This window comes from Protopterus annectens, chromosome 13.part0 (assembly GCF_019279795.1).
Source record: "Protopterus annectens isolate FY-2018-M chromosome 13.part0, PAN1.0, whole genome shotgun sequence".
Taxonomy (NCBI): Eukaryota; Metazoa; Chordata; order Ceratodontiformes; family Protopteridae; genus Protopterus; species Protopterus annectens.
In genome coordinates, this window is record NC_056747.1 from 177,611,043 (window position 1) to 177,683,131 (window position 72,089).

Below are 72,089 nucleotides of genomic sequence, written 5' to 3' on the forward strand. Positions count from 1 at the left end.
GTAATACTGACTGATCAGTACAAACTCCCACTTGGGTGGCAGTAATACTGACTGATCAGTACAAACTCCCACTTAGGTGGCAGTAATACTGACTGATCAGTACAAACTCCCACTTGGGTGGCAGTAATACTGATTGATCAGTACAAACTCCCACATGGGTGGCAGTAATACTGACTGATCAGTACAAACTCCCACTTGGGTGGCAGTAATACTGACTGATCAGTACAAACTCCCACTCTTTTCTGGATGGATCTGTGACCATAGAGTTAGCATGCTTAAATAAGGAGATAATGCTTTTGAAGTCTCTATTGTTTTTCTATTCCTTTAGAAGTATTTTTGTTTGTGGATTCACATTCTGAATTATTATCAGTGTGCTTTATTTTTTCTGGGATATTTTTGGATTTGATGTTTGTAGATTGTTGTTTTGATATCATGACTCAGTCAAATCAATGTCACTTATTAGCTTTCATTCTAGAAAGTGCTGCACTAAACTATAACATATCACAAGCTGCTAATGACTTCAGGGCTTGTTTTACTTAGTTGAGGGTTCTCCCGATACATGGGAATTGGTGTTTGTCTTCCTTTCTACCATTCAAGAAATTTTTGATGACTGAAAGGGTCTGCATGGAGGAGCTGGTGAGTTTTTCTTTTTACCAAATCCAATAGCAGTGTGGGGGAACCGTAGATAGCATGAACCATGCAGAACATTTTGAAGGATGGTAAGGATGGAGGGGAGCTGGAATGTTAAGTCAATGAAAAGGGCAGAATGGGTAGACCTAGTGTCTTTTCTGTAACTAAGAAAATGTAACACAGCTAAAATATACTTCCTTGTGCCATTCACTTTCTACCTTTGGATGGTGCTTTCTAGTTCCATCTCTATAACTTCTTTGAAAATAGCACCTACTCAGACTGTGTGTATTCCACTGATAAACTTAAATGTTTCACATCCGGCCCCAAGGCATAAAGGCATGGAAACCTGAGTGTTACCTAGATGGTCAGAGTTTGAATACCAGCCCATGTTCTGAATTGTCTATGCAGGGAGATAGAGAGTGAGCAATGTTCATCAGTTTTACCCTCTGGGGGTGGGGGGCATTGATGGTTCTATTTACAGCTGGGTACTTATCAAGAAAGATTTCCCAAATACAAAGCAGGCTGCCATTCATTTGGGTGCTGGGGTGGGGGACTTGCATATGTGTGTTATTTGGTCCAGTGATGCATTTAATGTCATCTACATAAACAAACCAGCCATGTTAAATGCTTTCATCACCTTAATTCCTACATATCTATCCTCAAAGCCATGTATATAATACCTACCCATCTACAGTCACCCTGAAAATTGGTGGGATGATGATCTCAGTATATGAGGGGACCACAGGACGAGCTTTCCCTAGAGAGGGAGCTGCCACCTGTTATAAGATGTATTTGCTCCTTCAGGAAGTGAATAAATGTGTCTTTGGGAAGAATTACAAATGCCATTATATTCCCTGATTATTCTTTTCTTCAATACAATATCTATTAAGTTCTGGGTCTATATTATAAGAATGAATGCTTACAATGTCGACCACCACTTTGTCAACACGTTTTAAGTGAATGCTCTTATAACTGAAAGCTGTCAAGATCGAAAACGTTAATTTCGAAATGTCATAGTTGGCCAGCACACGTAAATGTAGCAGTGATGTAAATACATGTATATTATTCATGTATTCATGCCACCATGGACCCCAGGAACTATCGCCCTATTAGCCTGATGAACCTGGTATGCAAGTCTATGGAATGTATCATCATGGAACTCATAAACAAAGACATTGGTAACCTCCAAACTCTGGACCTCACGCAATTCGGGTTTGTGAAGGGCAGATCATGTCTCCTGAACCTGATTGACTTCTTTGAAACAGTCACCAAAGCCGTAGACGAGGGTAAGGAAATTCACAAAGCCTATCTTGACCTCCCCAAGGCTTTCAACACCATCCCCCATTCTGAAATCACAGAGAAACTCACTAAACTGGGCATAAATCCATCCGTCACAAGATGGGTTGCCAACTGGCTCACTGACAGATCCCACACTGTAAAAGTTGCAGACTCCAAATCTGACTTCAAACCTGTGAAAAGTGGAGTACCACAGGGTTCAGTCTTGGGTCCTCTCCTGTTTGGGATTTACTTCTCTGAAGTATGGGTTAACACAGGGGGCTTCTGGCTGATGAAGTTTGTAGATGACTGCAAATTACGTGCCATTGTTGAGTCCCCAAATGACGTGGACATCCTACAGAAAGGCTTCACTGGGACTGATGCCTGGTGTCAGAGCCATGGCCTCAAGCTTAATGCCAAAAAGTGCATTGTCATCCCCTACCCATGAACTACCACATAGGTGGCAGTCCACTTAACACCGAAGGTGTGATAAGAGACCTTGGGACTCAGGTGGAAAGTAGCCTCTCCTTTGATAATCACATCACCACAGTAGTCAGAAAATCCTTCTACATGGCACACCTCATCACAAACGGGTCCTCATCCAGGAAAAAAGAGGTCATTGTTCCCCTCTACTCAGCTCTCATTAGACCCATTATTGAGTACAACGCCCCTTTTGGAATGTACCTCACAAGACATCTGCAACAGCTGGAAAGGTCACAAAAATACCTCACAAAGAGGATTACGGGACTCAAACTTATGCCCTACACTGATCGTCTCAAAAAAACTTCAGCTTTACTCTGTAGCATATCACCTACTCTGAGGTGATCTCTGCCTAACATAGAAAGCTACGTCAAACCCAGAGCTGTTGGACATGCTACACCTAAAGAAATCCCAATCCCTCCGAGCTACACGCTCTAGGGACCTAAACCTTGTCACCACAATAAACAGGACATGCTGGAGGGATAGAGTCCTGTCCCAGAGACTTCCCATACTCTGGAAAAGCGACCTATCTATGTCAAGCAAAGTCTTGATGAGTGGATGGGAAATAGGAAATTCACTCCAGGGATCACTTCTGTGGCCCTGCTCGACAGGGGCACAGGAAAATAACCTTCTTGGGTGGCAAAAGCCAGGGAACCTTGTTGGCTAGGCTTACATAGGCCCTTGGGCCAATAGCCAAGTACCTACCTATGAACTATGTTTACCTTAATTTATCAGAAATAAAATGAAGGGATTCTAATCATATAGAAAATTCCTTTAAGTATATATGTGTATAGTTGTATTCCATTCGCATTGCAGAAAGTACAGTTGTCAGAAAGTGACTTTGCTGAGAGTAAATCTTTGAAATTATACTTGTGAGAAATGGTATTTTGTGATCGCGCTACGGTATGTATGCAACAATATATCCTTGTTTTCACTGTAGTGCGATCTTGGAGTTCGTATATATAGTTAGCAGCCGTGTAGCGGGTGCAGGAGGGCTTGCCCCTCTGCAAAAATTAGAGAAAAAATAGTGTGTGTGTTTTAACTGGTTTGTTTTTTGGCAAAATGCCATTTGGGTCAACTGTAATTTTAGAGATTTACTGTGGGCAGTAAATATGTTTACTTAATTTAGTGTATAAAGAGAAAGGATTGTAGCGTGTATTTAGGGTGTTTGTTACAAGTGACATTTACTGTGTTTGCCATTTATATTAAATGTAGAAATGGGGATTGATGCTGGACAACCAAAATATTTTGAGTATGTCGGTTTCAACATTGTCAGCTTTCACTTATGACGACATTCTCTTAAAATGTGTCGACAAAGAGGTGTTTGACATTTTAAGCATTTGTTCCTATAATATAGACCCTTAAGTTCCTATAGTCTCATTTACGTGGCCTCTGATAAAGATGGTGAACCATGTTTGTGTTGTGCCTGTATCCTAGCAAGGACCCTGTGACTACACTAATACTGTCTTAACAAATGTATAATAAGAGGAATAAAAACATTTACTTTTTTAATATCAATGTCCCTTCCTGCATGTTCTAGTATTACAGCATCCTTCTGCATTGCTGTGTTGCATTACTTAAGTGCATTAAATTATCTGAAGTAAGCATATCAGTTCCCATTCTACCTTTGCTGTTGTTGGGTGTTCTTTCTTTATTTATTGTTTCATAGATGCATTGTATTTCATGATCTGCATAGAATTTAACCTGCTGTATATTAGACTATTCCTCCAGGACTTGTCAAATCCCACATTCATTTTACTACACATTTATGTCTATCAACCTCCTTGCATATCTTTCTTTACAGACTACAGTACAGTTATTTCTATACAGTCTAAATAAAGGATTGGCAAATGTACTATCCCTATGGTACCCACTGGTAACAATCCTTTCAATAATTTTCTCTGACCATCCATGTCCTTTTCCCCCCAGACTTACCTAGGCTATAGACTTGTGTCTTATTCCTAGTCCATGTATTTTTTAATAATCTTTTATACATAATACCTTGTTGAAGTTAAAATAGGTTGTGTAGTGTTTGGAAAGCTTTGGAAAGATGCAGGTACAGCTGAGCTTCCCATGGAATGCAATACCACTTTATAAATGCACATCATTTCACAAAGCCAGCACTATAACCCTGGTTGTTGGTTGCCCTTGAGAAGTACACTGAAATAATTTACTGGTCTACCCTCTTAGCATTGAAAGTTAGCATACATACAATTGTGCATTTAGTTTTCTTATAAATGCTGCGTGCTGTCACTATTAAAGTCCAAGAATCAAATGCTGCTGTGTTTAGGCAGATCAGAGTGTCCAACCTGAAGACTGTCAACTATAATCAAAACATGGAAGATAGCAAATGTTGGAGATGTGACAGGGAAGAAAGAGATAATTGGGAATATATTTTCTGGGAGTGCAGTAAGTTGGTGGACTTTAAGGATTCCCTGCAAGATGCACTGTTGCAGATGCTGGGTGTGCACATTGGTGTGATGAGGGAGATGATTTTTCTGAGCTATGATACAGAATCGGAATTGTCTAGATATGGTAAGGCCTTGCTGTCTCTAATTATGGTGGCTGTCAAAAAAGCAATTACTAGAAGATGGAAATCAAAATCTAAACCAACTATATTAGAAGTAGTAAATATAATAACAGAGATAAAACAACTGGAACTGAGATCTTTTGAAAAAGGTAGGAGCAAACTACATAGGGAAAAAATGGGAATTGTGGGAACAACACATACATGGGAGAAATGAGGTTTAAAAAAGGCAGGACTTAAATGAGCTATGTAATGTTTGACTGAAAATGTTTGGTTAGATTATAAGTGATATATAATGTTGGCAACTGGGAGTGTGTCAGTATGGTTTGTCATGAAAAATGCTTGCAACTAAAATTGTGTTGGTGCAGTTTGTTTTCATTTATATAAAGTATGATCACTTATGTCATAAGTGATGGTTTAATAAAGATGTTTCTTGTTTAAAAAAGAGGTCAGGAATTGAATACTATACTTTATATAATGTTGCTTGGGTTATATGATATATAAAAATATATGTGAAGCATAATGTTTGGTAATTTTAACTTGTTAATACAGTTTGATTACTTTTATATAAATGTAAATGGGCCTATGTCACAAATAAATATTCAATAAAGATGTTAAAAACTTGCTGCCAGATGCCTGATCACCTGTGCTGTTATTGTAAAATAAAGTTCTAATCATATGTAATCCATAAATGCAATGCCTTCAGTTTCTTACTGTTTAGAACTGTCAAACCCTCACACAAGACAGAGCAAATCAAATGTAATTATGTGTTACAGGATAACAGTATGAAAGCTTCAGGATCAACTGCTACAAACTGCTACATTGTCATTTCTATTTACAAAATGGCTTACACAGTAGTATCTTAGCGCAAATTAGAGTATAGAGTTTGGAATTCATCTCTTAGTGCTCTAGTTACTTTGTATTATACAATGCCTCCTCTAAAACGTGCACGCTGATTGGCCAGCCCAACCAGCGTGCCCGTTATAAATCCCTCAATATACTAACGGAAAAAGGTCCGGTTGCCCGGACTTTTTCCGTTAGTATAAAACACTGTCTCGCTATGTTAAAAGAGTTTAACATAGCGACACAGGTTTAAAAAAAGCAACGCAGATCTCCGTTGCTTTTTTTAAAGCTGTCTCGCTATGTTAAACTCCTTTAACATAGCGACACAGTAAAGCAACAGAGATCTTGCGATCTCCGTTGCTTTTTTTTTAAACCTGTCTCGCTATGTTAAATGAGTTTAACATAGCGAGACAGCTTTAAAATAAGCAACGGAGATCTCCATTGCTTATTTTAAAGCTGTCTCGCTATGTTAAACCCATTTAACATAGCGAGACAGTAAAAAGCAACGGAGATCTTGCGTTCTCCGTTGCTTTTGCCCACAGCTCTGATGTACTGCGAGGCATGCGCAGTACATCAGAACTGCCGCTGAACACCAGACAGCTGCTGAAGGGCAGCAAAGAGGATTATACAATGCCATTATTTAAGAAAAGTAATTATTTCTTTTCTTAAATAATGTCATTAATAATAGCAATAACCACTTCTGGGTGTGGGTAATGCTGGATTTACCCACGGTTGTCTTTGTTTGGTCCTCGGGCCGCCTCGGGACAAAACCACGCCAACCGTGGGTAAATCCAGCATTACCCACACCCAGGCATGGGTTATTGCTATATTAGACCCTTATAGGATTTGCCTAATGTCATTGGGTCAAGCATTCCATTGGCTAACAGATATTTCAGAATTCTTTTTTTCAGCAATGAGTTCTAGATTCATAAACTCGTTTAAAAGGCAGAGTGAGTCCATGGATCACTCCGTGCTTCCAGAAGGGCAAAAGAAGTCTGGCCCAAGAAGCATTTACAAGTGTTCAGCAAATCGTCAAGGTTGTTTTATACATAAGAATAACTATTCCAGAAATGGGGGAAACACTCAGTAATAAATCTGCCCTTGCAGTTTGCTTACTTACTTTTTTATGGGAATGCAAGTCTTTGGTTAGAATGTTAGTGAAGCCATTTGTTTTGGCAATTTATAGGAGATCAAAGAGAGCTGTGTCCTTAACAGCAAGGAATGCTGGACACAAGTTCCTACATGACAGAGTATAGGAAAAGAGATTCAACTCTGTTTCTGTAGCTGATGGTCTTTAGACTGGTGTTCTTTTCACTAGGGAATCTCTTGGGTCTTTCCATCTGTGTGATGTGCTTGAATAGGTACATACAAATGGAGGCATTATGTCCTATAATTATTCTGATCAGGGCACAGTATAGAGGAATGCTATTTTGATCTAGATAAGATATTTTTATTAAGTGAGGTAGGTAGAGCTATTTCATACCTACTGTTATAACATAGCTGTATAAAGACAGTGAGTTATATACAAACCTGCCAAACTCTCTGTTGACCATATCAGTATGCAGTGGGATGCTATGTTGTGAGTTGCTGTTGAAATTTGTTTACTAAAGGTGACAATGCTACACTTCTTTGCATTTAATTTAAGCCCATTTTTGATATACCTTTGATTTGTATGTTCTAATCCTTTTTGAAATAAGACAGTATCAAATGCTGAGTGAAAAACAAAACACAAGCTGCAGGCATAATCAAACTCAATTAGCTATGTCTGGTTTCATGGTTTGGGAATCCAAGAAGCAGTTGCCAAACATAAGGGGGTCCCAGTGCAGAGCCTATGAAAATGTCTAGTTAATGCTATACTTTTGAGTGGTACCTGTTGCTTTTACTACATGAGTTCTACCTGTTAGCCACTTTTTGCAAAATAAGGGACTACATTTAGGTCTTTAAGCTTATTAACAATTCCACCCACTGGGAATAATGTCAAAGGCCTTTGTCAGATACAGGCAGACTATGTGAACTGCATGACAGCTATCTAATTTTTTCTCAAAGAAATTTGCTAAATAAAGTAGACATAGGTTCATAGGTTGGCACTGAGCTATCTGCCCAAAGGCATATATTAGCCCAGCCATGTGCAGTATTCACCGCCCCTTTAGTATTTCCCTAGACCCTTGTACTAGCAGCTAGTACCCTTGGCCCCTATCTAGTAGTGCTGTTGGTGTGATCCCCGGTGTGAACTTTCTGTTATCCATCCACTCATCAAGGTTCCTCTTGAAGAGTGATAGTGAGGGGCTCTGTCTTATGTAGATCGGGACCCTGTTCCATAGTAAGGGAAGTCTCTGCGAAGGGAATCTATCCCTCCAGCATGTTCTATTCATTGTTGTGTTGAGGTTTATATCCCTAGAGCGTGTAGCTCAAGTAGATTTGGTTTTGCTAAGATGGAGCATGTTCAACAATTCTGGGTTGGACATGGCTCTGTACGTTAGACAGAGATTGCCTCTGAGAAAGTGGTATGCAACAGAGAACAGTCTTAGCTTTTTCAATCGTGCTGCATAGGGCAACTGTTTGAGGCCAGTAATTCTCTTGGTTAGGTACCTCTGTGGTCTCTCCAGCTGCTGGAGATGTCTAGCCAGGTACATTCCAATTGGTGCATTGTACTCAATAATGGGTCTGATGAGGGAAGAGTAGAGGGGCACCATTACATCCTTAGATCTTGATGCGAACCCTTTCATGATCAGATGGGTCACATAGAAGGATTTTCTAACCACTTTGGCAACATGGTTATCAAAGGAAAGCTGGCTATCTACTTCGGTCCCTAGATCCCTTATTTCTTCTTCAGATTTCAGGGGATTACCTCCTATGTTGTAGTTTGCGGGTACTCTGTTTTTTCCAAAGGGGATTCCTACGCATTTGTTTGCATTTAGCTTGAGACCATGGCTTTGGCACCATGCATCAGTCTCATTTAGGCCCTTCTGGAGGATCTCCATGTCGGCCAGAGACTCTATTATAGCACCCAGTTTGCAGTCGTCCACAAACTTAGTCAGCCACAGCCCTTCCGTGCTTGCCTGTACTTCTGAGAAGTATATGCCAAATAGGAGGGGCCTCAGGACAGAGCCCTGAGGCACACCACTCATTACTGGTCTGGATTCGGACATAGATCCCGCTACTCTTACTTCATGGGATCTGTCTGAGAGCCAGTTTGTGATCCATCTTGTGATGTAAGGGTTTATGCCCTGGCTGGTGAACTTATCAATAATACCCGAATGGGGAATGGTGTCAAATGCTTCAGCAAGGTCAAGGTAAGCCGTGTGTACCTCCTTTCCCTTATCTATAGCCTGAGTAACTGTCTCAAAGAAATCCACCAGGTTCAGGAGGCATGATCTGCCCTTGACGAAGCCGGACTGTGTGGGGTCCAGCGACTGGAGGTTCCCAATCTCTCCATTTATGAGTTCCATAATGATTCACTCCATAGCCTTACAGATCAGACTGGTCAGGCTTATTGGTCGGTAGTTCCCAGGGTCAGTTGTGGCCCCACCCTTGTGTAGCGGGACCACCATTGCCGTGCGCCATTCTCTGGGCACATATCCTGTGGAGAGGCTGAGACTGAACAGGGTATTAAGATGCGAGGTTAATTCCTTTTGGAGCTCGCGTATGACACAGCCTGGGACACCATCTGGTCCCAAAGAGCCTTGTTAACCAACGTATCAGTAATAATTGGACTTACACAATCCCCTGGAATGGTAATAGGCCCTGTAGGTGGTGAGGAGGGGGGGAGAAATTTGCACTGAACCTGTCAGCCAAGATGTTGGCAATGTCAAAAGGGTCAGTGTATTTTGTTCCATTTTGTACTAGCTCAGAACAGAACTGAGCATTGCCATTTAGGTTTTTGATGTAGCCATAGAAGGCCTTATGGTTATCCTTGGCAACTTTCTTTTCAAAATTCGCTTTAGTTAACTTGATGAGGGCCCTCAATTTCTTACTAATGCTGATCAGGGATGATTTTTCTACTTGAGATTTGGCCTTTTTTGTATAAGTCTCCTCCTTTTATTGTAAAGTTTGCTTATGGCCGGAGTCCACCAGACTGGTTTCTTCTTGCTTGAGGAAGGAGTCTTGGTCTCCCTTTGACAAAACCATATTGTTGTGGGTCTAGAGCAACAAAACTTTTTATAATGGCGTTTATGAAATCAGCAAAAATACACTCCTTGTCTATGCAGATTAGCCTTATTAGCATCTATATTACATAATCGAACTTTTAAAAGTTTGAACGTCATATGGTCGACACCATATGCTCGAACTTTTAAAAGTTCAAAAATGTAATAAAAAAATAAACCAAAGGAAAAAACCTACCTGACAGATTTAAGTAGGGTGGCAAGCCCCGCTGCACCCCCTACCCCCCGCTCTTTAAATATTCCAACTCTGAGATCGCACTACAGTGCAGAAAAGGGAAATCTTCCCAGTCTTCACTGTACGGAGATCTCTGTTAAAACGTTCGAACTTTTAAAGTTTGATCATATGGTGTTGACCATATGACATTCAAACTTTTAAGAGTTCGACAATGTGATATAGACCCCCTTATTAGGCTGATGGTTCTATAGTTTTTGTTATCTAAGATGCGGTCATCTTTGTAGAAGGGCAGAATGATGGCCTGTAAATACCTTAGGAACATCCCTTGTAGCTGTGCTTAAGTTGACCAGTTTTAGGAGGAGTTCAGAGGGACCATGTTTGGTGCTAATTGATTAAGCAACCAATATATTGCCAGTGCACTAACAGGCTGTATTTTTTACTTTACAAAGAATAGTTAGGACATGCTCCATAATATTCTTGGAAGTTTTAGGAAGGGACTTGGGAATCTGTATGATTTCAATGACTGTTTAAGGTGTGACATTGACACTAAATTTATTTAAAAGTATATTAGCAGTAGTGTTTAGGCTTTGTCTAGATTTTTTGCATTAAGAAGTTGAGAGGTATGACCAGAGATAATAATAATATAGGAGTAATGCAAGTGGGTGAGAGGTAATTAAGGAAGAGATAAACAAGGCATTGCTGACCCTTAGTAAGCTGGTAATTTATTTGTACTACTGAAGTAGCATTTACTAAATTTAGAAATCTTTGGATGTACCAAACCTTAGTGGTGTTAAGTGCTTCAGTTAATCAATAAGTAGTTGAAATCACTTATCATAAAAGTATTTGTGTATATGAGTGTGTTATAAGCTCATTTAAAAGTATTTTGTGGTCCTCTACGGACATGGAAGATGACCTATAGCAGACTGGGGTCCGAATGGAGAGATGATAAGTCAGCGATCAAAGGAGAGTAGCATTGCTGAAATTGAATTCATCCTCAGGTCTTGGTGAGTATCTTTACAAGGTGGACCCTGTTTTTCACAAAATATCACCAAGATGACACTGATATATAGACTGTATTTTATATAGCATATATCATAGACAGAAATAGGTCAAAAATTAGAAAAAAAAAGATAGCTGGGTGCACAAGACCTGGGATAAAAAAAAAAAGTACACAATCTTGTTAGGCGCACTGGTGCCAGGAGCAGAAAAAATGACAATGAAGAATCCTCAAATGATCCCCCCCTGTTGTGGAAGGAAGTAGCAATCCACAAAAATCACTAAAACTGATAGGCCAAAGAAGAGCTATAAAGATGATAGAGTAGAATATTGAGGATAAAAAAGACATTATATATTGTTACTATTATGTAAAAGCCCAACATTTCCAGACACAAGATATACAAAAAGATGAAGAGAGAAATTTGAAGAAAGAGAAATACTTCCACAAGAAAAACTGTCAGAAGTTTCAAATAAACATTTGTGTTCATTAATACAACAGAACTGTGAAAAACATTATATAGACCAAGAAACTTTGATCTTCTTGGAAAAAGCATCATCTGAGGAAGTGTGAAAATATAAACAACAAAACAGATTTTTGAAAAGTATAAAAAAAATTTGGGCATGGGAAAGAAAGAGAGATTTGATATGGTGTAATATCTATGCAAAGGAGAAAGCAAAACTAATCAATACAAAAAGAGCAGCACCAAAGATATTTGAAGAGAAATATAGGTAAAGGAATCCTAACATGGAAAACATTACAATACAAAATATAAGAAAACAGAGGAAAAGTAGAAAAGGAGATTAGTAATGGAGAAGTTAAAGACATAGAAACTGAGGTTATGGAGCAGCTACAAAGTAAAGGCTTCAGTGTAGGAAATCTAATTCAGAAAGCACCACAGCAGGACAGAGAATGAATATCCAAATTAAGGGGAAATCAGTTGCCATATAAAAATATTTTGGAGCCTTCCGCAGGAAACCAGTGTAAACATTCACTTGAAGCTGGAAGGAACAGGAAACTGTGGCAGCTCTGACACAGTCAATGTTGAGGAGTGATAAGCCAGTGAGTTCCCATATGACTGAGCAACAGATGACACTGGATGAAACTGAAGAGAATGTGCCATGCCAAGATGCTATAGAACTTTCTATGGAATGTCCGCAGGAAAGGGAAAACAAAAAATGTGTCATCAGTTTAGAAGAAGATGAGCTAACAGAAGAGTTGCTTGATTTAATAAAGACAGATATATATATTAAGATCAATGAAATAAATAGACTGCAGAAGGTCAAGAAAACCCCAAAAAGTCAGAAGTTTGATAAAACAGATGAACACAGTAATTAGGACTATCCATAGAGATTCATGTGATATAACAGAAGTTACAGGATACAGTACTGTGCAGCCAAATTAATAACAGATAAAGTTCTACCACAAGAACACAGGGTAGTAAGAGAAAGGAAGGGGAGAATTCAAATGCCATCATGGTAGCATCGAATAGAGAAAGCTATAAAGCAATTAAGACAAGAAGTGTCACTGTTAGGAGACTATGGAAGAGGAAACCGATCAAGAAAAATACTCAAAAAGATAGATGTGATAAAAGCAATGCACAGTATTAGAACAAGTCAGGATCTATCATGCACTATTGCAAATAAACTAAAAATCTCAGCACAGGTGGAAAAACTTACAGATATGCAGATAAATATAAAGGAAAAGTGTCCCCCAAAAAAAATTATAGAGAATTGGGAAACAAGGCAAAATGAATTGAAAAACCACCCAAAAAAGAAGAAATAGATATATTTTGGAGAAGTATTTATGAAAATCCTGTGGAACATAACAAATATGTTAAATGGATAGAAGTAGTAAAAGAAAAAGAATTTCAGAGGTACAGGATATGAAATGGGATGAAGTAACAGCCAGAGAGATTGAAACAAAGTTAAGAAAAGCCTTTAATTGGAAAACCCCAGGCCGAGATGCAGTACCTAACTTCTGGCTAAAAGTATTAACATCATTGCACGAAGATTTAGCCATGAGTAAGAACTATTTATATGTACACCTCAAACAGACACCAACCTGGATAACAACATCAAAAATAATACTCCTAGTTAATAGTGAGCCTGCAAGATATCCTAAAAACTATAGACTAATAACTTGCCTTCCGATGACGAACAAACTTTACACCGGAATTAATGCCGACAGGGTTTATAGTCATTTAGAAGAAAATTCAATTATGGCAATAGAACAAAAGGGTAATAAAAGAAAGTCATATGGAACAAAGGATAATTTGTTGCTAAATAAAGTCATAGTGGAGAACTGTAAAAAGCAGAAGAATTTAAGTATGGCATGGATTGACTATAAAAAAGCATTTGACAGGCTCCCACATTCATGGATTGAAGAGCACTTAAAAGTGTATGAGACATACCCTACACTGATAGATTAAATTACAGTGACCATGAAACAGTGGCAAACCACTTTGCAGTTAAGCCATAATAAAGGACCAATTATTATTCCAGGGATAAAAATGTAAAGGTGGTATTCCAGGGTGACTACCTGTCACCATTGCTCTTTTGCCTTGCCCTTAACCCATTAACCTGTCTGCTTAACATAGTAGGTCATGGCTATAATTTGGCTCCTAGGAAACAACAAAGTGTAAGGACTTCTCATCATCTTCAATGATTTAAAACTGTATAGCTCATCAGATGAGGAACTCAAAGCACAACTGCAAGTAGTCAAAACTTTTTCAGATGATGTAAGAATGTCATTCCATCTTGATAACTGTGCAAAAGCAACCTTTAAAGCAGGAAAGCTGCACCACCAAAAAAAAACATCAGTTTGGAAGAACTTGAGCAAGAGGGAGTGTATAAAAATATTTGGGAATTGATGAAGGATTAACAATAAAACATGAACATATGTGAATAAAACTTTTTAAGGAATATTTTAGAAGACTTATATAAATTTTGAAAACGGCATTGACATCTAGGAACAAAATTCAAGCTATAAACTAATTTGCTCTTCCTGTCCTAACTTACAGTTTTGGAGTGATTGACTGGCTCCAAAAGGTGTTGGCGAGATTAGACAGGAAAACAAGAAGGATGCTTCATGCTCATCAAATGACTTATAAAAATCAGCGCATACCAGATTATATATTCCCTGTTCCGAAAGAGGTATGGACCTCCTTGAAATTGATTACATGAATAGATCTGCAATCATAAGACTGCGTACGTCTGAAGACCTCACAAGACCCAAGCATACTGAAAGTCTTGAAACATGAGGAGAATAAATCTAAGATGACTTCCCTGCTTTGTCTAGCAGAAGTATATCAGCGTCAAGCAGGAATGGAAATCAATCCAGAAGTAGATAAAAATCAGGCAGCAACTGAATGTGCCAAAAGATTATAAGGTGAAGGACCAGATGAGAAGGCAAGAAATGTGGAAAATGCATAAATATAGTTGCAAGTATAGAAAACTCCTGGAACAACCTCATGTTGATCAGGATCAAATGCATAAATGGTTAAGGAGAGGTGAATTTAAAGCAAAAGATGAAAGGTTAATATTGACGGCCCAAGATGGTGGGCTACATGCACGTTGGTTTACAAAGTCCATTGAACATGTGGGAGAAACAGACAAATGCAACTTTTGTAAAACAGAAGTGGAAACAGTCCACACCTTGTAGCTGGTTGTGACATACTAATGGCAGAAGGACTGTATACTGAAAGACATAATAATGTGGCAAGACTGTTGCACTGGGGATTTTGCAAACATTATGGTAGTGAAGTGGCTATAAAACACTGGAAACATGAGCCACAAAGCATCATAGAAAATGAAGAGGTCTACAGCACATGGGATCATCCATTACCAACAGTTCAAAAGGCAGATGCAAGAAAACCAGATATAGTGGTCCATGAAAAGATGACAAAAGTAGCATTGATCATTGAAATCTCTGCACCCAGTGACTACAGTGTCTTGCGTACAGAGATACATAAAGTCATAAAATATCAGGATTTGCAGGCAGAAATGAGCAATGTGGAAGAAAGATACCCAGACACTTCCAATAGTAGTAGGAGCAATGGGTCTCATAAAAAATAATTTACAGTCATATTTAGATATGTTACCAGTATATGTAACTCAAACTGAAGAAGGAGTCATTAATGAGCACATTGCAGTTGCTGTGAAGAGCATGTTTGGCTAACATCACAGATTCGTACTTTGACTTAGGAATGGGGTCCATTCCCATCATGGTATTAAAAACCCAAAATAGTTGGAGAAATTAAAAAACAGACAAATAATTGATAATTTGCCTTGTTTATGGTAAATTAAGGTTGAATACTGCTTCTGAATCATAGGAAATCTGTCTAGTGACAACTGTGTCTTTGACAAGTATTGATACTTATTGCTGGAACTTGAGGCTGTCCTGAGGCTTGACTATACCCATATGTGTTGCTATGACTTCTGGATTTAAGCATGCAACCGTGATGTAGTCTGCACTAGAATCTGCTGCAAGAATTTTTGTTGTGTCAGAATGTCCATGAGGTGGACATTACCTAAAACAGGCACTATGAAACAAGTGGTTTAGCCAGTATGCAAAAGCCAAGGAGCAAAAAACTCTGGCCATCCCTGGTGAAGAAAACTGGCCTCTCAGTCATCTCATCCCATGCTGACACTAATAAATTAACCCCCACCCTGAATGATGTCCAGATACAAAAAGAAAATAATTGGCTTTAACAGTTGGTTAAATGCTACCCAGGATCAGAAAACACCTGCATGTGGCACATGTTCAGCAAGCTTCTGCACGGCTCTGCGCCTGTCCTTCTGTGTTGAGAGCCTCAGGTCATTCATACCTGCACAAGCCACCACCAGGCTGTAGTGATATTTGCCATGTTTGAAAGACAGGATTCTTGATGCTGTACATCCTACAAATACAGGAAAGACAGCCAACTGTCATCCTGTCTTTCTCCAGCCTACTTAGCATGTAGTTAATGCACCTGATGATGGAGCAGCAGTTACTAGGACATTTCTTGGATGCACAGATTTATTGACAGTAGAAGGTTTGTAGTCTGTAAGTAAGGTGGAGCTGTGTTAGTGGGTTGTTACCCAGGCACTTTAGTTCTGATCATTACAGACTTAGAGAGTGATCTTTTATAACCATGGTGCATATTTTTCTTAAAGTGATCTTCTGCAGGTACTGGTAAGTCTGTGTGATATATTGACCATCTGTGTAAGTGAGAGGGTGGTCTCCATGTTCTATAAATAATCATACCTTTCACAAATCCTGTCATGTTGTTTTAGTAGTAGTTCATCTTCGGTAAGTATTAGGCAGTTTCTTCACTCTCACAGAATTAGGGTTGCCACCTTTTCAAATGTCCAAAGTGGGACATTTTTGGTACAAATATCAGATTTTGCAGGCCAAAACATACCCACGGCCATTACAAAGGACAGAACTTCACTTTTTTGCCTAAATAAAAGCTTATTCTTGTAGCATTTTAGTTGCTTACTCTGTTTCTTTTAACATTTAGGTGTTTCAGATACAAAGTAACTGTTTTATGCAAGTATTACATGAAATATAGGAAATAATTTTGTCCTAAAATCTCAGGACATTTGCCACTTTTACAATTTTTTTGCAGGACACAACTGCCCAAAGAGGGACTGTCCCTTGCAAAGTGGGACAGGTGGTAACCCTACACAGAATACCAAGTGTCATGAAGATGGCAACAGAACAGATATGCGCATACTGGGCTTCCATGCTTTTCCTAAGGAATGAGGTCATCATGAGAGGTTTGTGATGTTCAGCTTTTGCCTTATTGATTTTTTTGTGACGGGAACAATCATTTTCCCTGTTGCATTATTCACTAACTTTACCCCTCTAGCCATGATTTGCAAAAATGGTTTAGTTATTATGGTAACCAGTTCTTTCAACTGCCATCAGCTGTCTAAACATTCTACGGTTATTCTGTTCAGGCCTGTTTGACTTGTCCATCCTTAGGCTTTCTTTTCTTGGGCACTTTTAATGACTTGATGCAGTAAACCCTTCTTGTCTTGAAGTAGGATTGCATAACAGTATTCATTTAGTAATCTTGCTTTTTTTTTCCACAAATTTTTTTTTGTCTACTCCATCTACTCTATTAAATCTTTATCTCTTCCCTTTTTCTTTTGCTTCCTTGTATATCTAAGACTTATTATGTTTTCCTTCTTGACCAAATTTCATTAGACCATCATTCAATTATTTATGGGAAGTATATAATGGAGATCTCCAAGTGATTGTGTACAGACTAAAGGACTGTAGTCAGTTAGGAGCAGTGTATCTCCAGCAGCTAGTAGACAGTAGAACGCACAGTTACCGGGGATCCTTAACTTCATTAAATACCTGCTAATGAAGCAATAGCAACTCAATGTATCAGTACATAGAATACATTTTTTTCATGCTACCTTTTTCTCCTAGAACTTTACTTCACTGTCCTGAAATGTGTATTTTCTCTCTGTTGCAACTTATTTCTAGAGCAAATCCTTCAACAGACATATCAGCTAATACCTATACCACACTTTCCCATGTTCTGCATGTCAGCTTATTCCCAAAACTTATTTTCTGGTGTCCTGATATAGGAGTTTATTCCCACAGCACACCCTCACATGTTTTCACACTTCAGGCTATTTTCGCAACATACTTTACCACGTCCTGACATGATAGCTAATTCCCAGAACACACCCTCCCATATCATTGTGATGCCCCACCACTAAACCAGTAATCAAGAAGCTTCAATCCTCACCACTAGCACCAGCAGGTGACTTACACTGGGAGGATGACAGGCACACACACAGCATTTCCAGATACAGCTCTCCACATCATGTGCTATTTTCCTTAAGAGCACACAGAGACCACAGTCAGTCCAGGGCTGGTTTCTCCCTGTTTCTCCAGATTCCCAGTAAGATTCCCCACTGGCACAGCTATAGGGTTGAGTCCTTGGCCAGGGTTCCAAGCCAAATCCTCCAGCACTCTCTCTGTCCAACCAGTGCTTCGTGTCCTGCCTAAGTAGCTGACACAAAAACTTTTGGAGATTTTTTTTACACACACACACACACACACACACACACACACACACACACACACACACACACACACACCTGGGGAAAGGCTGGCACAGGTTTACTAGCTATGCCCCCTTCTGTCCAGACTATAAGGTAGTTCCCCCTGCCACCAGTCAGTCATCAGCTACTTTAAGAGCCTTAACAAAGAGTGTCCGGACTTACTGTGTAATGTTACTAGCAATACAAATGTTAGTTTGACCAAGAGCAATGCTATCAGGAGTGGCCTACACAGTGTCACCAAATAAATATGCAAATGCTCTCAGAACTTAAATATCTCTAGACAGATCAGCCACAATGAAAGGAAAGGTTTAAATATATTTAATAATAAATATTAAAAGAACAAGAAAATATTCAGGATATATTTACAGTGACAGCAGATTTCAAACTCACAGGAAATATTTAAAACAACATTGCAGGACAGTCTCAAATAAATAAATAAAATATCTAAGCTAAGCTTTGCTATATTCCTGACTATATCTAAGGGAATTACTGTACCCTTGTACACTTAGAGCAGCAAGGCAAATGTGTAGTGAAAGGATCCTCTAGCTGATGTCTGGTCAAAGACAGAATACAGAATGCAGAGTCTGTCCCTCATAGAGAGTTCTTAAATTAACATCTTAAATATTACTGTTGGGATAGCTTGCAGAATTACATAATTTCTTGTCATTTGACTCTATCCCAGGTAAACCCCCCACTGCCAAAAGCTAGCAGTATTTAGTATCCACTTGTGAAAATACATAGACAAGGGCTTTTCCTCAGATCTATGCAGATCCTGGAAGTCATAAAACAATAAGACACTTCCAAGACGATATAGAAAACTTCTCTATCCTGCTACACTGAAACAATAAGACACTTCCAAGACAATATAGAAAACTTCTCTATCCTGCTACACTGAAACATCATTTTATTGCATGGTCATAAAGTAATTTAATTTCAAATATGTTTCTGAAGTCATCTTTCTGTATCCCAGTTTCCACTGTTAAAATATATACATTTAAACAGTTACAATAGTGTATGTACATTTCTGCTCTATTCCAGTAGGGATGCTGTGGTTACATTTTAAGCACTTTGCAAAAACCTTTTCAACACACACTTCTGTACCAGCAGCTTGATATACACATGACATACAGTTCTAATACATTTGTAACACAAGTATCTTATATGAATCATGTTGATATTCACAAATGACATATCATTATTTACAAAATTCCAGATAGCTGTGCTGGCAACATCTCCATTTGTCACAATCATAACTTGTTAATCTTATTCCCTCAGTACACTTATTCCTTGTCCTTTCTGGGCTGCTTATTCTCACAACATATCCTACAATGTCATGCCATGCTATTTTATGCCCATAGCACACCCTCCTACATTATGACATGGCAGATTAGGCCCACAGCATGCCCTCCTACATCATGATGTGGCAGATTATGCCCTCAGCACATCCTCCTACATCATGATGTGGTAGATTACACTGAAGCTCAGCATTCTTCATTGAGACATGGCAGATTACACACAAGCACACCATTCTAAATCATGTTATGGCAGATTACACTGAAGCATGCCATTCTACATCATGACATGGCAGATTATATCCTCAGTGCACAGTCTTAAATCATGACATGGCGGATTATGCCCACAGCACACTATCCTACTTCATGACATTGCAGATTATGTCCACAGCACATTATCTCATGATCTGACAGACCATCTTACTTCCACACCATACACTTTCATATCATCTTATTCCCATAGCAAATGTTTTTAAGTTCTGGCATAGGAGCTTATTCTCATATCATATCCTTCCATGGCAGCTTTTCCCTACAGTATGCCCACTCATGTCTTGTCACAGTGACTTATTATTGCAGCACATGCCGCAACGCCATGTGAACTTATTCATGTACTTCACTCTACGCTGTCTTGGCACTTCTCCTTATTATGACAGTTCACCCTCCGATGTCATAAAATCACACTCCAATCATACACCCTCCTTTTCCTGAAATAGCAGCTGTTTCCTCACAGCACACCCTCTCATGGTCTTAAAGAATGGCTTATTCCCACAGTACACAAAATTGACATGGAAGGTTATTTCTACAGCACATTCCTGTGCCCTGATATGAGGCTTTCCCCCATGCTGTAGTGGACTAAGCCTCGTGTTTCTTCTTGCTGAAAGAAACTACTCACACTCCAAAAACTGTGCCATCCTGCATCCAGTTCACATAGAAAACACAGCTAATTGTTGAGAAACTTCCTATGACCTAGGCCTGCAGAGCACCCCTACAAGATATGTGTTTTGTTACGACCATACTGAAGGAAAATTATTGTTAAGGGGCATACCATTGGTGCTTGAAATGTTAGACATTGTCTAGAATTTAACAGCATCCATTCCAGTGTGTCCCTCTTGTGCTTTAGACGATTGTATAGATGATGTTCATCGTACCAATCTACCAGTCATCCCCTGTTTTCATAAATGCAGTTTTGTTAGTTTAGTACTGGTATTCAAAAAACTTTTCTGGCCTAATGAAATGAACACACAGAAATCATGGTAGAAAAAAATATCATTGGAGACTTTTCTTATTGCTTCAAAATACATTGAAAGGATAATGAAGTTAACAAGGTATTTCTGGCACATCTATAAACTGGTGTTTGACACCATTTTAAATTTGTATGATTGATTTTAAGTTCCTTCAGCCTCAACAGTCACACTGAAGGTGGGTGCATTCTGATAGCAATATAAACAGTCATATCTCATTTTTAGCAGAGATGGGCAAACAGCTGTTTTTACTATATAAAGAGAAAAAATGCAGTACTGTTAGCCTTGTTTCACTATCTGAAAAATAATTTTCACATAGAAAAACACAAAAGAAGCGAGAGATCAATATGGATTTTATGACTAAACGATTAGTTTTCTTAATTTGTAAAAATTATTTGGTTGGTATTAACACTGAGGAAGTTCAGAAACACATTAGATTAGGAATGATTTTCTGTACTTTCCACAGTAGTTCTTTCAGGTCAGCCACCGTGATGTCACATGGTTAAAATATTGGCTAAGTATTTTTTTTAACTGTAAGTAGGGCAAACCACATGCATATACAAAAATGTTTCCAGGATCTCTAAACTTTCTTAGTATTAACTCATACTTGACATCACAGGTGTAGTCAGACAAGCCAGAGTGTACCCATTTATTTTACCCTGCACAGAGGCACCTGATGCCTTGATTTCAAACACTGAAATTAAAACAATATAAGTGGGACAGGAAAGAAGACAACTGAACCTAGAGTACTACTTGATTTTTGTACTATTCTATGTCAAATTAAAGAATTCTGAAGTATCACCATTCTTACAAGTGCCACTTTCTTAATTCCAGTCTAGCTTTTTACTTAAAAAAAAAAAAAGAGGTGATTATGTTACAATGTCAGGAGAATAGTGGTTTATGAGTTTGGTGTATAAATCAAAAAATTCTGGTAACTCCTCTTGGGGTGAGGGACTATAGTATAGAAGCTGGTGCATAGTTCAAAAATGCTGACTACATTCTGTTTTGTATCTACTGTTCTGGATATTTACACCTCCTAATTAGATCCTTTTTATATATTTGTCTGATAATGTTACTCTGACTTATTGACCTGATTAAATACAACTGTTGTTCAGGAGGGTATTGAGAGTATTATATACCAAACATGGGAAGGGAAATGCATTAACTGAAGCAGAAGGATGCAGCAAAGAGAAGAGATTACGACTGAAGAAAGAAGAGTCAGCTGCCCTGGAATGGGGGCGGGGTTACAGCTGCATAGCTATAAGAGATTGAGGTAGCGGGAGTTTGGGCGTTTACCTATTTCAGCAAGTGGCAGTAAGGAAGTGTGCAGCGACCATATGGCGTGCAAGCAGTTATAGAAGACCCACCGTGGGCTCTGTAATCAAACAATATTACCATTCAAAAACAATTTAAAGACCCATTTGTTATAAATATGTCCTTAGTGCCAGACCTTTTCTTCTGTTTGGAAGTGCCTCTTCATAACTTTTCATTACTTTTCTAGACGACGCTAATTTTATCAAACGAAGCTTCAGTAAGTTAACAGGACTGAAGCTTTTTACCTTGCACACTTACATCTCAATTCACTGTTATCCCTTCTTGAAAACAAGGTTCATTTGGATTTTATAACTTCAGAAATTAAAATGCATGTACTCTGCTCCTCTCAAAAATGCTGTGAAAAGGGAACATAATAAGCAGGATTGTTTTTCTTCAGGTTATTATAAACCTGTACCCATTAGCAAAGATGATTTATTTGTTATGAAAGAATGGAAAAGAGCACTGGACAATACTACCAAAAGGGATGATGAAAAGTATCTTTTTGTTACAAAGTATAATGCTCTTTTGGAATACATCTCTATTATAAAAGGAAACTGAAAGTATCTTGTACAAGATGAAGTAAAGAAGAAATGATTGCCATCTAGCCCATGATTTCTCATAGAAAAGGAAAGAGTCTTGAAGACTGGTCGATTTTTAGCCATTTTATTTGATTATAAAGTCTTCAACTATGCAGGAACATGTCAGCTATGTCAGAAGTGGTAGACCTGTAGATGCAGTGTCAGTACATTTTGCAAGAATCCATGGGAATGAAACTGATGGACTCAAAACTATTGCTTTGCAATAAATTTGTATTGCAGAAAGGGCTGCTATGTCTGCAAAAGACAGTCTTTTGTATAAAGAGACCATTGATGCTATCTACATTAAGACCATTGATATCTACAGTAAGACCACTGATGCTATCTACAGTAAGACCACTGATGACATCTACAGTAAGACCACTGATGACATCTACAGTAAGACCACTGATGACATCTACAGTAAGATCACTGATTACATCTACAGTAAGACCACTGATGATATCTACAGTAAGACCACTGATGATATCTACAGAAAGACCATTGATGACAACTACAGTAAGACCATTGATGACCTCTACAGTAAGACCACTGATGATATCTACAGTAAGACCATTGATATCTACAGTAAGACCACTGATGATAACTACAGTAAGACCACTGATGACATCTATAGTAAGACCATTGATTCTATCTACAGTAGATTATGAAAAGTGGTACTTTAAAAACTTCAAGGATAAATAATGAATGTAGCTGGAGGATGTTATTTATAAAGATACAGTCTAAAGACAGAAATTTTCAAAGTCATGTACCTTTTATAAATGTTTGGCTATGGCTTAAGGGCTGATTCTTTTAGCTATATGGATTTTTACTGACTCGTCCTGATTTATCACACCTGTCTGAGTCTGTCATCTCCTTAATCAGACATAATCCACTCATTCCTCTATCTCAGGGGTTAAACCCTGTGCTAGAGCAAGAGTCATCCAAAAGGGGCTAGCATTCAGGGAACATAAGACTGACCTCACCATCACCTGCACTTCAGCAATGAGGGCATTTGCAATAGCCTAGCTCCACTCCTGCTTGGCAGTACATCTGATCCATGTTACTGTGGAGAACCATAATGCCATCTCCTTGTATGCGCATGCTTCTGCACACTGAGGTCGAAGGCTACCACCAGGCCATCCTCCCCATCATGTTGACACTGTGCATTTTGTATTGCTGCCTCTCCTATGAGGTATTGTGGTAGTACATATCCTGGTCTGCCTTACTGTCTCTCTGGAATGAGTGTGTCTATCCTCCCCTACCAATACTACGAGCTGCTAATTAAATCCAGATTACCTGAGGAGCAGACAGGTCCTTTTCCCTCTGTGCTACTTGAGCTGCTATTTATGCAGTCATTTTTTTATTAGTGATCCACGAACTATTATTCAAATATATATTTTATATATGTTCATGGAAAAACTTTCTCACTTATTCAGGATAAATATAAAGCTGTTTATTTTCTTTTATACAGTGAATATCATTTTGACTATTTGGAGTATATTTATTAACAGTTTGAAAGAATTTGCCCATTTTAGCAGCATCAGAAGAAAATGTATTTTTTAAATTTTGAAAAGTGAGCTGAATAATCTGGTATTAATATGGACTGTAATTATTTTATAGAACTGAGTTTACGTTACTCAGATTTATTATAAATGGCCAAATCAAGAGTACAAATGTGAGATTCAGTATTAAGAATATTTTTGCCTGAAGAAAATATGTGCTAACATTTCATGTTAGCTTCTGTGATGGTGTGTTTCTTTACAGATGTTATGTCAAAATTGAATCATATAATTAGTACAAGAACATTTTTCTTTTTCCAATTGTTTAAAAGCCAATGAAATTACTTACCAGATGCTTAATAACCATCAAATATTGATATAGTAAAATCTTTGTGTGGTATGTTCAGGGTATCTTGAAATGACTTATTAATGTAAATGTGATATTTTATGGAATAGTTGGGAAGAAGATATGTATGTTTTTAGATATATTGTCTATAGAGTTAGTGGTGTGTATGCAAAAGTTCAAAACTCAAAATCTATAATTTCAAAGACTTTTCAAATACCTTCATCCCAGGCTAATCCAGACCTAAGAACCCTGAAGCAATGAAAGACAACTTACGTAACAGTCTAATTAATTATGGATTCATAATTACCCTTCCTGATTTTTGCCATATTTTTTCCATAATTACCACTAGGGCCCTTATAAGCCAAGCCGTGCAACCCAAGTGTGAACCACAGATTTGATTTATATAGAGGATGCTTTACTGACTGCCTATGTCCATCACAGATATAGCAGTCAGACCAGGGGTGAATTTCTAATTACCCATCCATTGGTCCAAGTTGCACTAAAAAAGTGATAGGGAGGAACTCTGCTTCATATGGATGGGATCCTTTTCCAGAGAATGGAAATTCTGTAAGAAACATATCGCTGTCTCCAACATGTCCTATTTACATCACAAGGAAACGTCAATCAGGTCTTTTAATCTAGTAGCTCTGACACACTTGTTTTGCAGATGTGCAAAAGGTTCATCAAAACAGGGTCCAGAGATGCCCTGTATGCCAGGCAAAGATCACCTCTCAGAAGAATTTATGATTCTGAGCAAAGAGACAAGGCTTTGAGGCAATCAGTGTAGGACATTGTGTTTACTGCATGTATTCGTTTTGTAAGGAACCTTTGTGGACACTCCAGCTGCTGCATGTGTCTGATCAGGAACATTCTAGAGGGTACCTTATACTCCATGATGGGTCTGATGAGGGCCACGTACAGTAGTATGATGACCTCTATGGACCTAGATACCATGCCTTTGCTTATAAGCTGATCACCATAGAAGGTTTTCTAAATAACTTGGACATATGTTGGTTGAAGACTAGGTTACAATCTTTATGAGTTCCCAGATCCTGACTAGTGAATCAACTATTAAGAGTGTTTTATTGATGACATAGTTACCCAGGTGACAAACTTCCCAAAAGGGTCTATAATGCATTTCATGGTATTGAGCTTTAAGCCATGGCTTTGGCACCAAGCATTTTTCTGTGTTAGAACTTTCTGAAGGGTGTTCTCATCTTGGGGGGACTCGGTTAATGCTCCCAGTTTGCAATCATCTGCAAAACTGGTCAGCCAAAGGCCTTTGACATGGGCTTTGAAATCTGGGATGCAGATGTTAATGAGGAGTAGTCCCTGCACAGAGCCCTAGGGCACTCCACTGGTGACCGGTTTCTTTGAGGTGGTGGCCTCACTTATTCCAACCTCCTTTATCCAGTCAGTGAGCCAGTTAGCTATTCAGCATGTAATAAAGGGGTTTATACCTAGTTCCATACATTTGTTGATGAAGCCTGAGTGGGGCATTGTATCAAATGCTTTAGCAAGATCTAGCTAAGCAGCATGCACTGTTTTACCCTCATCCATTACCTTGGTGACCTTTTTAAGGACGTAGGACATCTACCCAATTCAGTAAGCATGACCTTCTTTTGACAAAGCCATACTGGGATGGATCCAGTGTTTGGAGGTCTCCCTTGTTGTTGTTAATTTCCATGATAATTCTTTCCATGGCTTTGCAAATAAGACCAGTCAGACTAATGAGTTGGTAATTTCCAGGAACTGTTGAAGGTCCTCCCTTATGAAGGGGGATGACTGTCACAGTCCTCCATTCATGTGGCACAATGCCTATTTTAAGACTACAGTTAAATAATGACTAAAGGGGTCCTCATAAGTCATAATTTTGAGTTATCAGGAGGTATCCTGGGATTTAATTGGGCCCATTGAGGCTAGTTTCTTTGCTTTAGTGAGTACAGCCAATACATGCTCCCTTTTTATAGTTGGAAGGGTTATGTTTGAGGAGATGGTTGGCAGTGACAGGAGGAAGCTGGAACTGAATTTGTATGATAACAGGTTCATTATAATGACCAGGTTTGGTGAATGTGGCACCATTAACCACCAGTTCAGCACATTGCTTTGTGCTGTCCTGGAAGTTTCTGACAGAGCTGAAGAAGGCTTTATGGTTCTTTCACCTGTCTTAATGTCAAAACTGGTTTTCTTTGACTTAATTAATTCTCTTAGAAACTCTCTCTCATCAAAGTAAATAGGAAACTATCTTTCTGAGAATTACCCTTCCTGATTTTTGCCATATTTTTTCCTTTTGTTGTATATCGTGTTTAATTTGGGATGAAACCAGGGTTGTTTGCTTATAGAGCTGGTATTGAACTTACTTCTGGTATGTACAGTAGTCTCTAAGCAGCTGTTGACATGGTTATACAGAGTTTTTGAGAGCAATTCAGCATAGGCAGCTGTGTTCTGAATTTGGATGGGCATTGAATTTTGACAATCACTTAATAAAAGGTAATTTACCTGGAATAGTTCCTAACTTTACTGGTTTTAATGGGATTAGAGTTGATTTTAATTTCAAAGGAGATAGCTTTATGGCCAGACCTTACTGGGGAGGATGAGACACTTGGGGGGGGGGGGACTACAGCGTTTTCCCTTGAGTAGGGTGTTAGGTTGGATGGTAAGTGTCTTCAGTAGGTCCAAGTATGCACTGTGAGCTTCTTGGGACATGGAGGGTGACCTACAGCTGTCTAGGATATGGTACGGGATTTATTCATGGTGATATGCATGTGGAGAAAGTTCAGCACGTCATCCTGTTTGAATACCCTAGAAGTCTGCTTGTTATTGATCTGTAATGAGACAACTCCACCTTTAGCCTTTGTCTGTGCAGCTACTGGTCAAAAAGTGTGGAAGGCACTGAAACTTTGCACTACCAGGGTACTCCTTGCCGGTTTAAATCATGTCTTGCAACTGCACAGATATCTGCATTCTCAAGTGTGAGGAAAGCTTTGGGGGGGGGGGTAGTTTTTGTTTAAGCTCCTGGCATTGAGCAGTAATACCTTGAGGTTCAGTTGTCACTGTCTACAAAAAGGCAGCATGGGGGGGGGGGTGGATAAAGTTTTAGCCAGTATTTGAAAGCCTACAGGATAGAGGTGCAGACCATCCTTGGCAAAGAAATGTGGTTTGTTACCCATGTCTTCTCAAGCTGATAAATATTGGATCCCCTTAGAATGACACCAGAAAGACAGACAGCTGTTGAAATCAATCATGTTTTGCTCATATTATAGCATCATCCTCAGTGATGGTAATATGCTGCTCAGTGCATTGTGACATCATCCTCAGTGATACATTGTATCATTGTATCATCCTCAGTGATGGTAATATGCTGTTCAGTGCTAGGCTCATACCAGCCTGAGACATACAGTCTGACATCTCCATAATGTATATTTTCATACAGACCAGGAAGGTACATATCAGGTCATTTATACACCAGATTAGACTATGATGGAATTAGACTGGTACCTGTGGCATAATGACTTGAGTGCATGTGTGATTTGGTGGATTCTGGTGTCAGAAAAGCAACTAACACTTACCTTCTCCTTGTTTAGCATGGTTAGAGGTGCATCAGTATATCTTACCATGGAGTCCCCTATGATGAGAGTTCTGAGAAGTCCATTTGCTTCTGTTAGGGACCTAGTGTTTGGGACTTCACTGAGAGTGACAAAATGTGTGGTGTTAGATGATGATGTTTCTGAGTGCCTTTGGGTGTAGCTTTGACAACAAGTGATCTAGGCAGCCTTTGTTGTTTAGGAAAATTGCTTTTAAGTGATTCATCATTAGTCTGTATGTTTGGGTTTTCCATAATGCTGGCTACAGAGAAATTCAGAACCTACATATCCATACTGTCTAGTCCTTTGATTTGTGAGCTACAAGGGGACAGTATATAGGGGTTAGAAGGCCAGTAAGGATGCTTTATACTGGGGCAGATCATGCTAAACAGTATTAAATTCTACTAATTTTAATGTTTACACAATACTGAATTCAACAAGACCCAGATCATGGTCAAATCAAGGCCATATGCGGGGTAATGGATCAGACACACACACACATATATGGATTTAATTAAAAAACTTTTATTTCAATTTTAATAGCACAAACACTGACAACCATTTGAAACAAACAATACAGTTACACAATGAATGCAGACTTAACATGAACAGTAAATTTCTCTCAATATGGGTTTTAATGAATGTGAGTTTCAAGGGCCAACAAAATGCATCTGGCTAGTGGTGGATTAAGTTTATGTTTACTATAATTCACCTTCCTGATTGTATTAATTATATTCCTTCTCTAATACAGCACAACTTAACATATGTTTTAAATTTGCAGTTTTGAACATTTTACCAATATGTATGAATCAATAATGACAAAACTATCAGTTTAGAACATTTCAACTGTAAAAGGCCACTCCAACTTCTATCATTACAATCCACTAATATCAGTCAGTATGCACAATCTCTGCAGAAATAAAAGCAATCTGAACAATTTTACATTAAAAAGATCTGTAACTAATGAAGTGGTTGCTACTTACATTTCAGTGTTTCATCTACAAATTCAGTGCTTGCTGCCCTTGAAGAATTAATTGGCTATGTTATATTAAAAAAGTCAGCAAGCTGTTAATATTGCAATAGGGAATGCCTCACATACCAGCAACAAGTTCATAGTTCCTAGGCATCTCATTCAAATGAGTACACACTCAGGAGTGCAGCATCCCCCGTAAAGTGCACTGCAGTATCAAAAATCCATCTACATGACTACTGTATTCTTTCAGTTTGGATGGGCATTGAATTTCGATAATCCATCACTTAATAAAAGGTAATTTACCTGGAAACAGTTATTGTTACTGGTTTTAATGGGATTACAGAGTTGATTTTGATTTTAAAGGCAATAGCTTTATGGCCGGACCTTACTAGAGAGCATGAGACATGGGGGGTGGGGTGCAGCATTCCCCCATACAGGCCCAGAAATTACTGGATGGCCCCCTTGTTGTAGAAGTAAGTAGCAGTCCACAAAAATCACAAAAACTGATAGGCCAAAAAAGAGCTATAAAAATGATAGACTGGACTATTGAGAATAAGAAAGAAATTAGGTATTGTTATTATTATGCAAGAAGTCCAGAATTTTCAGACAGAAGATATGCAAAAAGATTAAGAGAAAAATTAGAGGAAAATACTTCCACAAGAAAAACTGTCAGGAGCTTCAAATAAAAATGTGTGTTCGTTAATACAACAGATTTATGAAAAACATTATATAGACCAAGAAATCCTTGAGCCATTTGGAAAATGAAGTGACTGAGGAAGTGTGAAAATATAAAGAACAAAATATAGAGACTTTTGAAAACTATAAAACAAAGAAATATGGACACGGGAAAGAAAGAGATATATGATATGGTGCAATATTTATGCAAAGGAGAAAGCCAAATTAATCAACACAAAAGAGGCAGTCCTAAAGATATTCAAAGAGAAATTCAGGCAAAGGCATCCAGATATGAAAAATTTCACAATAAAAAAATAAGATCACAAAGTGGAAATGTAGAACAGAAGATTTGTAAAGTAGAAGTTAAAAAATATAGACGTTGAAGGTATAAAATAACTGCGAAGTGAAAGATTTAGTGCAGAACGTCTAACGCAGTCGTAGCATGATGGAACAATGAGTCCCCAAAGAAAGGAGAAACAGGAGCAGGAGGAGAAATTTGAAGAGGAAATATGGACATGGGAAAAACAGATTTAATATGGTGCAATATTTATGCAAAGGAGAAAGCAAAACTAATCAATACAAAAAGAGCAGCTCCAAAGATATTTGAAGAGAAATACAGGCAAAGGAATCCAGACGTGGAAAACTTTACAATACAAAAAATAAGAAGACAAAGAGGAAAAGTAGAAAAGAGGATTAGTAATGGAGAAGTTAAAGAAATAGAAACTGAGGTTGTGGATTACCTGCAAAGTGAAGGATTTAGTGTACAAAATCTAACTCAGATAACATCACAGCAGGATAAAGTAATGGATCCCCAAATTAAGGAGATACCAATGGAGCAGGAAACATCTGATAAGTTGCCATATGAAGATACTTTGGAGCCTTCCAGAGGAAACCAGTACAAACATTCAGTTGGAGTTTCACATCAAGAAAAGGAGCAGGAAACTCTGACAACTCTGACACAGTCAATGTTGTGGAGTGACAGGCCAGTGATTTCCCATATGAAAGACCAACAGATGACACAGAAAGACTACATGGCACAGGAAGATGCTCTGGAGCTCTTTATAGAATGCCTCCAGGAAATGGAGAACAACGTGCCTGCAGTTTAGAAGAAAATGATCTAAGAGAACAGTTACTTTATTTAATAGAGATTGACAGACATAATAAGATCAATGAAAGAAATAGACAACAGAAAGTCAATAAATCCCAAAAAGTTAGAAGTCTGATAAAACAAAGGAACACAGTAATTAGGACTGTCTTTAGAGATTCATGTGATAACTCAGCAGATAAGTAGGACATATTACTGTGCAGCTAAATTAATAACAGATGAAGTCTTACCACAAAAGTACAGATAAGTAAGGGAAAGGAATGGAAGAAATTGAATACCATCACAGAAGTATCGACTAAAGAAAACTATAAAGCAATTAACACAAGAAGTGCCACTATTAAAAGACTACAGAAGAGGGAACAGATCCACAAAAATACTCAGAAAGATAGATGTGATAAAAGCAATGTGCAGTATCAGAACAGATCATGATCTATTGTGCACTATTGCAAATAATAAACTAAAAATATCAGCACAGGCAGGAAAACTTAGAAGATATGCAGATAAATATAAAGGAAAAGTACAAAATACGCAATTTATTAATGACTATAGAGAATTGGAAAACAAGACAAAAGGAATTGGAACAACACCCCCTAAAAAAAGAAGAAATAGATACATTTTGGAGAAATATCTATGAAGATCCTGCGGAACATATCAGAGATGCTAAATGGATAGAAGAAGTAAAAGAAAGAATAAGAAGTTCAAATGTACAAGATATGAAATAGGATGAAGTAATGGCCAGAGAGATTGAAAAAAAAGTTAAGAAAAGCTCTTAATTGGAAAACTCCAGGCCCAGATGCAGTACCTAACTTCTGGCTAAAAGTATTAACATATTTACATGAAAATTTAGCCATGAGTAAGAACTATTTATATGTGCACCCTGAACTGACACCAACCTGGCTAACAACATGAAAAACAATGCTCCAACTTAAGAGTGAACCTCCAAGCTGCCCTAAAAGTTATAGGCCAATAACCTGCCCTTCCAATGACATATAAACTATACACTGAAATTGATGCCAATAGAGTTTATAGTCATTTAGAAGAAACCTCAATCATGGGAATAGAACAAAAGGGTAATAACAGAAAGTCATATGGAACAAAAGATAATTTTCTATTAAATAAAGTCATAACGGAGAACTGTTAAAAGGAGAACAATCAAGTATGGCATGGACAGACTACAGAAAAGCATTTGACAGTATCCCACATTCATGGATAAAAGAGTGCTTAAAAATGTATAAGATACACCCTGCACTGAGTGATTACACTACAGGGACCATGAAACAATGGCAAACTACTTTGCAGTTAAGCCATGATAAAGAGCAAATTATTATTCCAGAGATAAAAAATCAAAGGGGATATTCTAGTGTGACTCTCACCGCTACTGTTCTGTCTTGCCCTTAAGCCATTAACCTGTCTGCTTAACAGATTAAGTCATGGCTATAATTTGGCTCCCAGAAAACAACAAAGTGTAAAGATTTTTCATCTTCTTTTTGTATATGATTTAAAACTGTATAGTTTATCAGACGAGGAACTGAAAGGACAACTGCAAGTGATCAAAATATTTTTAGATGATATAAGAATGTCATTTGGACTTGATAAATGTGCAAAATTAACCTTTAAAGCAGGAAAGCTGCAGCTTATCTTTTCAAGCAGCCCTGAAAATGAGAGCAGCAAGATTATAAATTAGATTTTTTATTTTAATATTGCAATTTTAAATGTTTTAGTATTTTGTATATTGTTTATAGGTTCATAGGTTCATAGATTAGTACTAGGCTAACTGCCCTTCTGGGGCATTTTAAGCCTAACCAATTACCCCATGCGAGAATCAAACCCTGTTCCTTGTGTCTGTAAGGCAAACACCTTAACCATTATGCCAACCTCCCACCCCTGAGGAAGTTTTTTATACATCTTGTATTCAATGTTTTTAATTCATTTAAGTTTTTTCTAGTTTCAATTAAATATACTTACATTTACACATTTTAAAGTATGGACCCTTAACATAAAAAATTGGTTATGGGTCCTTAAAATGTCTTACATACATAATTTTTTAGTTTATTTTATTAATACAGATGTCTTCCTATTGCAAATGCATTATTTTATAGGTTTGTATCTTTTTAAAATGGGACATTCAATTATTTAATTGTTTTTAGTTTAATTACATTTAATCAGTTATGTAGGTATATAATGAGCAGTGATGACATTTTTAAGTATTCTGATAAAGTCCCCTATGCAGGATGAAAGTGCTCAGTCCTGTGTTTGTGCCTGTGTTTGCAGTGATAATATTAAACTACAGATAATTTTAACCTTGGACCTGGTGATCATCACTTTTTTCTTGGTTTTGAATCCTTTTAAGTGACATATTCCCTTTTCCTGTTACAAGTTTAAATTCCCCACTCATCTTTCTCACACAGCAGCAAGTGCAAAATGTGTTTACATTAAATCAGCATTGGCGGGTGAGTAGTATTAAAGACACATGGGTGCAAAATACATCTTCTTAAAGGAGAAGATGCTGCCGAGGCATTAAAAAAGAACTGTTTAATTTTTTTTTTAATTAATTCAAAGCTAAATGTAGAAACCCCTGGCCAGCAGGCCTCCACCAGCCACCAGGCCTTAGGCAACTGCCTAGGTCACCTAGTGCTAATCCGATTATAATGTGAGATGAATCTTGGCATCCAAAATCGAGAACATATAAACAGCAGTTATAATCAAATACCCATTCATAATTCTACGTTATGCTTGGTGCACTTACAGTAAAACAGTATTGTAGCTTGAAGACTTTCATTGCCTTAACAACTGTGAACTACTTACTGCTATTAGACAAACAGCAACTAGATGCTTAAAAAAGAGAAAGAGTGAAAGAGAGCAAGAGAGAGGATTTATCTTCTGGCTTATGTCTATGTGAAAGTGCTACATGTTTCACAAAGGAATATTATAGGCACTTGAGACTCCAGTTGCTTAATTTCCACTGATTCACACCCAGGGACTCAAATGGCTGCAACCCTGGCCTAACAGGAGCTCATACTCAAAGGTGAGTTCTCAGCTGCAACTGCTGCAACAGTTGAATGCAATCAAGTGAGCACCATGGAAGAACGAAGGGAAGCAGGGGGTGGACTTTAGGTTTATGGAGGGGAGGGGGTAGGGGGATTTTAGGTTTAAGGAGTGATTGAAAGATAAGGAAGAGGATTTTAAGTTTCAGGAAAGAACAGAAGGTAGCAGAAGGTTAGGGAATGGGGGGGTTAGGTTTAGGGAGTGATTAAGAAATTACTGTTAGAGAAGAAAGGTGGATTTTATTTCAAGGGAGTGAGCAGAGGGAGTCAGAGACTTAAGGTTAGTGTGGGGATCTCAGTTTTATGGACTGATCGGGAGTTTACATTTAGGGAATGGGAGAGTTTTTAGAGTTAGGGTTAGGGTTCTGAGAGGGATAGTTAGCCTTTGGTTACTTCATGCAAACAGAGTAAGAGTTACTGCCCTTGCCAACATGAGTGAGTGGCAGTAGGGAAGTGTGCCGCAAGTTAATGGTATACAAGCACTTTTAGTAGACTGGTTTCATAGCTCTCATAGACATGAAACACTTTACACTCCAATATGTTTGGATGCTGCATGTGCTTTAGTACGAGTCTAGAGCTTAACAGCAGTTAGAAGTGCTTAACAAAAGTTTGTGAAGCTCCTGTAGGATGTCAAGAAAATGTCTAACAAACCTGTTTTTCTCTCAGTTTTAGAGTGAATCACATCTCTCTATGCACCAGTATATTTGCTCTACTTGTAGTATATCTAAAGGATATATTTTCAAATAAAATGGAGTTGAACACAGACATACCACGCTTCAAGAAGACTTCTTATTCTCAAAACCCTACAGACTCCTTGAGAAGATACTTTCTTAGTTAAGAACTGATACACTTTTGCATGGTATATTCGATGTCTGTCTGTCAATTACTGAAAGCAGCATTATATTCAATTATTTTCCAAATATGTAGGAACAATTGCTTTCTGAGATCTACTGGTTATACCCTTAAGTGTTAAACGTACTATAGAGCAGGTCTGTCTTTGATATTTCCAAATGGTAATACTTAACCCGGACACTGAAAAAGCATTTGATAATTTGAGCTTGACATGCTCATTTAAAGAATGTCAGCTAAAAGATTCCAGGAATCCAAATTTCTAAGTTTCCTCTTTCTACAGTCTCATTTATGTTGGTCATACAGCCTTTTGTCTTGAGGAACTAACTTCAGTAACAGGTTTTAAATAGACTCAGACAACCCCCATAATCTAACATTCTAAACAGACAGTACAGTTTTATTGATAGATATTCCTTCATTCAAACATTGAGGCTGCATGAAAATCTATTCAGTTACCCAAGTCTTTCCATTAACAAATATTTAATTTCAATCCTTACTAATCATACCTTTCCCTTCATAGATAAAACAGTTTTACTTTAAGTCTGTAATGTTTTCAAATTGTATAAAATGAGCACAAAAAAATGTAATCACTGGTCAGAACAAACATATGACAAAACAATGGATTAATTAACACACTGTGTGTGTGTGTGTGTGTGTGTGTGTGTGTGTGTGTGTGTGTGTGTGAGAGAGAGAGAGAGAGATGAAGGAAAGAGTGACCAGTAATAAAAGTGATATTACTTCCGCAAATGCTATACATTATACAAATAATGTATTAGAACCTCCAGTTTCTCAGAAATGATCATAAGGGAAACACTAACTAGCTTCTTTTAAGTCCCTAGTCTCAAAAATGTTAATCAGGATAAGTTTACAACCAAGAAAACCATTTGTTTCAACCTTATCTAGTTTAACCATCAGGATATGGGAAGGAAAAAGATGTCATTTGGGAGATGCCATGCACTTCAACTTCAGTAAGGCTGTCGGCTTCAGTCCATTAATAAGGCAGTTGGAAAAGTTAACGAGAACTATGGCAGATGAAAATGTAAACAAGTGGATAGAAAAATGAATGGAGTATAAGACATGGAGGATGATGCTAGGTGGTGGCTCCTGCAAGAAATTAAAGGATCTTTCCTGTGTCTTTCATTATTCAGTGTATCCAAGTTACAATGTAACATGCAATGGAGGCAGAATGAAGTTATTTCCATATGGCATTAAAATGGTGGAGTAGTTGGGGACTGAACAGATTGTAAGAGAGGGGTAATGGCATAGACCTATACATGGCAGCTTATGTTTAACCCATATAGGTATAAGGTGTATGACCAAAGAAAGGATAAACCTGGGAATGGACCACAAGCTGGAGAAAGCAAAAACTCCAATCAACAGAACAGGCAAATCCTGGGTAGTATAGCAAGACTGGGTCATCAGGGTCAACAAGAAAGAGCATTAACAAAGATCAAAACAAGGTCAGGTTTTAGCTGAAGAAATGACTCTAGGGACTGTTAAGTAATTGTACCTATCTGTAAAACTTCAGTGGAATCTTAACTGGAGTTACTGTGTCTATTTCTGGAGGTCGTATAGTGAAAGGTGCATGAATCTAACTGAGAGGGTTCAGGGAAGGCTAAAAGAATGTTTAATGTTCTGCAATCTAAAATCAACTACTGCTAATAATTTTCTCAATAAAAAGAAACCAGGGGCCACATGATATGGATATACCAAACAAAAAAAAAAATTGTGAACGATTAGATCTAAGGAGGAGAGACATGGGAAGATAGATGTTCACATAATGTCTACCTAAAGGGCTCCAGCTTTTACCCAGACATGAGGAAGTACTATTTAACAGAAAGAGTAGTGAACAGGTAAAATAACTTCTCTACGTGGGCAGTTTAGAGCACAACAACAGAAGAATCAGAAGGGCTTGGAAAAGATGGTGAGTTGGGGCACGGTAGCTGGCGGGGGCTAAATGCAACAATCCATGAGTATTAGCCACTTTCTCATGGCAAAATATTCATGTGTGCACAATATCATCTTTAGACATTTAATGCTTGTATTTTGTAATTCAGTAATGAGAATTGGCTATTGTAACAGTGTAGTGTGAGAGCTGTATCAGTGAAAATGACATGTAACATCACATCTTGCACCCTCTGGGCTATGAAAGAAACTGACAGACATCTATATTTCTTATAACAACTGAAGCAGTAATGTTTGATAAAGAAATACAGGAAACAATGTACACAGGAAACCACGACTGAAGAATCACTTACTGCACTTAGTTGGTTTAGCTGTTAAAAGAAAGTTCTAAGGCTGTGAAAAAGTTAAGGATTATTACTTATGTTACATAGCATTTACTCACACAGTATCTTTCTTGACAGAGTACATACCCTTTCAACCTGCAGACAGTGAAACTACGTACAAGGGCCCCTGAAAAGTAGGAACATACAGCCAAAATCTTGACTCTAATTATATGCTTATATTTTTCCATCACTAATTAAAGACATACGGCCAGATTCAATAAACTCTACACAATTCGTTTACGTTGTGTGCCTTGGATGCCCTGCACATGGTAGTGCACTGTTTTGGATTCAGTAAGTGGCTCTACCTGGTGTGTAAAGTCACACAAACAAGGTAAATAATGTGGCATGCTAATTACAGCATAAGCAGCTGAATTGTATGCTAATCAACCAATCCAAGAGGAAGGAGCTATTCAACAAGCTATAAAGTAAAGCTGCAGACTCAGTGCTGAATTTCCCTGGGAATTCCAAAACCTGTTGGAATACAGCCACGGAAAGGAGTCTACACAGAAAGAATGTTAGTGGCTGCAGTTGCATTACTTCATGCGCATGTGCAACAGGCTGACGTCTATACTTCTGCTGCTGCTGCTGCTAATAGACCACGGCCAGGAAGGAGAAAGGTTTTCAGACCCTGTTTAACTTCTCACAATCTGCATGACATGGAAATTGTAGACCACTACAGGGTGGATACAGATACACTAGAGGAACTCTGCAACCTCTGTCTTCCTCAACTCAGAGTCAGGGCAAACTGAGGGGAACCCATACCAGTAGAGACAAAGGTATGTGTAGCACATAAAACTCTAGCTACAGGAACCTTTCAGAAACCAAAAGAGGACATCCTGGGGGTGTCACAGGCATCACCATCCAGGATCCTTCATTAATTCCTGAATGCTATGTTCCAGCATGTCAGTGAATGGGTCTACTTTGAAGCATCTAAAACCCATAACATCTAATTTCATAACTTTGAAGACCAGAACATCTAAAACCCAAAACATCTAAAACCCATAACATCGAATTTCATAACATCTAACACTACAAATCACAAGAAAATAAAATCCCCTCCACATATAATGACATCAAACTACCAAACACATTTTTTACTATGGGGCAAGCCCCCTGCACCCCCCCCCCCGTAAATTAAATATACAAACTCCAAGATTGCACTACAGTGGGAAAAAGTTAATTTCCTAACCCCACTGTATCAAGCCCCCCCAGTAGTAAAAAGTGTGTTTGGTAGTTTGGTGTCATTGCATGTGGAGGGGATGTTATTTTTATGTGATTTGTACTGTTAGATGTTATGAAATTCAATGTTATGGGTTTTAGATGTTTTGCTTTTAGATGTTCTGGTCTTAATGTTATGAAATTAGATGTTATGGGTTTTAGATGTTTTGAAGGGGACCCCAGTGAACATATATATTTTCTCTGTTATCTTGAGAAGAGATCCACAAATATACAGGAGTTCTACCCTGTAGCACACTACCCTGATGCACTGGGTGCCATAGATTGTACACATATAGAAATTAAGGCACCGCCCAGGGAATGGGTAAAGCTGTACATAAATAGAAAATGTCTTCCACTCTATTAACTGCCAAGTCATGTGTAATGCCAAGGGAATCATCTTGAATGTGTGTGCTGGCACCCCAGGCATTTACCATGACTCACATGTCTGGCACACCTCCCAACTGAATCAGATGTTCACTGGGGGAGATATCCCACAGGGTCATTTATTGAGGGATGCAGGTTATACACTGGAACAGTGGCTGATGATGCCCATCCAAAATGCACACACACTCACTGAAGAATACCAGAAATTTCATAGAGCATGTGTTTCGGCTGCTGTGTCATGGTCCCGGTGCATAGATACATCTGGGGGAGCCCTGTAGTACATCCACATATAAGTACTAGAATATTCACCATCTGTGCCATGCTTCGCAATTTCATCCTGAGAAAGCAGCTTCAGCAGGATCAACAAGGGTAAGGGGCACGTATCCCACCACCAATAGTAAGGTCACCATTGCTGCAAGCAGAGTGGGAACAAGCAGCTGCTGTGGGCATAGGCAGATGTAGGTGTGCTCAATATGCCATTTGCATTGCCTAAAAGACAACTTATAGCAGACTCACTCTCCACCTAAGGGGCCAAAACCTTCATCGTAGGCACATACATATAGTAATATTGATGCCAGGCAATGCTCACAACCTTCACCTACCCATGTAATGGCTGTGTACTGCTAGCATCAGACAGAGTCAGCCCTGAACTAAAACTGTAGCAACTGATGGATTTACAAGGTAAGTGTTGAACCTGCAGTGTATTGTGTAATAATATGAATGAATGTCATATCCTTGCATGTTGTTACATGATAATGTAAGCAAGTAAAGGTGGGTGATTTGTACAGAAATCACCTTAACATGTGGCAGCAGAGACTTATTTGACTTATATGTGTCCATTATCAAGCAGTAGGCATTAGGCATCAAAGAATCACACAGTCATACCTCCCAAAAGTACTGATGATCACCAAATGTCCTCAGTTTAGCACCATACTTTTGTAATGGAATATTAGTAAAGAGAGAAGTTAGAAAGTTATAAGACACATTTTAGTTTCAGACTTCACAACTCTCACAAGATCATTAACAATGCTGATGCAAAAAATGTTTGAACTTATCAACTGTCTAACTTTCTAAGACCAAAATATGTCAAAGGTACAATTAGCAAAACATCACAAATGCAGATATACTATGCACTAAGTCAGCTATGCACCCTAAGCATCAGACACAAATGTTATGTATCCCTGAATCTAAAGGACAGAAAACACGGATATCGCACAGTTATCATCACTTGTGCAAGTTGTTGTGTGAGGGGAGGGCAGGAAGCCTAGGCTGACACAAAAGGTCAGTGAAGGTAAGTAAGAAAGAGAAGCAGGCAGACATTTGGATAAAGTAAAAATGGCCAGTGAGACAAAACGAACTTTAAACTTCATTGCTGAACCATGTCACTTTTGTGTGTGTGTCTGTATGGGTCCTCCAGGTGAAATCGGTGTGTGAGTGTCTGTAAGAACACAGCCAAGCTCTGTGCTAGCTGTACATCTTAGTATCTGAAACAGATGTGAGCCGTGCATAGCAGAGGTGGCAATTCATCATTGTTGTACCCAACCATGAGAACTAGGTCTTCCGGAGTTGCAGTGGCATGTCCATGTACATGGTCAGATGCACTGCTGCTACCGGAACATGACTGATGTCTGCTGGATGAGCTTCCCTCACAGGGACACTCAGGACCATGACCCCATGGCCTGCCACATCTGGATGTGGACACCTCAACCACTGATGGAGCAGTGGAAGTAGGGACCCTCTGGGAGCATGATCGGGTATGGTCACATCAGATAACAGCAGATGATGTGGCTGATCTACGCCCACAAGGGTTCCAACCCCCTCCCAGCAGACATTTCATCACAGACACTGCCCATTCCAATGTGTCATTCATCCGATCCATTGAATTGGTAACATGGTGGAGGCAGTCACGCATGTCAACCTGTGCCACATCTACAACCCCAATCATATCTCTGGAGTACCTATAGAAATGTGCCTCTGCCTCCAAGACAGCCCTAAGCATACATCAAGTGGCATGGGAAGACACACCTAGATCAGTTGGAGGATGGACAGCAGGCCTCCTCCAAGCACCCCTAACAACCCTCCTGTGTGACACCTCACCCACACTTTGGCTACAGCCAGAGTGCCTCAACCTCCATCTGTCCAATATCCGAGGGCTCATTGAAATGGGTTGGCATAGGCCTACTGGCTGTATCCAGTGGAATTACATGGGATGGCTGACTGTTAACCTCAGTGTCAGATTCAATCTCTGCACCCCCAAATGTGCCACTGTTTGTCCACCATCATAATCAGCATCTGCCGATACTCCGACATCAGCTGGTAAGAGTTCTACACTTCCGCTGTCAGGATCACCTGTGATAATAAGCAACAAACACAGGTAGCAAATTAATAGCTACACTACTATAGTCAAATGTATGCTAACAAACTAACAGTGGTGCCACTACTGCAGACAGTACAGCAATGCACACAACACTCCTGACACCCACATCACACATATGGATACAATTATACAGTTCTTTAAACTTCTCATCACCGCTGACAAAGACAATATTTGTCTTACCATGTGCAGTTGATGCTATGCTTTCCATGGACGGTGGTCCAGGAAGAAGTTAAGCAAAAGTTAAGGACAACATCATCACAATTAACAGTAACACACGGGGTTAAAACCTTTTCCCCTTTATATGTCCACTAACTATATTTTTTACAATAACTTAGATAAGTCTAACCTAAACCCATGTGAAATTAATCAGAATGTGTTGTTAACTGTAGCACTCTATAATCCCTCCACAAATGTATTGTTAAACAGAGCTAATGTATTACTGTCAATATTTTACTATACAAGAGTATTTAACAAATTAGATACATATGCCCATCTGGAAGTTCTTCCTGGGACATACTTGTTCATGAAACAGAAGCAACAGTGTCAAGGAAATGCTGTTTTGCACTTTCCTGGGAGCTGTCTGGATACCTGACAGTGGACAGGAGCTCTTCATATGCTGTTAGTGGTGGCTCTGTAGAAGGCCCTCGCCGGTACCCATCTGATCACAGACCACTGCAGTTGCTGTCCTCCGTGCAGATGAGATCATGTCAGCAGTCCTGTTATAGACCTGAATATTTATGCTGCTATAGCCACCTACTGCAGTTACATCAGCAACTATCTACTGCCAAATTTGCATTCTGCCTTTCATATCTCCACATCCCTTCTCAAGCAGAAAGGCACCATGTTGCCTAGAAGCTTCCACAATGACCTGAGTCTCAGGATCACTGAAGGGAGGTTTTGGGGATTGGGATGCCTGGAAGCCATAGTCCTAGGTGACCTAAAACACAACAGAAGGATAATACACATAAGTATCACATAACTAGAAAAGTCCTGTATCCAGGCAAAACAGAAAAGGTAGCATTTCACTATTACCTGCTGGAGAAACATAAAACAGTCAAGATATTGAAATATATAAAACAGGAATTGTATGGTTGCAACTTATTACATTCACACAAGGCTGGATACGAAACACGGAGAGTAACAATAGCAACATATCCTTGTTTGTGCCAAAACAGAAATGCAGCTTTGCTCCCCACCCCCAAAAGAACAGGCAAATGACACATTTTGCACACAAGCCATCAATGAAATGCTAAACGTGCAATCAAATGAACTGTCCCTGAAACATGCTTACAGATTTAACACAGAACACTACATTTTAAGCTATTGCCAGTCATATCTACCTGTGGCCAGCACTTCCTTAGAGGTGTATATGGTCCATCTTAGAAGGTTAGCATTGACAATACAGGACATTTACCATTTAATGGAAATAACAATAGAAGAGTGTACACAGAAAAACTGCAAGGCCATGGAACGTATCATCATGGAACTTATAAACAAAGACATTGGTAATCTCCAAACTCTGGATCCCACCCAGTTCGGGTTTGTAAAAGGCAGATCATGTCTCCTAAACCTGATAGAATTCTTTGAAGCAGTCACCAAAGCTGTAGACAAGGGTAAGGTGGTTCACACAGCCTATCTAGATCTTGCCAAGGCTTTCAACACCATCCCCCACTGTGGAATTATAGATAAACTCACTAAACTAGGTATAAATCCCTATGTCACAAGATGGGTTGCCAACTGGCTCACTGACAGAACCCACACTGTGAAAGTAGCAGACTCCAAATCCGACTTCAGACCAGTGACAAGTGGAGTACCACAGGGTTCAGTCCTGGGTCCTCTCCTGTTTGGTATCTACTTCTCTGAAGTACAGGCTAACACAGAAGGTCTTTGGCTAATGAAGTTCGCAGATGACTGCAAACTAGGACCCATAATCTAAACTCCTAATGATGTGGACATCCTACAAAAGGGCCTCACTGAGACAGATGCCTGGTGTCAAAGCCATGGCCTCAAGCTCAATGCCAAAAAGTGCATTGTCATCCCCTTTGGTAAAAACTCTGTACCCATGAACTACAACATAGGCGGTAGTATACTTAACTCCGAAAGTGTGATAAGAGACCTTAGGACACAGGTGGACAGTAGTCTCTCCTTTGATAATCACATCGCCACAATAGTCAGAAAATCCTTCTACGTGGCACACCTCATCACAAAAGGTTTCTCATCCAGAAAAAAAGAGGTCATTGTTCCCCTCTACTCATCGCTCATTAGACCCATTATAGAGTACAATGCCCCTTTTGGTATGTACCTCACAAGACATCTACAACAACTGGAAAGGCCGCAGAAATACATCACAAAGAGGATTACTGGCCTCAAACAGATGCCCTACGCAGACCGTCTCAAAAAACTCCAGCTTTACTCCGTCACATATCGCCTACTCAGAGGTGATGTCTGCCTAACATACAAAGCTATGTCAAACCCAGAGCTGTTGGACATGCTCCACTTAAAGAAATCCCAATCCCTCCCAGCTACACACTTTAGGGACCTAAACCTTGTCACCACAATAAACAGAACATGCCGGAGGGATAGATTCCTGTCCTAGAGACTTCCCATACTCTGGAATAAACTACCTATCTATATCAAACAAAGCTACTCATTAGCACTCTTCAAGAAAAATCTTGATGATCGGATGGGAAATAGGAAATTCACCCTGGGGATCACCTCTGTGGCTCTGCTCGACAGTGGCACAGGAAAATAATTTTCTTGGGTGGCAAAAGCCAGGGTACCTTTTTGGCTGGGCTTGTATAGGCCCCTGGGCTGATAGCCTAGTACCTACCTATGAACAGTTGTAACATTAGCACTTGTAATGACAATTAATAAGGCAGTACAACTGAGAAAGTGAAATGCCCTGACAAACATTCCCATGCCATCAGTACACTTCTATGTAATGCATGCAGATAAAAGTAGCATTTGCTAATGAAGATATATATATTAACAGATTTTTCTTACTGACATTTCAGCATATGCAGTATATAGCTGAGAAATGCAAGAATACCTTCTCAAGGTCAGTAATGTTCTGTGTAGATATAGCCCAATGTAATGGCCTTTTCTGTGTTCTCTACTGTGAAGATAGGTGAAGGCTGCCAGCCTAGCCAGAATTTTGTAGATAAGATACCTTGAGGCAGTGGCTTTGCCCTCCATTGAGGCAGAAAAGGTGGCAAATGCTTTGTTAGAGATTTTCGGCAGGGTTGGTTTCCCAAAAGAAATACTGATTGACAGAGGTGCCGATTTCATGTCAGACCTGCTGGCTTGTCTGCGGAAGTACTTTATTTTATTTATTTTACATTTGTTAACCGTTAAAGTCCGACTGCACACATATCCATTTTCAGAGGAGGCCTGGGGAGAAAAGCTCCAATAACAAGAAAGTTCAAAAGAATATCATGCAGAGATATAAGTTCCTTGGAAACAAAAATCAAGTATAGTTAAACACTTAATTTAGTAATAGATTACAAAAAGTAGACATAAAGACATTAATTATTTTTTTCTCACTCTCTCTCTCCTAAATTGTGAGTACTTTCAATGTTTCATTACAGAAATAGCTGGGGTCATCAAACTTTACAGAGAAAGTAATTAGGGATATTTAGTAGAGAATTTGAACACAGTATTTTAGCAAATTGGCCTGGGGAGTAGCATGAACATAGCCAATTATTTGAGAAGTGGGTTCTCAGGAGTTCCTTAAATTGAGTAGTGGACGTAGTGGAGGTTATTTGTTTAGGTAGAGAGTTCCAGGTTTTGGCAATAGTGTAGGCAAAGAGAGATTTGCCAGCATCATTTTGTGTCTGATAATGCTTATTAGGTTCTGGGAACTAGATTGCAAGGTTCTGATAGGGATGTGGAGGTTTATTAAATGTTGTAGAGCGGGGGAGGGGGGTTCTGGAAGGTAGAAGAGATTATGTGCTGTTGTGAGTTGATTGAAAATAAGTAGTTGAGGTAGCTTGAGCCAGTTGAGTTGGTTAAGGACAAGGCAGTGGTGGGATGTGTAAGAGGCTTCAGTAGCAAACTTGGCTATTTTGTTATAATAAGATTCCATTTTGTGCAGATCACTTTGGCAGAGATTAGTAAGGATGGGAGAGGCATAGAGAAGAATGGATAAGAGAAAAGTTATTGCAATAGTAGCTTTGGTTTGTTTTGTGATAAACTGTTTGTTCCTATAGAGAAGTCCTAGCTTTTTATTAACTTTTTTAATGGTTTGCACTTTATGGATGTCAAATTTGAGGATATTGTCTATTTCTACACCTAGCAGTTTAGTGTGTGCAGTATGTTATCTTTGGAGTGAATGGTGAAACTGTAGTTTGTGGGAGGAGTATGACCTTGGCCGAAAATAATTAGTTTAGTTTTTTGGGGGTTAAGAATAAGTTTGATATTTGAGAACCATGTTTTGGCTAGAGTAAAAGTGTGTTGGGTGAGTATTTGTAGTTCATTTAAGGTGGGGGTGGCACTTCTAAGGGTGGTGTCATCTGCATATTGTATTACTAATGCTGTGAGTGATGGGGAATTGATTTGGTAGGCGAATAGTGAGGACAATAGTTGGCCAAGCATGGATCCTTGAGGGACACCTATGGATACTGGTAGCAGGGGGGACAGCTACTCATACTATAGGACTGCCTGCTGCCGACCAGATAAGTAGCTACTAAACCATGATATAGTGGAGGGGCTGAGTTTTATGGTAGCTAGAGTTTGGAGAAGAATATTATGGTCAACCATGTCAAAGGCTTTAGATAAGTCTAAGAAAATGGAAGATACAAATAGTCCCTTGTTTCTGTTGTGGTTAACTATATATGTAAATGACAGTAAAGCTGTGGTGGTGCTGTGGGATGGTCTAAAGCCATGTTGGGTTTTGGAGATTAAGTTGTTTTGTAAGAATTGCTGAAGTAGCTGGAAATGGACAACTCTTTCTAATATCTTGGCTAGAGGAGAGAGAATTGCAATTGGGCAGTAGTTGGTGAGTTCTAAGGAGTTACCCCCTTTGTGCACTGGAATAATATGTGATGTTTTCCACAAGGTGGGGACTTTGACTCCTTGAGTGACCTGTTTATGAGGATGGACACGAGATAGGCTATGGTGTCTGCTGCTATCTGGAGAAATTCAGCTGGTAGGGAATCAGCAGCTAGTGTTGTTAATTTGAGTTTCTTAAGGAGCTTGGAAATTGCTTTAGTGGATACAGGGTGTAGGAAAAAGTTGTTGTTATTATTTTGAGTAATGGGTTGTGTTTTGCTAGTACCTGGTATAGGGCTATTAATGGTATTGAGGGCATTGGTAAGGGTGTGAACTGTCTCGGTAAAGAACTTGTTAAATTGTGTGGGAATATTGTCATGGTTGTTAGGTAGTACTGGGGTTGGGGTAGTGGCTTTACCTGGGTGGATTATACCATTTATTGTAGCTCAAATTTCTTTGGGTTATTGGCATATTTTTCTTGCATGTTTTTGTAGTAGTTACTTTTGTCTAGTTTGATTTGTTTTTTTGGCTTTGCTGCAAAGTTCTTGGTAGGTTTGTCTCAGGTTACTGGTTTTGTTCTTTTGATATTGACTACAGGACAGATCCCTCTCTTTCATTATAGTCTTGGTATCTTTAGTTAGCCATGGAGCATAGTTAGTTTTCAGTGTTATACTTCGGGGGGGGGGGGGCATGACAGTTTAGGATTTGCAGGAAAGTGGAGTTAAAATACTGTATGGCTTCATCTAGAGACAGTAGTTTTAGGGGTGTCCAGTTACAGTTCTGCGGTAAGTTGATGAAGTCAGTTGTTTTAAACATCTTTTTATTACGTATTACTCTGAGGTTGGGTTGGCTTGGCTTGTGTAATGGGGTCTGTTGCGAATTAGGTAGGTTGGTTGATGATCACTTAGACTGTCAGGTAGACAGCCAGAGTGCCATGCTAAAGTGGGATCAGATAACAGAATCCAGTCTAAGATGGATTCACGTTTTGAGGTTTTGTCTGTTCTGGTTGGGGTGGATATAATTTGGGTAAATCTATGGAGGTTAATGTGGGTAGTTGGAGTCTGGCTAGAGCAGTTCAGCCAGTCACCTAAAGTCACCTAATAGTACAGTTTCTTGTGGTAAGGAGTTTGAGATCCAGTTTAATAGGCTTTCCATTATAGTAGTGCTATTGCCTGGTGGAATGTAGTCATCTGCAATAATTATATGTTTGTTAGAGTTTAGCTTTAGTTTGGCAAGGATTAGTTCAACATCTTTGATTTCTTGGGTGTTATAATCAATTTGTTCAATGCTGAGATGATCTTGGAACAATATCGCTACCCTCCACCCTTTTTTTTTCTTTTCTATCTCTCCGTATGATATTATAGCCAAGGGCTGTAAACTGATTATTATGGTGTTCTGGTTTAAGCCATGTTTCCGTTAGCACTGAAATTTCTGGTTTATATACAGCTAGTAGGGCGTGAACGTCCTGGATTTTGTTAAATATACTTCTTGCATTTATGTTTATGAAGAGGAAAGAGGAGCAAGATCTATAGTATAGGGGATTTTGCTGATTAGGGTCTATGTTGGGTGTTGTGGTGGGTCCTAGATTGGGGTGAATGTCACCAGAGCGAATGAGTTTGTGGAGCAGGTGAAGGTACAATTTAGTTTGTGTAGTAATTTAGATTGCCTTATTGAGGAGTGAGGGTTAGTTCTGACTGACAGTTTGTTGTGAGAGTAAGAGACTGTTCTAGAGGTTGTGAGGTCTAGTGGTGTAATAGGGGAATTACAAAGTTTCAAGGGGGAGGATATAGGTTCGGTTTGCCATGGGGGAGTACTGATATGTAGTTGAGTGTGGTAAGAGGAGAGGTAGGAGAGCTGGAGAAGGGTGATGATAGTAAACAGGTAGAGTAGTACTTTTAGAAAGTGGGACTGTTGTGTGTAGTACATCCTGTTAAGCAAAGAGTGTTTAAGGGTAGTATTGTACAATATGTTGGTCTGGTAGTCTCATAAGGAGTGAATGTAAGGGTGTGGTGAAGGGTGTTGATTTGTAAGTGGTATGTGTGGTGTGAAACCTTAATTGGTGGGTGGAAACTGATGGTGCAAAACAATCTGAGAAACAATCAGTGTAAATGTGCTTTGATACAAGAAAAAAGTTCTCAAGGTTGTAAAACAACATTCTGATTGATACAAGTAAGCCTTCAAGATTAGTTGGGTATGGGAAAATTATTTAAGTTAGGTGATGTATTTCCTTTTAATAGTGAATAGTGGGAGAGCTAGCTACAGACCAGAAAATAGTCGGGTTGTACAACAGCTGCTGTCCTGAGTGAGGCTAGCAGCAGAGGTATTTCTAATAAATGCCAGCTAGAGTTCTGAGCTTAGCTAGTGTATTTTAGGTAGCTAAAAGTGCTACAGTACGTATTATATTGTACAATCAATTGTACAGTTATAGAGTGCCACATACAGGTTTCTTTCCTGGCTGTTAAGTCTGTCACAGTTTAATTGTGCCCCGACTTGGGTTCACTAGCTTCTGACACACTTCGGTATCTCTACAGATACGGGGCTGTTCAGTAGGTTGGCAGGGACTGTGTAACTATAGAATAAGAAAGGAGGATAAATTAAGTTGAAAAAGTGTAAAATATGCAGACAGGCTAGAAGGACACAAACTACGATAGTAGCATTTAGAGTGATAACACCAGTATTTCATTAAAATCATGCATTTACAATAAGATATGCAGTCTCTACAGTCAAGCATTTAAATAAGTTCAGCCTAACCAAACCACGTGAAGCGAGTAAGTTTCAGCCTTTAAATGGCTCCGGACAGTGATAAATGTGTCCGTTGGCTCAGTACTATGTCCCTTAGTTAGGCAATAGGGTAATGAATGTATAAAAACAGAGAACTACAAATTCCAATAAAGACATTAGCAATTCATCATTGTGGTGAATGCAGGCAGGTAACAGGCATCACAACATACAGTGTTTCAAAAGACCCATTTACAATTCAAGCCAAACAGGTATTTGCAATGTAAACAATTACAAACATGTCCTGCTTAGACAACACCATGAGTAGCATGATAATAACATCCTATAGCTGGCTCCTGACAGTGTTAATTGCGTCATTTGTCCCAGTTCAATGCCCCTTAGTTAGGCTATAAGGACTAGAGATTAATACAAAGAAAAAAAAAACTAGGAGCGGCCTTATGTCAACCGGTGCCCTAAGCAAAAGGGCTCCACGGCACCCCCTACCACACCATCTGGTGCCCCCATCCTGGTCTACCTACAACAAATAAATACTAGAAAAGCACCCCTACTACAGCAGTGTCTTAGGCGGCCGCCTAGTTGGCCTATGCCTAAGGCCGACTATGAGTACCATGTTTTTAATCATAGCGATAAACTCAGGCAGTTAACACGCATCACAACATGAGGTTCTTCAAATACACTCGCTTCTAATTCAATCCAAACAAGTAGTTAGATGCACTGGTTGACTTAAGAAATACTTCACTCAGAAAAATGTATAAATATCTGTTCCCATACATTCAACAACACTGTAAGGAGCTTGGGAATGTGGGATACAACAATATTACAACAACACTGTAAGGAGCTTGGGAATGTGGGATACAACAATATTACAACAACACTGTAAGGACCTTGGGAATGTGGGATACAACAATATTACAACAACACTAAGGAGCTTGGGAATGTGGGATACAACAATATTACAACACTGTAAGGAGCTTGGGAATGTGGGATACAACAATATTACAACAACACTGTAAGGAGCTTGGGAATGTGGGCTACAACAATATTACAACAACACTAAGGAGCTTGGGAATGTGGGATACAACAATATTACAACAACACTGTAAGGAGCTTGGGAATGTGGGATACAACAATATTACAACAACACTGTAAGGAGCTTGGGAATGTGGGATACAACAATATTACAACAACACTAAGGAGCTTGGGAATGTGGGATACAACAATATTACAACAACACTGTAAGGAGCTTGGGAATGTGGGATACAACAATATTACAACAACACTGTAAGGAGCTTGGGAATGTGGGATACAACAATATTACAACAACACCGTAAGGCGCTTGGGAATGTGGGATACAACATTATTACTGCAAGTTGGCCTTTAAAATGGCAATAGTGAAAACATTACAGGAAAACGTACTATCGGAAGCTCTCACATCAGGTCGCGTGTTTGTTGTTAGTTTTAAAAATGGCGCTGAGGGTTTATTAAACCTCCAGATGTCTACTACTGGATGGGGGGGGGGGGTCTGGTGACTTGGTGGCCAATTGGAGGGGAAAGCATGCACCAGAACCATGTATCTGAGAAACAATTAGTGTAAATGTGCTTTGATACAAGAAAAAAGTTCTCAAGGTTGTAATTATTATTTAAGTTAGGTGATGTATTTCTTTTTAATAGTGGATAGTGGGAGAGCTAGGTACAGACCAGAAAATGGTTGAGTTATACAACAGCTGCTGTCCTGAGTGAGGCTAGTAGCAGAATTACTTCTAATAAATGCCAGCTAGAGTTCTGAGCTTAGATAGTGTATTTTGGGTAGCTTAAAGTGCTACAGCACCTGAAGACCACCCCCTACCATCCCCAGACTAATGGTGTTGTTGAGAGGTTAAATTTTACACTCAAGCCCATGCTATGGGCATTTGCAGACCAGTTTAAGAGGAAGTGGGACAAATATTTGCCCCATCTGTTCCCCAGGAATCCACAGGTTTTTCACCCTTTGAGTTGTTGTACGGGCATAGGGTGAGGGGACTGCTAGATTTAATTCGAGATGAGTGGGAAGGTGAGTGTGAGCTTCACAAGGTGTCTGTTGTGGCATATGTCCTAAACCTCAGGACCAGGCTCAGGGAACTCATGGGCTTGGCCAAGGAGAACCTGGCAGAAGCCCAACAACAGAAAAAAGGTATGGCATGACAGGAATGCTCGAGCTAGAGAGTATGCTGTAGGGCAGCAGGTAATGGTTCTCATTCCTGTCAGACATAACAAGCTGCAAGCAGCTTGGGATGGACCCTACAAGGTGGTAAGAAAGGTAAGTGATGTTAACTACATGGTGGCACTGCTAGGCAGGAGACAGGGGCACAAACTGTACTATATTAACATGATGAAACCTTACCATGATAAGGAGGCCCTTGTGCCGAGTATTTGCAGGGGATTGCAGGAGGAGTCTGAGGGACATCTGGTGACTGATCTCCTCAGTCAGGCTTGGACTGACACCTCAGGGGAAGGGGTAGCAATGTCCCAGCAACTATCTCCTACCCAGGTTCGAGAAATATGAGCAGTGTTACAGGAGTTTGGGGACATGTTCACTGGGAAACCAGGATGCATCCACCTGGTGCAGCAGCAGGTGGACAGGACCCCAAAGGACAATTAGGCAGGCCCCTTATAAGGTGCCTGAGAGAGTCAAACAGACTCTGAGGGAGGAGATACAGGAGATGTTGGAACTAGGGGTAATTCAAGAGTCCAACAGTCCCTGGGCCTCCCTGGTGGTGCTGGTTCCAAAGAAGGATGGCAGCACCAGGTTCTGTGTGGACTACAGGAAATTAAATAGTCACACAGAGTCAGATGCTTACCCCATGCATAGGACAGATAAGGCCCTAGAGCAGCTGCATGGGGCTACGTATCTTACCACCATTGAGCTTACCAAGGGTTACTGGCAGATGCCCTTGACTCCCACTGCTAGAGAGAGGTCAGTCTTTGTGACTCCTTTTGGGTTGTATGAGTTCACAAAGATGACCTTTGGGATGAAAAATGGCCCAGAGACTTTCCAGAGGCTGGTAGATCATATCCTAGCAGGAGCAGGAGGTTTGGCCCTTGCTTACCTAGATGATATTGCCATCTACAGCCATTCCTGGCAAAAGCACCATCAACATGTCAGGGAGGTGCTGGGCAGACTACAGAGGACAGGGTTGACCATTAATCCCAGCAAATGTCAAGTGGGTATGGCAGAGGTCTCCTACCTGGGACATAGAGTGGGCACTGGTAAGATCAGGCCAGAACCTGCCAAAGTAGAAGCCATTCAGGCATGGCCTGCACCTGTTACCAAAAATAAGGTGAGGGTATTCTTAGAGACAGCAGGGTACTACAGAAGGTTCGTCCCCAGTTATAGTACCTTAGCTGCTACCCTCAAGGTAGTGTGGACCCCAGCATGTGAGCAGGCATTCCAGGAGCTTAAGGAAGCTTTGGGAGGACCCTCTGTGTTAGCCAGTCCAGATTACAGCAAATAATTTGTTGTGCAGGTGGATGCTTTGAACCATGGGGTGGGGGCTGTACTTAACCAGATTTCTTAAGAGGGAGAAGAGCACCCAGTGGTTTATCTCAGTCATACTTTCCAACCCAGGGAGGAATGTTATGCAGCTGTAGAAAATGAATGTCTAGCCATAGTGTGGGAACTGTAGAAACTTCAGACTTATCTGTATGGAAGAAAAGTCACTGTAATTACAGACCACAATCCCCTAACATGGATACATAGAGCCAGCCAGCAAAATGCCAAGTTGCTAAGATGGAGCCCTGAGTTGCAAGCATATAATATGTCAGTGCAGCACTGCAGTGGGATTAGCAATGTCAATGCAGATGGGCTCTCCAGACAGGGAACGGAGTAAGGTATACTCAGACCTAACCCCCTCAAGCAATGTTTCTCAAGGGTCACTTAAAAAACTAGCTTGAGTTCTCCAGGGGGAAAGATATGTGAAGATAGGTGAAGGCTGCCAGCCTATCTAGATAGAATGTTGTAGATAATTCTGTCATTTGTAAATATTGATATAAGCCACAGGCTTGTTCTCTTAAATGGAAGAAAATGGTGTTAAATGTGGAATTGCAAAAAGTAACAACGGTGCACTCTGCTGTAGGGAAGTTGATAAGTCAAGCATTGTGTAATTGTTTGATGACAATACTCAGAGCCGAGATGTCTGGATGAAGGAATTCTTGCTTTTGTTTTGAGACTAGAGTTAATTGCTAGAATCTGCATGTATAATGTCTTTTATTGCTGTAGCTTCCTGACCAGGTGCAAGATCAAAGCAATGTAAATGTAGAGTTTCTGTTACCCTGGGAACCAGGGAGAAATTATGTAATCTAAAATGAGTCAGTGGTACTGTGTTATCAATTTAAGGACAGAGAGACTCAGAGCATTTTTGCATTTGTCTTGAGAACATCCAACATCACCAGCACTCTGCCTATGCTCTGTGTATAAGTTTATTTTAGAACTGTGTTTTCTCTTAGATATAGCTAGGAAATAGGAAGATTAGACTAAGTGTTTTTCTGTTTTGATGTCAGAACGTTTCTACTGTATTATTTTAAGTATTTCTCTGTGATCTCTGAACTCTTGATTAGCACTGTATTGAACTGAGGAGATTGTCTTGTGTTTTTATTTGTTATTAAATATTTTTAAACCTTTCAACAACTGTGGCTGTTTTTTGTAGAGATAATTTAAGCTCTAGAGTACATTGTGTGTGTGTATATATATATATATATATATATATATATATATATATATATACACATACATATGTGTATATATATATATATATATATATATATATATATGTATATGTATATATATATATATATATATATATATATATATATATATATATATATATATATATATATATATATATATATATATATATATATATATATATATATATATATATATATATATATATATATATATATATATATATATATATATATATATATATGTATATATATATATATATATATATATATGTATATATATATATATATATATATATATATATATATATATATATATATATATATATATATATATATATATATATATATATATATATATATATATATATATATATATATATATATATATATATATATATATATATATATATATATATATATATATATATATATATATATATATATATATATATATATATGTATATATATATATATATATATATATGTATATATATATATATATATATATATATATATATATATATATGTGTATATATATATATATATATATATATATATATATGTGTATATATATATATATATATATATATATATATATATATATATATAGTGATATTGTACAAAGCCACTCCAAATAAGCCTTGACTGTTCAGTTGCACTTACCATTTGAATAATAATATTGCCCAGTAGAATTGGACACCCTTTGATAAGGGCCTTTTTGGTGGCTTATAAATATTAGTTGGTGGTGGCAGTGATTTCTGCCGCATAGTCTGGGTAAAAGGGACACAGCTGGAAAATCTGTGCCAGCCTTCCCCAGGAGTGTCTGTGTGGTTGTATATAACTCTTATCTCAAAGGGTGTGTGTGTCAGCTACTTGGGCAGGGACATGAAGCACTGGTTGGACAGAGAGGGTGCTGGAGGTTTTAGCATGCCCACTAGGCTGAGATCTGGACCCTATAGCTGTGCCAGTGGGGACTCTTATTGGGGATCTGGAGAGAAAGGGAGAAACCATCCCCAGACTGACCGTGATCTCTGTGTGCTCTTAAGGGAAATTGTACTTTACTGTGTGTGTATTTGTTATCCTCCTCTAAGTGGATGCACCTCACTGGTGTTAGTGGTGAGAATTGAGGCTCCTTAATTGCTGGGCCAGTGCATGGGTGTCACATTCACATAAACAAATCTCCACACCATCAGGTTCCCTAGCTACACTGTTGTCTTTTTACAGTGTAAATTTAGGGCTGTGAGTAAGGTGAAGATCCATATCAGGTGTGATCTCATTAAAATAGCTGAATCCAAATACTTTTTTTTTATTTGCTGGAACCTGTGTTCTGAGAAACTGCCTTCCAATCAATCTGCAAATATACAGAGCTGAGTATATATCATTTTGGTTTTAGAGTTTGTACTGTTATTTGTTGGTTAGATCTCTGTTGAAACGGTTTTGTCCCACCTCCCCTTATTTTCTGCCATGTCTTCAGTTGGTATGACTGTTTCCTACAGCTTATTTCTTATCTAGCTCAAGGATCACTTGCATAAAAGTAGACCTGTTGGTAACAGCCTGCATTTAATTGCTGGAACCTGTGTTCTGAGAAAATGCCTTCCAATCTATTTGTAAATATACAGAGCTGAGTATATATTTTTTTATTTTTAGAGTTTGTACTGTTAATTGTTGCTTAGATCTCTGTTGAAACTGTTGTCTCCCTATTCTGAGAGACTGCTTCCAATCAATCTGCAAATATACAGAGCTGAGTATATATCTTTTTATTTTTAGAGTTTGTACTGTTAATTGTTGCTTAGATCTCTGTTGAAACAGTTTTGTCCCACCTCCCCCAATTCTCTGCTGTGTCTTCAGTTGTTATAATTGGTTTTTACACCTTGTGTATTATCTAACTCAAGGATCACTTGCAAAAAATTAAACCTGTTAGTAACAGCCTGCATTTAATTGCTGGAACCTGTGTTCTGAGAGACTGCCTTCCAATCCATCTGCAAATATACAGAGCTGAGTATATATTTTTTGGTTTTAGAGTTTGTACTGTTAATTGTTGCTTAGATCTCTGTTGAAACTGTTTTGTCCCACCTCCCTCTATTTTATGCCATGTTTTCAGTTGGTATAACTGTTTTTTACAGCTTGGGTGTTATCTAACTCAAGGATCACTTGCATAAAATTAGACCTGTTAGTAACAGCCTGCATTTAATTGCGTGAACCTGTGTTCTGAGAGACTGCCTTCCAATCCATCTGCAAATATACAGAGCTGAGTATATTTCTTTTTGGTTTTAGAGTTTGTACTGTTAATTGCTTCTTAGATCTTTGTTGAAACTGTTGTCTCTCTGCTGTGAGAGACTGCTTTCCAATCTATCTGCGAATATACAGAGCTGAGTAAATTTTTTTCATTTTAGAGTTTGTACTGTTAATTGTTGCTTAGATCTCTGTTGAAACTGTTTTGTCCCACCTACCCCTATTTTCTGCCCTTTCTGCAGTTGGTATAACTGTTTTTTACAGCTTGTGTGTCGTCTACCTCAAGGATCACTTGCATAAAATTAGACCTGTTAGTAACAGCCTGCATTTAATTGCTGGAACCTGTGTTCTGAGAGACTGACTTCCAATCTATCTGCAAAGATACAGAACTGAGTATATTTTTTGGTTTTAGAGTTTGTACTGTTAATTGTTGCTTAGATCAATGTTGAAACGGTTGTCTCCCTGTTCTAAGAGACTGCTTTCCAAACTATCTGCAAATAAACAGAGCTGAGTATATTTTTATGGTTTTAGAGTTTGGACTGTTAATTGTTGCTTAGATCTCTGTTGAAACTGTTTTGTCCACCTACCCCTATTTTCTGCCGTGTCTTCAGTTGGAATAACTGTTTTTTGCAGCTTGTGTGTTATCTAACTCAAGAATCCCTTGCATAAAATTAGACATGTTAGTAACAACCTGCATTTAATTGCTGGAACCTGTGTTCTGAGAGACTGCCTTCAAATCTATCTGCAAATATACAGAGTTGAGTATATGATTATGGTTTTAGAGTTTGTACTGTTAATTGTTGCTTAGATCTCTGTTGAAACTGTTTGTCCCAAGCCCCCCTTTTTTCTGCCATGTCTTCAGTTGGTATAACTGTTTTTACAACTTGTGTGTTATCTAACTCAAGGATATCTTGCGTAAAATTAGACCTGTTAGTAACAGCCTGCATTTAGTTGCTGGAACCTGTGTTCTGAGAAACTGCCTTCCAATCAATCTGCAAATATACAGAGCTGGGTATATTTTTTGATTTTGGAGTTTGTACTGTTAATTGTTGCTTAGATCTCTGTTGAAACTGTTTTGTCCCACCTCCCCCTATTTTCTGCCATGTCTTCAGTTGGTATAACTGGTTTTTATACCTTGTGTGTTATCTAACTCAAGGATCACCTGCATAAAATTAGACCTGTTAGAAACAGCCCACATTTAATTGCTGGAACCTGTGTTCTGAGAGACTCCATTCCAATCCATCTGCAAATAGACTGAGCTGAGTATATATTTTTTTTTGTTTTAGAGTTTGTACTGTTAATTGTTGCTTAGATCTCTGTTGAAACTGTTGTCCCAGTGTTCTGAGAGACTGCTTTCCAATCTATCTGCAAATATACAGAGCTAAGTATAGTTTTTTTGGTTTTAGAGTTTGTACTATTCATTGCTGCTTAGATCTCTGTTTAAACGGTTTTGTCCCAGCTCCCACTATTTTTGCCATGTCTTCAGTTGGTATAACTGTTTTTTACAGATTGTGTGTTATCTAATTCAAGGATAGCTTGCATAAAATTTGACCTGTTAGTAACAGCCTGCATTTATTTGCTGGAACCTGTGTTCTGAGAGACTGCCTACCAATCTATCTGCAAATATATATAACTGAGTATATTTTTTGGTTTTAGAGTTTGTACTGTTAATTGTTCCTTAGATCTTTGTTAAACTGTTGTATCCCTTTTCTGACAGACTGCTTTCCAATCCATCTGGAAATATACAGAGCTGAGTATATTTTTTTTCGTTTTAGAGTTTGTACTGTTAATTGTTGCTTAGATCTCTGTTGAAACTGTTTTGTCCCACCTCCCACTGCTTTCTGCCGTGTATTCAGTTGGTATAACTGTTTTTTTACAGTTTGTGTGTTATCTAACTCAAGGATCACTTGCACAAAATTAGACCTATTGGTAACAACCTGCATTTAATTGCTGGAACCTGTGTTCTGAGAGACTGCCTTCCAATCTATCTGCAAATATACAGATCTGAGTGTATTTTTTTGGTTTTAGAGTTTGTACTGTTAATTGTTGCTTAGATCTCTGTAAAAACTAATGTCTCCCTGTTCTGAGAGACTGCTTTCCAATCATTCTACAAATATACAGAGCAGAGTATATTTTTTTGGTTTTAGAGTGTGTACTATTAATTGTAGCTTAGATGTCTGTTGAAACTGTTTTGTCTCACCTCTCTGTATTTTTGCAGTGTCTTCAGTTGCGATAACTGCTTTTTACAGCTTGTGTGTTATCTAACTAAAGCATATCTTGCATAAAATTAGACCTGTTAGTAACAGCCTGCATTTAATTGCTGGAACCTGTGTTTTGAGAGACTGCCTTCCAATCTATCTGCAAATGTTCAGAGCTAAGTATATATTTTTGGTTTTAGAGTATGTACTGTTAATTGTTGCTTAGATCTCTGCAGAAACTGTTTTGCCCCACCTCCCCCTATTTTCTGCCATTTCTTCAGTTGGTATACCTGTTTTTTACAGCTTGTGTGTTACCTAACTCAAGGATCACTTGCATAAAATTAGAGCTGTTCGTAACAGCCTGCATTTAATTACTGGAACCTGTGTTCTGAGAGACTGCCTTCCAATACATCTGCAAATATACAGAGCTGAGTATATATTTTTTGGTTTTTGAGTTTGTACTGTTAATTGTTGCTTTGATCTCTGTTGAAATTGTTGTATCCCTTTTCTGAGAGACTGCTTTCCAATCTATCTGCAAATATACAGAGCTGAGTATATATATATTTTTTTATTTTAGAGGCTGTACTGTTAATTGTTGCTTAGATCTCTGTTGAAACTGTCTTGTCCCCCCTCTCCCTATTTTCTGCCATGTCTTCAGTTGGTATAACTGTTTTTTACAGCTTGTGTGTTATCTAACTCAATGATCACTTGCGTAAAACTAGACCTGTTAGTAACAGCCTGCTTTTAATTGTGGGAACCTGTGTTCTAAGAGACTGCCTTCCAATCCATCTGCAAATATACAGAGATGAGTATATTTTTGGGGGGTTTAGAATTTGTACTGTTAATTGTTACTTAGATCTCTGTTGAAACTGTTGTCTCCCTGTTCTAAGCGACTGTTTTCTAATCTATCTGCAAATATACAGAGCTGAGTATATTTTTTTGATTTTAGAGTTTGTACTGTTAATTGTTGCTGAGATCTCTGTTGAAACTGTTTTGTCCCCCCCCCCCCATTTTCTGCCGTGTGTTCAGTTGGTATATCTGGATTTTACAGCTTGTGTGTTATCTAACTCAAGGATCACTTGCATAAAATTAGACATGTTAGTAACAGCCTGCATTTAATTGCTGGAACGTGCGTTCTGAGAGACTGCTTTCCAATCTATATGAAAATATACAGAGCTGAGTATATATTTTTTGGTTTTAGAGCTTTTACTCTTAATTGTTGCTTAGATCTCTGTTGAAACTGTTGTCTCCCTGTTCTGAGAGACTGCTTTCCAATCTATCTACAAATATACGGACCTGAGTATATTATTTTCATTTTAGAGTTTGTACTGCTTATTGTTAGATCTCTGTTGAAACTGTTTTGTCCCTCCTCCCCCAATTCTCTGCTGTGTCGTCAGTTGTTATAATTGGTTTTTACAGCTTGTGTGTTATCTAACTTAAGGATCACTTGCATAAAATTAGACATGTTAGTAACAGCCTGCATTTAATTGCTGGAACCTGTGTTCTAAGAGACTGCCTTCCAATCTATCTGCAAACATGCAGAGCTGAGTATATTTTTTTGGTTTTAGAGTTTTTACTGTTAATTGTTGCTTAGATCTCTGTTGAAACTGTTTTGTCCCACCACCCCCACCACCCCATTTTCTGCCGTGTCTTCAGTTTGTATAACTGGATTTTACAGCTTGTGTGTTATCTAACTCAAGGATCACTTGCAAAACATTAGACCTGTTAGTAACAGCCTGTATTTAATTGCTGGAACCTAAGTTCTGAGAGACTGCCTTCCAATCTATCTGCAAATATACAGAGCTGAGTATATATTTTTTTGGTTTTAGAGTTTGTACTGTTAATTGTTGCTTAGATCTCTGTTGAAACTGTTTTGTCCCACCTCCCCCTATTTTTGCCGTGTCTTCAATTGGTATAACTGTTTTTTTACAGATTGTGTGTTATTTAATTCAAGGATCACTTGCATAAAATTTGACCTGTTAGTAACAGCCTGCATTTATTTCCTGGAACCTGTGTTCTGAGAGACTGCCTACCAATCTATCTGCAAATATATATAACTGAGTATATTTTTTGGTTTTAGAGTTTGTACTGTTAATTGTTCCTTAGATCTTTGTTAAACTGTTGTATCCCTTTTCTGACAGACTGCTTTCCAATCCATCTGGAAATATACAGAGCTGAGTATATTTTTTTTTTTCGTTTTAGAGTTTGTACTGTTAATTATTGCTTAGATCTCTGTTGAAACTGTTTTGTCCCACCTCCCACTGTTTTCTGCCATGTGTTCAGTTGGTATAACTGTTTTTTTACAGTTTGTGTGTTATCTAACTCAAGGATCACTTGCACAAAATTAGACCTATTGGTAACAACCTGCATTTAATTGCTGGAACCTGTGTTCTGAGAGACTGCCTTCCAATCTATCTGCAAATATACAGATCTGAGTGTATTTTTTTGGTTTTAGAGTTTGTACTGTTAATTGTTGCTTAGATCTCTGTAAAAACTAATGTCTCCCTGTTCTGAGAGACTGCTTTCCAATCATTCTACAAATATACAGAGCAGAGTATATTTTTTTTGGTTTTAGAGTGTGTACTATTAATTGTAGCTTAGATGTCTGTTGAAACTGTTTTGTCTCACCTCCCTGTATTTTTGCAGTGTCTTCAGTTGCGATAACTGCTTTTTACAGCTTGTGTGTTATCTAACTAAAGCATATCTTGCATAAAATTAGACCTGTTAGTAACAGCATGCATTTAATTGCTGGAACCTGTGTTTTGAGAGACTGCCTTCCTATCTATCTGCAAATGTTCAGAGCTAAGTATATATTTTTGGTTTTAGAGTATGTACTGTTAATTGTTGCTTAGATCTCTGCAGAAACTGTTTTGCCCCACCTCCCCCTATTTTCTGCCATTTCTTCAGTTGGTATACCTGTTTTTTACAGCTTGTGTGTTACCTAACTCAAGGATCACTTGCATAAAATTAGAGCTGTTCGTAACAGCCTGCATTTAATTACTGGAACCTGTGTTCTGAGAGACTGCCTTCCAATACATCTGCAAATATACAGAGCTGAGTATATATTTTTTGGTTTTTGAGTTTGTACTGTTAATTGTTGCTTTGATCTCTGTTGAAATTGTTGTATCCCTTTTCTGAGAGACTGCTTTCCAATCTATCTGCAAATATACAGAGCTGAGTATATATATATTTTTTTATTTTAGAGGCTGTACTGTTAATTGTTGCTTAGATCTCTGTTGAAACTGTCTTGTCCCCCCTCTCCCTATTTTCTGCCATGTCTTCAGTTGGTATAACTGTTTTTTACAGCTTGTGTGTTATCTAACTCAATGATCACGTGCGTAAAACTAGACCTGTTAGTAACAGCCTGCTTTTAATTGTGGGAACCTGTGTTCTAAGAGACTGCCTTCCAATCCATCTGCAAATATACAGAGATGAGTATATTTTTGGGGGGTTTAGAATTTGTACTGTTAATTGTTACTTAGATCTCTGTTGAAACTGTTGTCTCCCTGTTCTAAGCGACTGTTTTCTAATCTATCTGCAAATATACAGAGCTGAGTATATTTTTTTCGTTTTAGAGTTTGTACTTTTAATTGTTGCTTAGATCTGTGCTTAAACTGTTGTCTCCCTCTTCTGAGAGACTGCCTTCCAATCAGTCTGCCAATATACAGAGCTGAGTATATGTTTTTGATTTTAGAGTTTGTACTGTTAATTGTTGCTGAGATCTCTGTTGAAACTGTTTTGTCCCCCCCATTTTCCGCCGTGTCTTCAGTTGGTATAACTGGATTTTACAGCTTGTGTGTTATCTAACTCAAGGATCACTTGCATAAAATTAGACCTGTTAGTAACAGCCTGCATTTAATTGCTGGAACGTGTGTTCTGAGAGACTGCTTTCCAATCTATATGAAAATATACAGAGCTGAGTATATATTTTTTGGTTTTAGAGCTTTTACTCTTAATTGTTGCTTAGATCTCTGTTGAAACTGTTGTCTCCCTGTTCTGAGAGACTGCTTTCCAATCTATCTACAAATATACGGACCTGAGTATATTATTTTCGTTTTAGAGTTTGTACTGCTTATTGTTAGATCTCTGTTGAAACTGTTTTGTCCCACCTCCCCCAATTCTCTGCTGTGTCGTCAGTTGTTATAATTGGTTTTTACAGCTTGTGTGTTATCTAACTTAAGGATCACTTGCATAAAATTAGACATGTTAGTAACAGCCTGCATTTAATTGCTGAAACCTGTGTTCTGAGAAACTGCCTTCCAATCTATCTGCAAACATGCAGAGCTGAGTATATTTTTATGGTTTTAGAGTTTTTACTGTTAATTGTTGCTTAGATCTCTGTTGAAACTGTTTTGTCCCACCACCCCCACCACCCCATTTTCTGCCGTGTCTTCAGTTTGTATAACTGGATTTTACAGCTTGTGTGTTATCTAACTCAAGGATCACTTGCAAAAAATTAGACATGTTAGTAACAGCCTGTATTTAATTGCTGGAACCTAAGTTCTGAGAGACTGCCTTCCAATCTATCTGCAAATATACAGAGCTGAGTATATATTTTTTTGGTTTTAGAGTTTGTACTGTTAATTGTTGCTTAGATCTCTGTTGAAACTGTTGTCCCTGTGTTCTGAGGGACTGCTTTCCAATCTATCTGCAAATATACAGAGTGGAGTATATTTTTTTGGTTTTACAGTTTGTACTGTTAATTGCTACTTAGCTCTCTGTTGAAACTATTCTGTCCAACCTCCCCCTATTTTTTCCGTTTCTTCAGTTGGTATAACTGTTTTTAACAGATTGTGTGTTATTTAATTCAATGATCACTCCCATACAATTTGACATGTTAGTAATAGCCTTCATTTAATTGCTGGAACCTGTGTTCTGAGAGACTTCTTTCCAATCTATCTGAAAATATACAGAACTGAGTATATATTTTTTGGTTTTAGAGCTTGTACTCTTAATTGTTGCTTAGATCTCTGTTGAAACTGTTGTCTCCCTGTTCTGAGAGACTGCTTTCCAATCTATCTACACATATACAGAGCTGGGTATATTATTTTCGTTTTAGAGTTTGTACTGCTTATTGTTAGTTAGATCTCTGTTGCAACTGTTTTGTCCCACCTCCTATTTTCTGCTGTGTCTTCAGTTGGTATAACTGGTATTTGCAGCTTGTGTGTTATCTAACTCAAGGATGTCTTGCTTAAAATTAGACCTGTTAGTAACAGCCTGCATTTAATTGCTGGAACCTGTGTTGTGAGAGACTGCCTTCTAATCTATCTGGAAGTATACAGAGCTGAGTATATTTTTTGGTTTTAAAGTTTGTACTGTGAATTGTTGCTTAAATCTCTGTTGAAACTGTTGTCTCCCTGTTCTGAGAGGCTGCATTCCAATCTATCTGCAAATATACAGAGCTTAGAATATTTTTTTGGTTTTAGAGTTTGTACTGTTAATTGTTGCTTAGATCTCTCTTGAAACTGTTTTGTCCCACCTTCCCCTATTTTCTGCCATTTCTTCAGTTGGTATACCTGTTTTTTACAGCTTGTGTGTTACCTAACTCAAGGATCACTTGCATAAAATTAGAGCTGTTCGTAACAGCCTGCATTTAATTACTGGAACCTGTGTTCTGAGAGACTGCCTTCCAATCCATCTGCAAATATACAGAGCTGAGTATATATTTTTTGTGATATAAAAAACATGAGACCACAATAAATCATTTCAAAACTTTTCCCACCTTTAATGTGACCGATAACCTGTACAATTCAATTAAAAAACAAACATATCGGTTAGGGGGGAAAAAATATAAAAAATAAAAAACGTACAATAAGCTGGTTGCATAAGTGTGCACACCCTTAAACTAATACTTTGTTGAAACACCTTTTGATTTAATTACAGCATTCAGTCTTTTTGGCTACACACCTGCCATCAGTTAAAGAGACTGATTAACCCCAAAGAAAGTTAAGCTGTCCTAGTAGGATTTTCCTGACATTTACTCAGTTGCCTGCTACAGTAAAAGGCATGGTTCACAGAGAGCTTACAAAGCATCAAAGGGATCTCATTGTTGAAAGGCATCAGTCAGGAGAAGGGTACAAAAAAATTTCCACACCATTAGATATGCCATGGAACACAGTGAAGACAGTCATCAAAAAGTGGAGAAAATATGGGACAACAGTGACGTTGCAAAGAACTGGGCATCCCTCCAAAACTGATGAAATGACAAGATGAAAACTGGTCAGGGAAGCTGCCAAGAGAGGTACAGCAACAGTGAAGGAGCTGCAGGAATTTCTGGCAAGTACTGGTTATGTACTACATGTGACAACAATCTCCTGTATTCTCCATATGTCTAGACTATGGAGTAGGGTTGCAATACAGAAGCCTTTTCTTACACAGAAAAACATCCAGGCCTGGATAAAATTTGCAAAACAATACATCATCTCCTAAAACATGTGGGAAAATGTGTTATGGTCTGATGAGATCAAGGTTGAACTTTTTGGCCTGGGATGTTGTCAGGTCCCATGGATTCTGTGTTCTTGGCTTTGGATAGTGTGTCTTTTACCTGTGCAGCCATGATTACAGGTACTTTGCATTCTTCCGGTATAGAGATGGGCCCTTTAGGGGATGAGAGGGGGGTAAAGTTAGCACTGAACCTATCTGCCAGGATGTTTGCAATATCAGTTGGTTCTGTATATTTAGTGCCATGGTGCTGTAACTCAGAGCAGATCTGAGTGTTGCCATTGAGATTCTTGACATAGCTATAGAATGCTTTGTGTTTTTTTTAGAATCAGTGGCAATTTTGTTTTCGTAACTAGCTTTGGAGGATTTTATGAGGGATCTCAGCTTCTTACTGAGGCTGACCATGGAGTTCCTCCAATTATGGGATTTTACTCTTTTATGCAACAGTTTCTTTCTTCTGTTGTAGAGTTTGTTTATAGCAGGGGACCACCAGCTTGGCTTCCTTTGGAGGATAGCATCTTGGTTCTGTTAGGGATTGCATGATCCAAGCACTCGTTTAAGTGTTTATAAAGTGCAATTGTATAGGATTCAGCAGTCATATCTCTATTGTCCATTAGCATGGGTGTCGTGAGATTTGCCACTTCTGTCTTAAGAAGCGTGAAGTTGGCTTTGGAGAAATTGTTTACAGTGGTTTCCTTAATGGGGGGTGGGGCTGGGATGTGGATGTCTAGGGTGATTTGCTTGTGGTTGGATCTGACCAACGAGGAATTGACCTTTGGTGTGGAACACTGGTTGCCCATGTTGGTAATGACCAGGTCTAGGATATTGCTGCCCCTGGTGTGGGTGTGGATAAGTTGATCCAAGGCATTGGAATTTATGAATTCCAGAAAACGTTGAGCACAAGAGTTGGTACATGAGTAGTTTTCCCAGTTAATGGTGGGGTAGTTGAAATCACCCACTATTAGGGTGTTAGATTGTACCCTAATATTTTACAGTGTATCAAGAAATGAGTAGTGAGAATCCTGGGGCATGGTGGGGGATCTGTAGCAAGCTACAATTTGCACTGCGGTCTTGCCCAGAGTTAGTTGCACTTGGATAATCTCAGATGCATTATGCTGAGCAACTAGACTCGAGGTGTGGATATCCTTAATGAATATGGACACGCCTCCGCCTTTAGTGCTTCAGTCCAAGTTAGGTGGCCGAAAGGTGTGGTATGAATTATAGCTTGGTAATGCAGATGTGCTGAATGGAGCCTTGAACCAGGTCTCTGTCACTGCACAGATTTCGATGTTCTCCATTTTAAGGAGTGCCTCGAGTGAGTGCATTTTGAGGTTTATACTTCTAGCATCGAGTAGCATTACCCTCAGATTTTGCTTGCTTGTACCTGTTATGGTGGTGAATTTGTCATTTGAATCTTGCCTAAAAAAGGCACTATAGGGGTGGCAAGAGCCTTACCCAGTATCCGGAATCCCAAGGGTGGCAGGTGTAGGCCATCTCTGGCAAAGCATTGTGGTTTGTCGATCATGTCATCCCAGGCAGACAGATACTGGATCCCCTTAGAATGACACCAGAAGCTTAGCCAATTGTTGAAGTCATTTTGTCCTTGTACTGTGGTATCATTCTAGGTGATGGCAGGATGCTACTCAGGGCTAGGGTCATACCTGCCTGGGCTACAAGATCAGAAAGCTCCTCCATGTCTCTTTTTATGTAGTCCAGGGAGGTATGTCTCAGGTCATTCACACCAACATGGACAATGACAAAGTCATATTTGTACTTGCTGTGGAGTGACCTGAATGCATGCATTATGTGGCGGATCCTGGCATCTGACAGGCAGCTGACAGTTACTTTCTCCTTGTTTAGCCTGGTGAGTGGAACATCAGTGTGCCTGACTATAGTGTCACCTATGACTAGAGTGTTAGGTACGTTGTTATGCCTTATGGGCTGTGGTTGAGTGGCACACTGAGTTTGTGGGCTATGTGTCATTTGGGTTGTGTTGGGGGGTGGAGGTTGCTTGCGTTTCTGCTTTGGAGGTCCCTGTTGCTTGGGTAGATTTTTTTGAGAGCCTCCACGAATGTAGGTGTGTGCTTTGTGTTTCTATGTGTGTGTTTTGGTGGTGTAGGTTTTGAGGGACTATGTGATGAGTGTGATGTGGTGCATGCGTTTACTTTCTCCTCTTGACTGTCGAGTCCAGTCTTGGGTGAAGAGAGCTTTGCTTCCAGTTTGGTTATATAAGTGCATCTCTCACAGGTTGTAGTGTTGGATGGTAGGAGGAGAGGGTTGTCTGTGTACATGAGGCAATTGCTGCATTGCCCCAAGATGCCCAGATTCATCAGGTAGACAGGAAAAAACACCGGGAGCTGACCTTTAGACATTCCTGGATAGGTGCTTATTTATTAAGTACTAAAAACTGTTTTTCTCTAGACAAGTGGGGAAAGTTGAGTGCTGTAGTAATTTGTAGCTTATTTAGTGCTTACAATGAGTTCTGAACAAGTGGTGAGCTGAAAGAAACAGATTTGAGTGCTGAAACTAGAACACTGGCTAGTTCTAAGAAACAAAATTAAGCTAGAAGGCTTCCCTCCAACACAGAAAGACTTGGGGGCTCAGAAGCTTACAAACCGTTCTGGATACAGCAAATCTGTATCTGGACTAGACAACTTATAGGAAAGGCAGGAAACAAGCTTAGAAACATTTTTTTTGTAAACTGGAAAGGGGAAAGGAGGAGCAGAAGCTAACTGGGTTGGCCTTCTCAAATGTTCTCCCTGGAATAGGTAGAATGAGGTAATGACACTAGACTGGGAGGAGTGTCCCAGATCAAATTTACAGTAGGGGTGGGCAACTGCAAAGCCACCAAGTATAAAAACAGGATAAAAAATCAGAACAAACAAACCCAACCAGATGCTTAACAATTGTAGAAAATTCTACTCAATACCTCACACACAGTGAGTAAAATAAAAGTGCTATAAATAACTCAGAAATAAGCAAAAGCAGGATACTTAATGTTATATATCTCAGATTTGTTAGCTCAGAGCCCTTCCTTCAACTTCCTCTGATTAGCTCAGTGTGAAATGGCAGAAACAGTCACAAGTTAACTTCTTAAGTAACAAAGTTGAAACCTGAAACAACTTTAAAAAAAGCTTGAAAGAACCAATGAGGTGCTTATTCCAAGGCGTAGTCCAGGCAACCCCAGTCAGCTAATGACTACAAACAATTCACTCTCACTGAAATGCTATACTGGCCTTGGCTAAGCTATGATGACCTGGGACATGTGCTCAGACACACAGCCTCTACTAACAAACAACTAGGCCCAAAACACAAGCCTGAGTATGGACAATGCTACACTACTAACCCTACATAGGTAGAAAAAAACTGCAGAAATGTTTAAACAGATAGACGATCAAGTAGACTCTAGAGAATGCTTTTAAATACAAACAAGTTATATAATACACTACTAGCAGGAAATCAGACCAAACAAACCCAACCAGATGCTTAACAATTGTAGAAAATTCTACTTAATACCTCACACACAGTGAGTAAAATAGAAAGTGCTATAAATAACTCAGAAATAAGCAAAAAACAGGATACTTATATGAAACATCCCCTCCAACTGAATTCACTATTCATTTTATCTCCTTCGACATCCCTGTTCTACTGCTGATGCATACCTTCTATAATATTCTGCCCATTCTAATGTATATACTCATTATCTTCATTCATAACTGTCTACCACTCTTAGCTTCATAACTTAAGCCATCATGGAAACTTATACTCTCTTGTGTTCTTCCTAGCCTTTTAACCCTCTGTAGCTTCTCACCCTTTCTTCTTCTCAGCAATATTCCCTCCGTACCTTACTTAATCCACTCTCCTCACACCCAGTCAGAAGTTAGCTCCATCCATCTCCAGTCATCTCACATCCCCTCGCTCCCCTCCCACCCCCAATTCCCAGACACACACCCTTATACTTGAACATCCGCACCCCTTTTTATCCACCCAATAAACATTTCTTAAAGGATTATCAGTTTAATCCCTCATTACCTCCACATTCTTTACATCTTGAAGTTTCTATTATGGTTACCTCACACTAGGAACAGATATAACATTGACATACCTTTATATTCTCCAGGTGATATCATTCCTTTCCTTCAACCCTCACACAAAATCTCACAGCAATTACCTGACTGCCACTGCCTCGATATATCTAACTACTTTAATACCCACCCACATACCCCCTACCCATACCCTCCTAACCAACCTCCATACCCCCTACCCATACCCGCCTACACCCACACACACAAATACCCAGCTACCTGTACCCCATAGCCACACACATACTGCCTACCTGTACCTCATACCCACACATGTACTGCCTACTCATACCCCATTGAACATTCACATCACACCCATGACAGATACAGCTCACATGCATCAAACATATCAGGTTCACAATACCTCATCCTCTCTAATATTGGTATAAAACATCAATTATACCCTAAAGTACACTTTCCAAAAACACCACTTAAATTCAGCCCCATTGTCTTTATACTTCTGTTAATAGGCAACAATTATCCCAGTCCAGGATCACTTAATAATGCCTCAACTCAAACTAATAAACAGCATCATATTATCTTCCTCTTTAACACCCACAATATCAAAAACAAAATTTTCCAAATCAATGCCTTTTCTATACAACATAATCTTGACATAACTATAATAGAAACATGGCTGCAACCTGATACCCATAGTCTTTACCACCTCATACCAAACTATTCATATCTACAGTATTACAAACCAGGTAAAAACTAGAGGAGGAGCCTTAATAATCTTCAAAGACATCCTTAACCCCACCGTTATTGCACAAGCTAACAGTAACTGAGAAATGGATACTAATTGGATCCTTTTATCATTTCCAACAAACAATAAAAACTCCTTGTAATAGCCAGAGCATGCCTACCTCCACCAGTCTCACTACAAAACTTCAATACCTTCATCCAACAAATATATGCCAAAGCCCCCAAAAACTGCAACATAATCATTCTTGGAGATTTTGACCTTAATTACTTAGGAACAAAAGCCATTGAGATGTCAGAGCTCCTGGCCAGATTAAGTCCTACCCAAATCAACTCTGCAGCCACTAGAGGAAACCCTCAATCCAATAGGCACACCTTGCTAGATCTTGTAATAACCAATAGTCCTGCAATGATATCTAAGCTCACCGTACATGCACTCTCCATTAGTGATCACTTCCCCATAACTGTCTCAGTACAAAATCTAATGTTAAAATATAAACTTAAATTTATCATCTTCAGGCCCAAAACCATTCAGAATATCACAATCTTAAAAAAAAACACTCCTTCCACCCTTGCTTGGTCTCACTTACTTGCAGTAAAAGACCCCGTGAAACAGCTTACGACCTTACCAATAGCCTACTGGACTTGCAAAACAAATTCTTTCCATTGGTACAAAGGCTAGTTTGACCTCATAAACATGAATGAGCATCTAACAAACTCAAACACCTCCTCAAATTATGTGATGAAGCATAGCACAATCAGAAATGCAACTCCTCCACAGATTCTAGAGCTAAATATACCTCATTATGTACCCAAACCAAGCAATACATCCATAGATAGAACAACAACCATTACCAAAACAAGCAAATCTCACTTTTAACCAAACTCAAAAGATTCTGGAGAGAAATCAACTTTTTATCTGTCAGAAAAACTCAAGATAACTCCACTCCCCTGAAACCCCCTAACACTCACCAAAAAAAAAAATCTGTCATGCACTAACATTTCAACGAGTTCAGCAACTTGGCTTACATCAGCAACGTAAACCTATCTTCCCCTCAGCCACCCTCTCCTATCCTTTACATTCCACTATTCCACTTCAAACACATTGGAACCAAAGAGACAGAAGCACAAATAGACCAGATTCAAACAGATACTCCACCAGGGTCAGATAACCTATCCCTTTTGTTTATTCATCTTTCTGAGGACTTCATCTCTCACTTTCACACTTACATATGCAACCTCTGCATAACTAGTAAAGATTATGCCTCAGATAAGGAACTCCTGTTCCAAAACTACCAAAGCCAACCACTGCTTCATAATACTGTCCTATCTCAGTACTACCCACTTAAGGTATAATATTAGAAAAAAAATATCTACAACCAAATTACGGTTTGTTTACATCAATACCATCTTCTATTCAGAAAACAACATGGGTTTTGGTCTGAATGCAGTACCATAACAGCTCTCTACCCCCACAGAAATGACATCCTATCCAATACAGACAAAGGCAGCTGTACAGAAGCTGTCTTCATTAACCTTACAAAAGCTTTTGATCTAACTGACTATAACTTACCATGTGACAAACTGAAATCAGGATTGGTGATGATGCAAAACCTTGGTTTGTAGATTTCCTCATCAATAGATTCTTCAGTGTGAAAGTGGGCATCACCACCTCTGAAACAGCTCATCTTATGAAAGGAGTCCCACAGGGTTACACGTTAGCTGCTGTGTTATTTCCATATTTAATCAAAAAAACTCTCAGTGATCACCCTAAAATACCTCTAATTCTTTATGCAGATGATCCAGATGACATGGTCATCAACAGGTCAGACAAATGTCACTCTGTTATTCCAACTCAGCTCCAAGATGACTTCCAAATCCTCAACCAATGGCCAATAGTCCAGAAAGAAATATGCAATCCCTCAATAACAAATGCAATGCTATTAAAAAAAAATCACCAAAATAGCCAAAGCACCCACCTTCCGTAATATTACAGATGTTAACATTACCACCATAAAAACAACCACATTTTTCAAATATTAGCATTTGGTTAGACCAATAGCTTTCAACTAGACATTCAGAACACACATGCTCACAAAAAGGATCAACAAACTACTGCTCCGGGCAAACAAACTATCACCTGTTATGTCCAAGACAGCCAAAGCTACCATAGGTAAAGGAATACGTTTATCTCAACTTGAATATAGACTAGCTGGAGCCTCAGAGAAAAATGGCACCACCTTGAAAATCATCTAAAATAAAATATGCCTTCTCATTACTTACTACCCCCATTAATGAACATCACTGCCTAACTCTTGTCAAAGCCAAATGGCTGAGAGCAAACCTCCTATTAGAATCAGTAATTAAAACCCAAGACATCTTCCCCTCTCACTCAGACTCTTCACCAAAACCCTCACATATAATCTTAGGGGTATCTTTCAATCTCAGCCCACCCTATGAACTCCAAAAAGTAAACTTAATTGCACTGACACCTTCTCCATTCTAAAACCTAAACTATCTCAATCAGAGACATCCAAAAGTACTCGGACTTCAGACAACAGCTCAAGTAACAACTCTTCACCCAAACAAAGTGCAGCTGCACTCTCACAGGTCACATTGCATGAACCCTGTAGCTGTCTCACACCCACTGACCACAATTTCATCATTCCTTGTCTCATCTTGTCATCTTCTCCCTTACTGCTTCTCATTCATCCTACCTCCCTCTTCTCTTCACATCACTCACACTTCCTCTCCTGTCTCCTTCTCTGCCCTTCGCATGCCCTCTTACCATTTCTTTGTTATCCCCATGGTATCCTTTCCTTTAACTATTCATACTCACCTCTTCCAATGTTTTCATACATTTCTATATCCCAGAACATAATCCATCTCATTCATTATGAATACATCTTTTCCAAAAAAGCTCTGCTTAGCATGATTCCATTTTTCCATCCATGATTTTGACAAGGTAAATTGCTCCTTGAGCTAAATGTTGCAGCATATTCTTGCATCTGTAAATATGCATACATTAATATGCATGTGTTTTGGCATATTCTTGTATCT